The 72,089-nt window shown below is 41.9% G+C and overlaps 2 protein-coding genes across 5 annotated transcripts in view; one reads left to right on the top strand and one right to left on the bottom strand.

Moving 5' to 3' along the window:
* The first annotated feature begins 29,551 nt into the window (after positions 1–29,551).
* Positions 29,552–64,197, top strand: col8a2 (collagen, type VIII, alpha 2). Of its 4 annotated transcripts, XM_028963949.1 has the most exons (4): positions 29,552–30,025; positions 45,870–45,988; positions 54,813–54,985; positions 59,425–64,197. In XM_028963949.1, the coding sequence occupies exons 2-4, from the start codon at positions 45,960–45,962 to the stop codon at positions 61,317–61,319; spliced, it is 2,097 nt and encodes a 698-aa protein (XP_028819782.1). In that variant the 5' UTR covers positions 29,552–30,025; positions 45,870–45,959; the 3' UTR covers positions 61,320–64,197. The 4 variants fall into 4 exon arrangements, with proteins under 4 accessions (XP_028819782.1, XP_028819783.1, XP_028819781.1 ...); XM_028963950.1 differs by lacking the exon at positions 45,870–45,988; XM_028963948.1 differs by lacking the exons at positions 29,552–30,025; positions 45,870–45,988 and adding an exon at positions 30,246–30,389.
* Positions 64,198–68,203: 4,006 nt separating this feature from the next.
* The window catches only part of lcp1 (lymphocyte cytosolic protein 1 (L-plastin)), a 12,565-nt gene continuing 8,679 nt past the window's right edge, over positions 68,204–72,089 (bottom strand). Inside the window, exons 15-16 of the mRNA XM_028963952.1 lie at positions 68,749–68,873; positions 68,204–68,647 (exon numbers count right to left, since the gene is read on the bottom strand). Of these exons, the coding sequence (XP_028819785.1) occupies positions 68,515–68,647; positions 68,749–68,873 (258 nt within the window). The 3' untranslated portion in view covers positions 68,204–68,514. The remainder of the gene's footprint in view (positions 68,648–68,748; positions 68,874–72,089) is intronic.

The following is a 72,089-nucleotide window of genomic DNA, read 5'->3' as shown; positions in this document are numbered from 1 at the left end:
ATCTCAAAACGTGCTGGAATCTGAAACCTCTGAGGAAAGATTATTCGATCTCTGGGGAGCAGCTCTTCAAGTGAATGCTTTGTGTCCAGCTGTGGTTATATTAGTTCTTAGAACCACTAGGTATCCAGATCCTTTGTGTATAAGATAAGTTAGAAGCAGGATGGGGTAGAATTTCAATACATTTGGTGTCCTGTAGGGTAATTAATCTGGACTTCTTAATAGATAAGGCATGACTTTTTTTTATTGGTATTATTTTAATTGTTATAGTTGACTATACAATTTTATCAGTGTGTGTAGATGACTTGTTGTGGATTGGTCTTTTTGAGGAATCAGATGGAGGATTTACAGCAACGTAATTCTGGAGGGTACAGTAGTGTGTTTAATCTCCTTCATTAACATCTACAGGACTTCAACATCTCTGCCTATTATTAAGCCAGGGCCAGGGAGATCCTTGTCGTAGAATGTATACTTTCTTAGGCCGAATTGATCAACTTTCACATTTGTATTGTGCCATGTTAAATTGTGTATTTTGCAGATTAGAAAGCCATAGCCATGCAGGTGCATGTAAAATGTACACCACTTGAACAGAAGCCATTGTGGTACAGATAAGACTTGAATAATCACTCTTCTAGCATATGTGAGAGTTTTTGCTGCATTATTTTGCACAGCCTGGTGATTGTGGGACAGCCAGAGAGGAAAGCATTATAGTAACCTAATCTCAAAGTAATAAATGTGTGAAAAAAAAAGTCTTGTGAAGACAGGGAGACTGTCCCTGAGGGTCGGCAATGTTTTTTTTAGGTGGAAAGAAAAGTCTGGAAAAGTGGAAATGTTTTTAATATTTAATATTCTGTTTGAAGTCACACCTAAATAGTTGATGGAACAAGGACATCAAGCCTTTTCTCATATTGTACTATCCTTGCTCTGATGCTCCTATAGGATCATGTGTGACAGTGTGGTCTGACTGTGAAAATGTGGCACTTGGCCTGGCTGCAAGTGAGGCTGTTTTTGTGCCTCTTCCTCCCTGTTTTTGTCTTCTCACAGACAGGCAGATGATTTAGGGTGGTGAGATCGAGGTCAGAAAGAGTGGGTGCCATGAAAAGAGTGAGAAACATATTAATATCAAATTCACAGACACAGAGGAATGTTTTACGGTAAAGTTTAGATATTTAGGTTTAGATATGAACAATTTCCATATATCTGCTTGCAGGTTGAGCTGACAGAATAATGCAAATCTACCCACAATTACAATTATATATATACAATTATATGCGATCTGCTTAAAGCATGTATTCGTAGTAAACTTCTTTACTGCACTACTAATTTGTTTCCAACTGAGAATCAGTTTTTTTGTCCTGGTTCACTGTTGGTGGAAAGAGGGATAAAGGAGGTACAGATAGAGATATTCACAACAAAGTTATGTAGAGCTATCAGTGAAATATACATTTGTAACTCATGTAGATCCCCAAGCGTCATGGCCATCATCTTTCTGAGGCCACCAGGCTATTTATTCTTTATTCTTTCTTTTTTTTTCTGCAGAGCAGCATTCAGTCAACAGCCACTGAGGCGGTGAGGATAGAGAGAGGGGCAGGGTAGGGGTTGAGGACACACAGAAATGCTGAAACCCTACAATTTATGGTGTTTGATTTCCACTGTAATTAGCATTCCTTTGGTTATTTGGATTTCCAATCTGGGCTTATTTCATACCCTTGATGGATTCCAAAAATGGCTGGCTAGCTTACAACTTTTCTAAACTGTATGTTTTGTGGTCCTGCTACATTGTATGGATGTACACACACATGCATACACAGAGTTCAGGTGTCTGACGCTGATGTCAGTGTGCATGATGGCCAGCACTTTGAGCAGTTTGGCCCCAAAGACAGGAGGAATAATCTGTCAATACTTGGGTACAATCTCTTAGTCCTAGCACTGTAGGAACTGGGACATCACTACCAGGGTGGTAGTAGCCTATGAACCCGAAGACCCAGGTTAAAACCCCACTTACTACCATTTTGTCCCTGAGCAAGACACTTAACCCAAAGTTGCTCTGGGGGGGGGGGCTCTTCCTGTAACTAATGATTGGATAAATGCCGTAAATGTAAATGTCACTGGATGAACACTGGACGAATGAATTTTGCTAGTTTGTTTGTTATTAAGTACAGTCAGCAGGTAGCCATGTAGTGTTTGGGTCACCCTCATTTACAAAGACTTTGTCCTCTAATGACAGGTTAGCAGACACATTGGTGGTGTGATGTTTTTGACTAATTTTTCCGTACCTGGGTCATACCTCAACAGAGCTCTACAGAACACTTTTACAATGCTGTTCAAAACCATGACTTCTACTGATCTTTCTCTCTATTCCGTCTCTTATATTCACATAGCCTTCACATTCCGAGTGCTCAGACAGTTTTATCTCTTTTGCTCTCTAGAGATGCTGGATAAATATTTATCATGTCCTAGGTCCAGCCAGTTGCTTTAATCACAAATGCTCACAGGTGCGTGGCCAAGTTCACCAGCTTCGGAAATGTTTTGTTTTTGGGATTGATGGATTGGACAGGAAATCGGGTGGAGCTGAGGCTTGGGCAGAGAATCAGACAGGATTTGGACATCAGCAGCACAAAATGACTTGAAATGCTGATTAAACTGAAACTGGCCTGAAGCAATAGACATGTGAAAATGGCTATTTTAGAAAACACATGGACTCTAATATTCTTCATTTGTAACCTGTTATAAAATATGTGCATATTCTAATCTTGTTCCTCTTTCATGTTAGATTTGTTAAGGCATGATAGTTGTAGATCATTCCATTTGACCCTTTCAGAGTGCCAGGATAGACAAAGATCTCAGGGAATATTAACCACAAAGTTGAACAGAAAGTACTTAAGGCTCGTCAAAAATGTTGGATTTGTCGCTAGGCCCTTTTTGGGAGAAATTGGTCATTAAAGAGGGTCCTAAAAGTGACTAAGTGACAATAGTGACAAAGTCACTAATCTAGAATGCTTCTGTTGTCCCAAATCAAGAGCAGTACAAGCAAACGGATTGCCTGCTCAAATAGGCCTTGTTTGGATATGGCATTTTTATCCCTGTATGCCGATGTAATCTTACACCATTATTTCAAAAGATTGTTTTTTGGCTGCAACCCAGACAGACACTGACTTTTTTCAGCTAATCCATTATCTGCTGCTGATCCAAGCATGTAATTGTCAGGATTGCCTGCAGCTGGCCTCCACACCTGACTTTAATCCTGACGCCCCATAAATGCCGGAAGTTTCCGCCCGTTCGGGGTCGCTGGCATTTTCGTGAACTCTATGCACGAACTTGACCTTGTTTAGTGTTATGTGTTTTGAGTTCTGGCAATCGCCACACGCCTACGGGTTAGTTTATGTTCTTTATTTAAGTTTAAATCGTTTTCGGCCACCGCGCCAGTCTTTATTTGTATTTCTTTGTTTGTTAATAAAAACCCCTTCCCAGTATGTCAGACCTCTGCGCTTCCTTCCCCCGTAAGTCCGTAGTCGTGACAGAATGCCAGCGACCCACCCAAAAGCGCAGAGGTGGAAAGCAGAGGAGAAGAAACGCCGCGAAGGACGCAGCCCGGCGCGGCGAACGCGGACGCCAGGGGAGAGACGCGCCGCCCGTTCTGGTGGAGCGTTTTCTCCCCGAGAAGCCGTGGTACGCGGCGCCGCGTGATGACGTCACCCCCGGGAAACTCCGCGAAACCCGGAAGCGACAACGTCGGCGGGTGAGTGGGCGGAGCGAGGACGTTGGCGTCGGCAGCAGCGAGGAAGTGACGTGGGCAGCGAGCGCAGAAGATGCGACCCCCACGATCTTCGCCATGTCGAGCCAAGAACTCTGCGCTCTGCTGGCAAGGCTCCCCGTGGACTGGGACGACACGGACGACGACGAGAGCACGGGAGACGAGAGTTGGGCTCCGCCCATCGCGCCAGTCTGCGATCGTCGCAAGGTCCGTGGGGACCCACGTCACTTCCAGGGGGGTGAGAAGCGGCAACAACAACGGCGGCGTTCCTCCAGCGAGGAGGTGGGCAGCCTCCAGCCCGAATGGCCAGAGTACTGCCCATGGGAGCTTATCGCGCCATGGGTCCAGGATGTCCGCAGGGTGGACGACCCTTGGAGTCACCGGTGGGAGGACACGGATGACGAAAGCGATGATGACGTGGATTTTCGGTGGGCGGTCGGTGCCGGGATGGCTCCGCCCAGCGTGCGCGTCCGAGATCATCGCGGCGTCCGTGATGACCCATGTGACTTCCGGGGGTACGAGGTTGACACGGACGACGACCAGGATGACGCCATTTGGGCAGTCGGTGCCGGGATGGCTCCGCCCATCGCGCCCATCCAGGAGCGTCACGAGGTCCGTGGAGACCCACGTCCCTCCCAGCAGTGTGAGGAAAGCTGGTGGAAGAGGGCGACGGGAGGTCGCCAGCCAGCAACTGCGCTGCCGGGACTGCCTCGCAGGGAATCCTCCATTCCTGCTCCAGTCGCCGACCCGCCTTCCCTCTGCCCGGACGTTCCCCAGCAAAATGGCAGCGCAGCACCAGCGTCCACACCTGCTGGAGAAGACGTCCACCCCCCTCCACACCACACACCTACCACCATCTCCAGCGACATGCCCAGCCCCGTGTGGGACCGCCCAATTGTCCCGGGACCCTTCAGTGGGGCAGCAGACACAGACGAGATCACTACCATCCTCACGTGTCTGACTGGATCAGCATGGGGCTGGAGCACAACCCTCTGGCAGCAGGGAGAGACAGACAGGAGTTTTCGGGACTTCCAACAGAGACTGAGGGCGGAGTTTGATCGGCCTGAGCCAGGGATCGAACTCTGCCCCTCCACCACATCCAGTGCCAGTCAGGATCCGGGGCAAGAAGACCCAGCACTGGTGGGCGACGAGAAGGTCGCTCCTCCCGAGATCCTGGCTGTGCCCCCTGAGGAGGTCCCGGAGAGCCCAGAGAGGGAGCCAGACGACCCTCTCTTCTGTCTGTCTCTGTCTGTGTGTGTCTGTGTGGCATATGTGTCCGTATGTCGCCCCCACTTCCCCTCTTTGTGTCCACCAGATGGCGACCCAGCCGCGGAGCCAAACCCCAGGGAGGAGGTTCCTGACCCGAATGTGCTGGTCCAAGGCGAGGTGGACAAGCCCCAAGGTACCCCTAAGTCCAGCCGGGGGGGGTGCTCCCCCAAAGAATTTTTTGGGGGGGTGCAGTTCGGGTTGGGGAGTCCTCCTGAGGGGAGGGGAGGTGGGGAAGCGATGGAGCTGGGTCCTCCGGTAGCCAGTGAGGAGGGCGGGGCAGGCATGGGCCTGCGTCTGCCTCCAGAGGGGTGGAGCGCCATAGAGCCCCCGGGTAGGCATGAGGACCCAGCTGGGACAGGCAGGAAGAGGGCCTGCTTGTCCCAACGGACGCAGAAGGGGCTAGCCGGATGGTCTGGCAATGCCCCCCCCCTTGGCACCAGGGCCGGGCAGCGAGAGGGGCTGCATAGTCCCAGAAGGCACCAGCCTGGGGTGCCTGGAACAGTCGCCGGAGGCTCTGGGACAATCTCCCTGCGCGGTGCAGGGGGTGACACAAGATGTGTCAGAGGGGACATGTGGAGACAGGGCCCACACGTACCCAGATGGATCGGCCCTGATTATTGTGTGCAGGTACGGGAGTCCGGGGCCGTCATGCGGGACCACGCCGGGGAGCCAGGCCGAGGGTCCGGGGCCGCCATGCGGGACCACGCCGGGGAGCCAGGCCGAGGGTCCGGGGCCGCCAAGCGGGACCACGCCGGGGAGCCAGGCCGAGGGTCCGGGGCCGCCAAGCGGGACCACGCCGGGGAGCCAGGCCGAGGGTCCGGGGCCGCCAAGCGGGACCACGCCGGAGAGCCAGGCCGAGGGTCCGGGGCCGCCAAGCGGGACCACGCCGGGGAGCCAGGCCGAGGGTCCGGGGCCGCCAAGCGGGACCACGCCGGGGAGCCAGGCCGAGGGTCCGGGGCCGCCAAGCGGGACCCACGCCGGGGAGCCAGGCCGAGGGTCCGGGGCCGCCAAGCGGGACCATGCCGGGGAGCCAGGCCGAGGGTCCGGGGCCGCCAAGCGGGACCACGCCGGGGAGCCAGGCCGAGGGTCCGGGGCCGCCACGCCTGACCACGCCGGGGAGCCAGGCCGAGGGTCCGGGGCCGCCACCGCCTGACCACGCCGGGGAGCCAGGCCGAGGGACCGGGGGCCGCCACGCCTGACCACGCCGGGGAGCCAGGCCGAGGGACCGGGGCCGCCACGCCTGACCACGCCGGGGAGCCAGCCCGAGGGACCGGGGCCGCCACGCCTGACCACGCCGGGGAGCCAGCCCGAGGGACCGGGTCCTCCAAGGGGAGGATACAGCAGGGCAGGAGCCCTGTGGTTGCCGCCGTCCACCCCGCCGCCTCCACTGATGGTACTGTTGGGGCTCCGAGGACGTAGCCCTTGGAGGGGGGGCTCTGTCAGGATTGCCTGCAGCTGGCCTCCACACCTGACTTTAATCCTGACGCCCCATAAATGCCGGAAGTTTCCGCCCGTTCGGGGTCGCTGGCATTTTCGTGAACTCTATGCACGAACTTGACCTTGTTTAGTGTTATGTGTTTTGAGTTCTGGCAATCGCCACACGCCTACGGGTTTATGTTCTTTATTTAAGTTTAAATCGTTTTCGGCCACCGCGCCAGTCTTTATTTGTATTTCTTTGTTTGTTAATAAAAACCCCTTCCCAGTATGTCAGACCTCTGCGCTTCCTTCCCCCGTAAGTCCGTAGTCGTGACAGTAATGTTTTATTTCTTCTTCTCAAACCTCCACATCCTCTTAAACCAATACCATGAATTGACTTCTTATCCATTATTCTTCCTTTTTCACACACCTTTGTAATTTCGCCCACTCCCACTGCTACATGTCTAGACTTCTGTCAAATAAATCTCGATGAATTATGGCATGCTAAACAGACTGTAGAAAGGACTTCCCAGAGGGTAGAAATTGTAGTTGTAGGTGTCAGGAGCCGAGACCCCCTGAAACTCTGGAAGCTGTAAAATGACATTTTTCAGGATTAGCAGCACACATTTTCCAGTGCATTCACCTTTGGCCCCAGCCTCCAGTGCAGTTAAAACTCCAGGGATAAAAATCACATTAGATGCCTAAAACCTGATGCCTGCTACCTTCTTTCTTCCTCACAAGAAATTAGTTTCAATTTGATAATATAGCTTGGTCATATCATATGTGAACTTGATTGGTCTGAGGGGGCTGGGGGTCCTGTGAGTACAACTGATGCAATTATTTTCCAGTGCTTCATGTGGAATGTGGATGTGTTGGCAAATAAAAAAAATGGGTCTTAATGATTTTACCATGACATAAACTACAAAAACATATAGCTCACATATCTTGTTCGTATATGCATGTCGTAAAAATGCCTTAGCCCCCTTAAAATTGGTTCCCAAAATGAGGTCATTCAATTTCCAGTGGGCCATTTTATTACAGGGACACGATCGGCTCAATGGTTGCAATGGTTTCAGATGTGTCCCTTTAACTACCTCTTCTTAACATACCTCAATCTGCAAAAAAAGAAAAAGAAAGTCCAAGCAAACAGCATGGTTTCAGCATGACCTTATTTTACAGAACTGAACCCGACTTGTTTCAGTACAATATTCATAAATGTCTATCTGAAAACCTTCCACGACATCTGTTATGTGAGCTGCCGAATTACAAGATCGCTCTCCTCAGCTGCTTCAGTCTTACACCATGTTTTTCTAGAGGGAAGAGAATTTTTTTGTCTTTTGACCTATGACCTATGGTCTCCAGAGCAATGTGTACATCCTGTGCACCTCAACAGTGGTCAATCACGATGGCCTGATGTGCAAAGCCGTACATTACTGTCTGTCACTCTTCATTTTTTCAGTTATGAATACAATAATGGGTGCTGACCTTTTACCTGTTGGCCCTAAGAGTTCCACTGAGTTCTTGTTGTCCCTCTAAATAGTGATAGTATTGATAATATTGCATTTTCTATAACTTATAACTGTCATGGCCTGACTCTGGAGGGGTGCCCATGCTCCCCGATCCAGAGTGGAGTTTTGTGTGTTGTTATAAATGTTATAAATGGTTCCTGTTGTTTCTTGTCCTTTGTCAGGTTTGTCTGCCTAGTCATGTTGTATTACATCCATCTTTCCACCTGCCTTTTTTTGCCGTGATACCATGAAACCTTTTTTTGGAGCATCATCATCACTGTAACAAACATGGATACTCATTTCTGACAAGCATATCCTCCTCCATCTGTTGTCTTCTCATCTTCCCCTAGCCTGTGAAAGCCTTCATAGTAACAAAACCAATATCACCAAGGCCTGGGGTAACCCCAAACAGTGTCTTTGTCCTACAATATTCAAATACATTATCTGTGCAAATGAGAAGCAGAGGTCCTGGGCAGTTCAGGTTGGCTGCAGCTTTTGCTAAAAAGCAAATGTCAGCCAGCGGTGTGCATGAGGACTTCAGACGTTTCTGTCTTCATCCCTTACCAGCACAGTGATTATTCCCTCCCAACACTAAAATTCCAGATAAGTCTGTCCTCACCCATACACATTCCATCAGCATTAAACACTTTCAAGCCTGTTTTCTCCCAGTGATGGACAGTGTCACACCACAGTAAAAAGCTTGACATCCAAATCCAAAACTAGGGTGTCAAGTATCCTTCAGATCACTTTTGATCATCCTTGTGAGTTTTTACTTTCATCCCAATTTGTTGCCTCACAGATTCCCGAATCTGACTTCCATGTTTCATACACTGTGGGCAAGAAGCAGTTCTAGCTTTCTTTTCACACATAAAAAACGGCATTTGGAATCGTTTCAGTTCTTCTTCTGTTTTCTCATGAGTCTGTGACTTTTCATCCACCACAGCTCTAATGTGAAATAACACAGGGACCTAAAAAGGTCTGAAATCGAGTGTCTAGTGCTGTGCCCAAGCAAGGATGAATATTGAAAGCATGGATAGTGTGTGAAAATTAATGTCAGTGTATTTGTCAGTACCTGTACATATGTTCATATTATTTTGAATTTGATCAAGATGTAACATGAAATGTATGTGCTTGTATGTATATTTTATGTCAGTGAATTTGTTTTCACCCCCGCACCTTCAGCCCTTACACATATTCACAACTTACAGTATGTGCCTGAGTGTGTGGTCCTTGCTGACTAAGACATATGGTATGGGTTAAAGGTAGATTATTTTTGATAGTTGAATGATCAAAAATTTTTTCCAAACTACCCCCAAACCCCTCCATTGGCCCTTCTTTCAAAAACAAATACATTCTAATGGCATTCCTTGGATTCTTTGGGAGTGGGGCTGCTGTTTCCGTATTTCACGGCACTCAGTGGTATGACAGACGCAGTGTTTGCTGGAATTCTTGGCCTGAAGATCAGAGAGGGGTGATTTATTGGGATGTACTTTTCTCCATGATGGGGGCAGGAAGAGGGAAGCTCCAGATATGGGCCTCTATGGTGAACATCTTGGGAGTGGGGTGTTAATGATTTTGACGGGTTAATATTTCTCTTACAACACTGAAGTCAATTTACAGGGGCAATATACAGGGGCAAGCATTGTGTTGCTGGATGTTGTGTTATCTTGGGATTTAAGAGCTCCAGTGGTGGACACTAACAAAGTAAATGTAATAAATACTGTACTTAAGTAGTTTTTTGTGTATCTGTACATTACAAAAGTATTTATATTTGTGTAGACATTTTACGTTAACTCAAGTTAATTTCAATATAAAATATCTTACTTTTCATTGATTTCAGTTCTACTTTAACACAATTCAAGCCAACCAGCTCATCACAAACCTACATCACCTCAATGTACCCCCACTACTCATCTATTCTACCACAGCAACCAACTACAGACTATGAAAATTAGTATATCATCAATACTGGAGCCTTAAGTCAAAACCTTAAACTCTAATCTAATCTAATCATGCAGGTTGACAATTTTAAATATAAAGAACTCATTATTAACAGTTGCCTCAACTTCATGTTACTGGCATCCAAAATTCTGCAAAAGTACGTGTGTCAGTGATATGCCAGAGCGCGAACAAGCGGCGTCCACAAAAACCATGGTGAATACAAACAGTATTTACAAAATACAAATGTTCTTTATTAACACATGAAAAGTCATGGACCTGGAATCTCCCATCTTACACCATTACTTAAAAAGAGCCAAAAAAAAAGAGTCAGTTTTCATTGACTAAAACTAGACTAAAGTAGACTAAAAAACTAGGCTAAATTCTGACTGAAATTGGACCAAAATGCTGAGACTATTAGTCGACTGAAACTGAACCTGACTAAAATGAGTATGAAAATGACTAAGACTAATGTCACGTCCTCATCTAGGGGTGGAGAGGACCATGACCAGGATGGGTTTGGGAAAGGAGTAGTAAAACACAATGAACAATGCAGTGAGATTATGTACAAGTAACCAATGCTGTCTCAGAGGTCTACAGACAATTATTTGACTTCATTCCTGATCTGACATGACCTGTCAACTGTGGAACCTTATATAGACAGAACAACATGGCAGCTTTCTAGAAGAGCTCACATAGTCCACTACTACTATATATGTAAATTTCTCCATAATTTCATTGAATAATTATACAACACTCTTAAAACGGTCTATGTTCAAAATGGAGATGAAAGATGGCAAAATCTAAATACTTCAAAAATGGCCACGAGGCAGACCCCAATGCCCGATGATTTGCCTCTGCATCAAGACCTCTTGCCGAACTGAAAAACGCAGTGAATACAACACAAGAATGCCTCATCGACACAGAGACGCGGACATCCAAAATGGAGGACATTGCCAATGGTCCAAACCATTCCACCCTTTACAAATTTTGTCACAGTGACCAAAAGATCATAAAAACCTGATTATTGACCATTCAAGAGAAGTTTGGATTAAAAACGCAAAAGTCATGTGAGGAGTCTTCTTATAAACAACCATACTAATCTCTCTGGTATTACCCATTAGAATAGGGAAGATCAGGATCTATTAAAAACATTGTCAGATTATTCGAATATGCACCATAAGTGATTTATATGATAGTGGGACAATTACAGCATATCATATAAAGAAATAGAAAATAAACAGAATTTTTGAAAATATTTACAGTTAAGAAGCTGCACCGGAAATAGATTTTCAGAGGGTAATGATAACCACTCAACATATTATCTCAAACTTCCTATTGAAAGCCACAGGGCAGGGGTCTTCTTTAGAACCTATTATATACCTTAAATGTGAAATAGATGAAGAAAGCTGGACAAACATTTAATCTGAACAAGGAAAAATATCAGTGAGGTCAGGGAGAAAATGACTCAATATAAATTGATACACAGATTCTACTGCACCCAATCCAGACTGTATAAAATTGAGTTTACAGATAATGTTCACTGTTGGAAATGCAAAAATTCACCTTCTCCCCTTTGTTTCCACTGTTTTATGCCCTCGCGCCATTTTTACTTTGTGTTAATAAATCTTGTTTCCCAGTATGTCCCGCCTCTGCGCTTCCTTCCCCCATCAGCTTGCGGACGTGACACATTTCACATTTTGTCACCCTACAACCACAAACTGAAGCACCTATTTGTGAAGTGAAATTAAATGGTTAAATTAAATTAAATGATAAATGTTTTTCAAAATTTTTAGCAAATAAAAATCTGAATAGTTTGCCATGCATTTGTATTCAAACCCACTTTTCTCTACTTTGTAGAGCCACCATTCGCTGCAATTTCAGTGAAAACTGACAAAACCATTTGAGAAGAATTAAACTGCTATAACTACTAAGAATACAGAAAATACAGTTTCTCAGTAACTTTTGAGAATTTACTTAAAGTACTTTCACTGGATAAGTGGCATTCAAATATCATGATTGCTGGACACAGGGCACTGCACATACCCCATTCACGCATCACCTTCACACCTATGGCCAATCATAGCATTAAAGAAAAAGTCTAGATTTCTTCAAATTCTCTTCTGCCTATTTTGAAGTGACCCAGTTGCTCCATTATGGACAGCCCTAATTAGAGAAGCTTTCAGACCAGTCAGTGGAGATTATGGATCTGAGCTTTAACCCATGATGTTCACACCGTCAAACAAAGTAATTCAGTGACTTGTTTTTGGCAACATCTGCAAAGGTTCCCCTAATTTTCTTATGCTCTCTGTTTCAACGCCCCATCTTTATTCCTTATGATTTCTTTAACCCTCTGTCCTTTCCCTTGGTTTTCATGCCTTTCATCCCTGTTCCACTTTTTTTCCAGATAGACACCTTCATGGTTGATTCAGTGGAGATGAAGCAAAACAAGGCTATAAGAAAGGTTTTGAAAGAAAGTTCTAAAAGTGGCCACTGTTTCAGCCGGGTCACGTGGAGACTGTAGCATTCCCTCACGTAAAGGAGGACTTGGACTGAATCTTTATTTCAGAGGCTCATGTGTGTGTTTTGATAGGATGTGATAGCCTGGACTGAGTGGAGGAAATAGCAGTGCTACAGGGTGGTCGGTTCAAAAGGAGGGGGTCCATCTGTGCAAACATCAGTTCATTAGGGTGAGTTAATTAATTACCCCCAATTTACAGGCCAAAGATTCGGACAAAAAAACGCAGGAACACAAACCCATAGAATCCCATAGTAGTTTTTGTCATTGCACACTGTACACAAAAGCTATTTGTTCACATCCATATGCTAATTTGCATAGAATACAGTCTATATGACATAGCATGTAAACACAATTCAGATGCGGATTATTCGTTTGGCATGAACTGTTCACCCTGTCCCTTTTGGGGAAAGGGTCTATTGTCACACTCTTTTGTGTTTTCTTTTTCTACATGTTAAGAATGTCTCTAATGTTTCCAGAGAATCCTACCCTGTTGACTTGCCTAGCAGATCTCAGTTGTGATTACATTGTCTAACCAAAATCTGATTTGATTTAATATTATTTATCTGATTCTAGGAGAGGTAAAAAATAACTACCCAACAAGTGTATTTTGTTTGTGTGTCGTCATTTGAATCCTGAACTGCCAAGGTGCCACTGAGGTGCCACTGAGCAAAGTACCGTCCACACACACTGCTCCCCGGGCGCCTTTCATGTCTGCCTACTGCTCACTAAGAGTGATGAATTAAATGCAGAGGACAAATTTCATTGTGTGCACCATGTGTGCTGTATTGCAGTGTGTCACAAAAACAATTACTTTTGCTTTTAGAAGGTGGAAGTCAGCACAAAGCTAATCATATCAAGCTACATATCAGGAGCATGGTCAAACAGTCAAAATTTTAGTAGAGAACATGCCCCATGTGTTTATTTAAGCGCCTTAGTCTTTTCCATGATTTCGGTTTGATTGAAAGCTTTGGTTTTTGAGCGCAGTGCTCCTCCTGCTGAATATTATACTTCCTGCCCCTGATTTCCCCCTGGAAGTTTCACATGGAATTAGTGTCTTATAATAAAGCAGTATAGCACTCTCCCAACACAGACACCAATGATCTGTTTGGTTATAGCCAACAGCAATATTGTGCTTAATCTAGGAATCATTATGTGCACATAGAGAAATGGAAATTCTAGAATCTTACTTTCTCTCTCTCTTTCTCTCTCTCTCTTTCTCTTGCACTTTCCCTCAGGGTTGCCTAGTGGGTAAGGAAGCGGATACGTAATTGGAAGGATGCACGTTCAAATCCCGAGCCATCGAGGTGACACTGAACAAAGCTCCGTCCCCACACACTGTTCCCTGGGCACCTTTCATGGCTGCCCACTGCTCACCAAGGGTGATGGGTTAAATGCTGTTGTGCTGTTGTTGCTTTTATATTGGTCATGGTGGTCCTCTAATACTGTATCTCAAGTCTCTTTACAAAATTCAGCCTTGGTGCAGATTTACAGCCACTTTAACCAGTCCCACAGTGAGGTTTCCCCAGGATGCACCATTTCGGTGTCTGTAGCTTTAAATGCAAATGAGGAGGCGAATGGCTTATGGAAGTTGAGGGGGCATTTGCGGAAATGATGCCAACACCATTCAAGTTGTTTTTTCCAGAAAAAAAGAAAATGAACCCAGTGGTTCTTCAGAGGCTCACATGACGAGACAAAAAAAATTGCTAATTTTTACATCCAGGGCAGTGGTGGCCTAACGATTAAGGAGACAGAAGGTTGCCGGTTCGAATCCCATGCCGCCAAGGTGCCACTGAGGTGCCACTGAGCAAAGCACAGTCCCCACACACTGCTCATCAAGGGTAATGGACACATTTCATTGTGTGCACCCTGTGCTGTGCTTCGTTTACCAAAGACAATCACTTCACTTCACTTTCAAGAACAGAGCAACTGCAATGCTGCGCATAGAAAAAAGCTACGTTAGTATGTTTAGAAATACATTTATACATTTGACATTATACAATGTATACACAGTTATACATTTAAATATCGAAACTGTGTCTGATGTACGAATAGTCTTTGGAAGGTTGTTTCATAGACAGCATTTAAGAGTTTTCTCCGCGACTGAAAGGATCATGATTGGTTATGAGAGAAGAAAGACAATATGGTACTTACAGTAACTGGAAGCCAGTGCAGAGAAGACAATAGAGGCGTAATGTGTTCATATCTGTAAGAGTATGTTAATAAGAGTGTTTTTGGGGCAGTGGTGGCCTAGCGGTTAAGGAAGCGGCCCTGTAATCAGAAGGTTGCCGGTTCGAATCCCGATCCGCCAAGGTGCCACTGAGGTGCCACTGAGCAAATCACCGTCCCCACACACTGCTCCCCGGGCGCCTGTCATGGCTTCCCACTGCTCACTCAGGCTGATGGGTTAAGTGCAGAGGACAAATTTCACTGTGCGCACCGTGTGCTGTGCTGCTGTGTATCACAATGACAATTAATTCACTTATTCACTTATTAGCGAAACAGCATAGGAACAAGAAATCAAAGCTACAGTAGTCCAGTGTTGATGTATGAATGTATGCAGAAATTTCTAAATCCTACCAATATTTCTTTGGAAAGGAATGTGTTTAGCCCATTTAGGACAAACTACCAGAAACTTTCCTACTTTTAGACAATTTTCTAGCTTAGATAGGGTTGTACAATTGAGTGTCATGAAAGTTTAGTCTTTAGTTAATCTGATGAAATGACAAAGTAAAATTTGAACCAACGCCCACATATGCCATCTAGTTTTTCTACACTTATTTAATAGAATATTGTGGACTATGGTGTCAAAGACTGGGTCAGACACAGTCAAAACATCAGTTTGTGAGGGGAGTTCTTGGCATGCAGTGGATAGTTTTGGGAAGAAGTCAAGTTTGCACTGGTGGCATTGTTCTCCTGGTAAATTTTCAATCCAATCAAGATGGCATGATGTCATGGAAAAACAAGTTGAATCCATGTGGGCTCCAATGCACAAGAATCTGTTGCTGGTGTCCAGATATTACAAAGCAGTTCAGAGCTGCCTAAAGGGTCAACGCTCTTTTGGTGGTACCTACATAATTCTTGGTTGGTGGTTTAAATGTTTAAGGTGTGTGTAGAACCTCTTCTGGACAGCCTTCTTGGCATGACTTTAGGCTAATCAGTCGCACTCATTGTGAACACATACATGCAATTTCATTACGGTTGATGGTGTCTCTCAAGGAAAATATAAAGAGAAAACATATACAATATACAAAAAATCTTATATACAGATTACAGATTATAGAACTATGACAGTGAAAATAAAGTGCAGTTGAAATAATGTAGGTGACAGTGTGTTACATGCCATTTTCCAGGTTCTTGAGAGGTGGTGTCATCTGCAAACTTCAGGAGGTTTACAACTGAGTTCCTGGAGGTGCAGTCGATGGTGTAACGGGAGAAGAGAAGTGAGGACAGGAAACGTTCTTGAGGGGCTTTCCCCAGAATTACTTACTGATAATCGGTACTATGCTGTATGACCATCTATCCAGAAATAAAACCCCAGAACCTTGACACATTAAAAAGTCTACAAAAAAGTTACTCTGTGCTTACATTCTTATCATAATTTGAGGATTAAAAACAGTGTTATCTGTCATCTTAATTTCACTTAATTCTCACAAACAGGAGACTGTCATCTCTAAATTGGATGTAATCAATTTTTTTGTTCTGAAACATTTCATCTAATGTTTTCTTTTGGGTGAACACTCAACTCTTAGCAAGAATCCTGATTTTTCTATCTTCTAGAGACACGACACCTGCATGTGTTTTCCTTTGAAAAGCGGGAGTGGTGGCCTAGAGGTTAAGGAAGCGGCCTCAAAAGTTTGCCAGTTCGAATCCCGATCCACCAAGGTGCCACTGAGCAAATGTACCATCCCCACACACTGCTCCCCGGGCGCCTGTCATGGCAGCCCATTACTCACTAAGGGTGATGGTTAAGAACAGAGGACTCATTGCATTGTGTGCACAGTGTCTCACAATGACACTCACTTCACTTTCACTTGATCCTATTGGTTAAACCGACTCATTTGAAATGTAAAGTAAAAGTGAACACTGATTTCTCTCTGATTTAGCACAGCTACTTAATTTCACATCATCAATTGATTTAGAAGAGTAAATATGAAAAAACTATGGCTATAACTGAGATCACATTTGTGAAGTCTGCTGATGTCCCTGTATACAAGGGTACTTTGAGCAAAAGAAATAAGGGGAATCTGGGGGGAAGGGACAAGACGGAACTGTCTACTAATGCATTTGTGACATATTGACAGAAGGCTTTTTAAATTGTCCAGAATGACAGGGTGCATAGGAGCAGTTAGTGACTTTTATTTCCATAGATTCAGAAGACATACTTGGTGCCTCAAAAATCTGTCCCTTATTGTCTTTTTATGACTAACCCCATTTTTTTTTTGTAACCATTTTTTTATATGACCTTTGGTAACTAATACAGGCTAATACAGTCCATGAAAGTTCTCCATTACCATGGGAACAGTGTTGGATGATGTTTACCTGTAGCTGCCCAGCCGTCAAGCAAGGCCCATAAAAAGCCGACCCGCTGAGTTGCTCTGTATATTTTCAGAGCGCTAACAACTGTGCACCATACATCGTGGTGCCAAGACACTGAGCAAGTGAGAATTGTTCTTCCTCCTGTCTGCTTGGCCAAAATACACAGGGTAATTACAGCAGTCTGTGAACACGCTCTCGCGTTTTGCTGAATAGAACGAGAGAGAACAGCCCTCTGAAAATGAATGCCTTGCGTCAGCTGAAAAGGAAAATTGTCTGTCTCTCTGTTTGGTCAAAGAGTAAGATATTTCCAGAGAAGGGAAATAGCAAGAGAAACATGGAAGTGGGCAGTGGAGTGGGGAGGTGGATAGTGACAGTGACATGGGGTGTGATTATTACAAAGTCAAAAGTGGGAGGTCTTTTCTAGAGTTGTGCCAGATATTCTTGTCCATGGAAAAAATGTCATTCTAACCAGTTCCATGTGAATGGTTGGAGGGAGCACCACCCTATGGCTGGGCTACAGCTCAAAGTTTAAAGCAGTTGGGAAAGAAATATGTTGCAGTGAGGGGGAAAAGATCTGATGCGTAAGGGATGAGGGGACAGAAAGATGTTTTTGGTGTAATTTTCAGCTTTAATAAGATTATGGCAGGTCATCCGTATGGAAAAATTATGGAAAGTAGTGAACCACTGAAAGAACATGACTGTCCCAGGCATTTTTCTCAGGACATCATGTCCTACACATAAATTTTATCTGGATTCATTGGTATTCAAATTAACCTTGTATCAAACCCTAGAACAGAATTTTTACCATTTGAGATATTCAGTCCTCGAGAGAGGTGTGATGCCCCAGGGCCACTGGGCTCACACAGTGGGTGCCTGTGCACCTGATTAGTGGGTCTTGATTCCCGGTTGCCGCTCATTAGGCACGAGAGATCAGGACCCATTACAAGAGTGCATGAGGAGTCACACATTGTTCCTGCATTGGCAGCAACAACATATCACATACAATTTTTACATACAATATTTACATGTAACTGCAATAGTAATCTACTTGTGTTAATAAAATTAGAAACTGTTTGCTTCTATTGTGCTGTGCCTCTGTATGTTTTAATACAGGGCGTGCTTTTTTACAGTTTGGTCCCTGTCACTGCATGTCCCACATGACCCATGCAGTGTCCATCCCTGCCATCTCCAGGGAAGTGCTTGCCATACCACAGAGTGACAGTGTCTGGGAGTGTGCAGCCCCTGCCACTGCATGCCACTTCTGACACAGTCAGCACTCCTCCTGGACCGCCAGGGGACAGATTACCATACCACAGAGCTGAACATTTCAGGCCCGTGCAGCCTCTGCCACTGCATGACCCTACCTCTCCATGCACGTTTCGGATGGAGGCACAGGAGCTTCGTGAGACCCCCTCCCAGCTCAGTCCAGTCTGTTTCTTCCTGCCCATCCCAGCTGAACACTAATGCCACTCTGGGGGCTCTGTGGCTCTCAGCTTCCCTGGAGCCTGACCCAGACCCCCGCCTGGCCAACCTCTTTAACAGCTACCAGCACAGTCGCTAACCACACCCTTGCACACCCTTGCACATCCTCAAGCGAAGCCTAATTCCGGTTGTCCAGGATCACCACTGGGTCCGTCACACACTGCGGAGTGAGCCCCACCCATGGATGGCATCTCTCTGTCTGGTCATGGGGGTCATATCTTCATCCCGGTACATCATGCTGCAGAACGCAAAAGGAAAGAACTAAAAAAAATCCAAGGGCAAGGATCTCAGGAACGGCAATGTCCACATTAAAGTAGCAGCGTTTTTCTGCTGCCAAACTCTGGGGTGATAGTAGCCTAGTGGGTAACACACTCGCCTATGAACCAGAAGACCCTGATTCAAATCCAACTTACTACAATAGTGTCCCTGAGCAAGAGACTCTTAACCCTAAGTTGCTTCAGGGGGACTTGAATGTAACTGTTCCTTTAAACAGGGCCCTAATCATGAATGTCTAATCTGCGGGACCGGTCCATGATTAGAGCCCTGTTGTCAGGCTACATTTCTGACATTCACAGTCAGAAATGTTGTGTTTTTCCTTTTTAATCTCTCCTCATCCCAGATTATCATTATCATTAAATTATTGTCATTAAATATTACTGTGACATTTCTGTGCATGAAGCAAAGAAAGACAGATACATTAAGAAAGAACTGTGATTTTATGAGAAATAAAACATAAAACATAAAGCCCCAACACATTGAGGAAAGCAAAATATATAACCAATATAGGTGAAACAACAACAACAACAACAGTAATTTATTATATAGCCCATATACCGTATGTCTCAATGAGCATTGTCAGGCCCTACAGTTGAAACCCCCCACACTTGACCCTTCTGCACACAAAAAAAAACCTCTAGGAGAGACAAAAAAGAAAGGAAGAAACCTTGGTAAGGAGTAATACAGAAAGGGACCCCCTTCCAGGGTAGAGTGAGCCAACAAGTGGTGTCAGTGCAGGGTTTGTGATGATTTGACCAATAAGTAAAAATGGTGGTGGAGAGGTGGGTGGAGGAAGTGGAGAAGTTCAGTGTCATGGTGTACATTACGTGTCCATTATGAAAATCCCTAAAGCTTACGGTGGTGGTGGCTGTGGTGACCCTCTGGTTCGTTACGTACACCTATTCATATACAAATAGGATAAAGGTGAAAGTGGACAACAGGAACTAATATCAGGAAAATTCAGTTTTAGAGTTTTTTTTTTAGAATTGAAAACATAATATGCCAATGTTGAGTTTTTATGAACAGTATTCGAAGCAACATATGGCAGACCAACTAGAATGCTGAATGTTTTTAATGAAATATTTGCAGTCAAAATAACTTTGACACTCATTGACATCCCATTCCTTTGCTTTAAACCATTTACATATAACTACAACAAAAGCAGCACATTTGCCAACAAAAGATGAACAGGTTCATAAACTATTTCTTCCCATGAGAAACAGCTGGGAGGACACAAAACCTTGTATTACTTTAATTTGGGATATTTACCCAGACTTGCCTGACAAAATGCACTGTACAGATACATTGAAATGCAATATTTGTTTGTTCTGGTCTTTTGGAAGAATATCAACCGTAGTCTTAGTTATTTTGGACTCTAGTATGATAAAAGCAACAATGCTTTGAGTTCACATTTTAGATTGAGAACACGCATTTCTGTATGATAAGAGCTGAGAACTGCTGGCAGCTGGCTGCTCTTAAAAATAAGACAATTTGGGTTATTTACAAAAAAATGTGCCAAATATACAAGTATAAATCATTATGCCTGAATGTAATGTTCATTTGGTTGTCTTTGTTTTTGGGCTGTGGGTGGAAACCTGAGCACCTCAGCAACCATATACTATTCTGTTCTCTACAGCACCCCACCTTCACTCTGGCTACTGTTACATTGGCTCTAGTCTGAAAAAACAACAGTCTTCATGTTTCAAACAGGAAAACTGTGAGTAATGTCCAACTGTTTAATGGTATTTTTCCACAAATATTGTCGGTGTCCCTCCTTTTCCCCCTCTTTTTTAGTCTTGAACTCAGACCTTATGTGCAGTTTGTACACTTTAGCACATGTACAGGCACATTCACAGACGTACAGTACATACAATTCCCAAGATAGTCCCATGTCTGACTTGAAGGAAAGAGCTCCAACAATAATGTTTACTTGTCTGTCTTTAAGAAGGAGAAAGAGGCTAAAATCACTTCACTGTTTCTTTGCCAGGAAATCAGGATAATCGCAGACATGCAGCAGTCTGTTTAGTGTACAACACCCCCCAAACGTAGAGCTGTACCTTCATCTTCAACAGTGTCGGACACTCTGGGAATATATATCTCTCCACTCTTCACACTGAAGCTTTCATTTTCATAATATGCCTTTAATTGAAATTCGACACAGTCTTAAATGCTTAAATAGGCATGGACAATGTCTGTCGGCAATGCAAATGAAGGTGCTCAGTAGGACACTGACACCATATTGAGTAATATTTTGCTAACATGATAAAAATGAGATGCACCATTGAAATGAAAACAGAGAATCATTTACTTGCATAGCCCACAGTCTGTACATTCCCATTGGACCGATCATCCTGTAAGGCATGTCTGTGTTTGTACAGGATGACTCTCTGGATGACAAGTGCTGTATGGCCAAGACTATGTCAGCCCCTGACCTGACTGAAAGCAGCCATATATGCTTCTTTAACATCTCACTTTACACCAAGACCATTAACATTTTGACCATGCAAGTTCTAACACAAGCACAACTGCATCATCTGAGCTTGGTAAATATAAATAACATGCTAGTGATTATTTTTGCTCATATGGCCATTGAAGATCCTTTAATTTTACAATGTATTAATTTCATATTTTGATGATCATGATTTGCACATTACATCAACATCATTTTAATGTCCACTCCCACCTCGCAAGCTCATTTACATCAATCTCCCTCCCACCTTTTTGTGTATGGCGCAAAGACAAAATGATGCATCTCCAGAGCCCCTGGCAGATTCCATTATGGATTAGCTCTAAAATAGATTTTTGGCGATAATCATTTGTGCCTTTGGCTGCACCTAATGCCTGGATCAAAATAGAGCCAGTAGTCTCTCTTGTCCCATTTGATAATGTTACAACCTCAACTCTATTGGGAAGACTTTGTAATATTTTGGATAGTGTCTTTCAGAATTTTTTCTAAAAGAAGAAGGATTAGCGGACCAATGAGGCCTGTTTAGTGGTGTTCTTCCACATCAAACTCACCAAATGTGCTTACTGACCTCCCTTTGGGCCCAAGGGCAGATATGTCTAGCACACTGTGACCCTACAGCTTCTTGGCCATGAACCCCTCATACAGTCCCTTCCATGCTTGATGTCCAACAGGTGTAAAATAAATTCACTCCTACCAACACAACACCTCATACTCCATAGAGACCATAGACCAGCTCTTCAAACCGCTTTAAATTTTGAAGATGTACCTAATAAAGTGTCGACTGAATATAGTTTGAATACAGAGTAATGCTTCAGATCTCACAACATCTCCCTCATCCTCTGTTTACAGTCTCTGGCACTGTCCGGAATAACTCTCTTGTTCCCGTGCCACCTGTATGGGTGGTCTTTCTGTCCTTTCTTCCCTTTGCACTTCTCTGCTTGTTTGGTTGAAATGTTTTTTTTTTTCGCCTTTGTTTTTTTGCCATGTCTTTTTCATGCTTGCTAAAGCCAACAAGATTTTTCTGGCTTGTAAGTATTCTCTGTGAGTGTTCTTAGAACCATACCCTCTCACTGAATGTCCCCCCCAAGTCCCCCTACATAAACTGTGCCTTGTTACTATTGCCTTTGAGCATATGTTAACAGGGCAGAATTTACTCAGCATTTTGACAGCTTCCATTGGGTAATGTATACATACATGATTCCATCATCGACTGTCTGAAGAGGAAGCCACTCTAATGAATTCTGCCCAAGCAAACAGAGGTCTGTTAGAGTTCTGTTTTTCTATGTTTCATAAAGGACTATTTGTTCAACATCTATATACACCAGTCAGCCACAACATTGAAACCAGCTGCCTGATGTTTCACCTTGAGCTCACAGAAAAGCTTGGATCCACTGAGACACGGATTCCACTCTGAAGGTGTGCTGGGGTTCCATTTGACAATATGCAATGTTCTGTTGAAGGATACCACTGACATGACCATAGGATACAAGACCATGGTGGAAAAATCACTAATCACTAACTAATTTTGACAAATTTTCCTGCTTCCAGCAGCTCAGCTTCAAGAACTATTGTCTGGTATTTGTACAAATGTAATCAGATGGTCAGGCCATAATTACAAATAAAACTTCCTCTGTTTTCATGGGGATTGGGTTTGTTTTTTCCCATGAACAAGGAATTTTTTTTCTAATGGGAAAGAATGTTTTGAAGCAAAAAAAAAGGATTATTTGTCAGTTTTTGGTCTCAATTGTTCCTCTTTTTCTGCCACTGCTAGCATGTAATTATGGAATAAAATTGCACCAAATGGTCAGCTGCTCGGCACTCACAGATAACAATCAAGGCTTATCAGCTCCAGTCAGATCCAGATATTGTGTGTGCTGTTTGTGCTCTTGAGTGTAAGTGTTCTGCAGATGTTATCTCTGTGCTGCCTAGACAAAGCAGGGGATGAGAGAGAAGCAGTGAGACAGCATACAGACTAGTTCAACCTAATTGCAACTTTTTGGCATCTCATAGCTCTTTGTTTAAGGAGCATGTGTGAAGAAAAACGTATACCTTATGTAACCCTCTGGAAATGATTATTCTGGAAACTATCTTCACATTCCTCTGTTCTGCTATCCCCTTTGATTTTAAAAATGCACACTCTTTCTCTTTCTCTCTCTCTCCACTCGTGTTTTTGCTGTAGTAGACTTAGCACATGGCGTGTTTGTTAATATTCTCATGATGATCTCAGAGAGGAGGACCGAAATACTCATCCTGTCCTTTTCTGTTGGTGCATCATTTTTTTTAAGATGACTGACTGTCAGCTCTCATGCATCATACTGCCTTAGATGTGGCCAGAAGTAATGTAATGAAGTCAGAATGTCATATTCATTTTGGAATTTCACTGATTTCTTTTCTTGGGTTGAATAACTATACTTTGTACATTTAACAAAAACAGTCATTTGGGGCAATATTGGATTTTTTCTAAACCTCACAATATCAAATTCATATATACATAATTTCATTTACATTTTTAATAATTAGTGTTGCTGAAGATCAAGCATGTCTGTTAACTTGACAAGTTCAAGGCCTATTACCTTCTTTTAGGGACAATAACTGACTACAGCTCTTCTGTGGGAGCATTAAAAGGACTTACTTTGAGGGCACTCACCTAAGTGCACTCACCTTCACCCGTAATCGGAAGGTTCAAATCCCAAGCCACAAAAGTGCTACTGTCACTGACCAAGGGACTATCCCCACACACTGCTCCCCAGGCACCTTTCATGGCTGCCCACTGCTCACTAAGGTGATGGGTTAAAAGTTGACAAAGGAGGGCAAAGAGTGAGCAGACCCAGGCTTAGATGCACTGCCAAGAAGATTAATCACAAATCACAGTTGGGGACAATTGACCATGAACCACCCCCTCAGGGGTTGTAACAGGCAAGTAGCTTTTCCCACTCAAGGATGTAGAAGGAGATGATTGGTGTGCAGACAATGGTATCAGAGCTCCATTCATTTTGTAAGAACAGGTTCATCTTCAGAGTGTCGGTAGGTCACAATTCATTTGCTATATAGCATTAAAGTTGCACTTGGGATGTTCATATAACTTCATAAAAGCTGGTTTCATAACAGCTTCACTTACTCAGTATTTATATCTGCGTTCAGATTCATGTCATTTTACAGATGCCAGAGTGATTTATCAGTGAATACATCCTGATTTATGTTCACCCAAGCCAAGAAACCACTTGTTCCACCACTAAGGATAAGAGGGATGCAATATGTGCTTTTGAGTTTGCTTTATAGGCTTTATTGGTGTGGAGTGGGAGACTTTGAAGGATGAAAGCTGTATTCTTGGTTAGATCTACTCAGTGTTTCGAGTAGATCTGCCTCTGACTACCACCTTTCTAAAGCAACCTTGTCTTGGCCATAGTAAGATCAAACACCCAGGCAAATTATGCTGATGTGGGAATAAAATAGAGGGGATGTAGAGCAGTTTCTGTTCTAGCTGATGAATTGCATGTGTTTGTGTGTCTGTGACCTGTTAATTTGCCATTTATACTGCTGCCACAATATCAATCTTCAAGCCATTTAACAGTCCCTGGCTCAGCTCAGGCAGTGCCAGCCAGCGGACTCTTTTCAAGGAATGTTTATATTGATTTCAGCAGCCATCTGAAGACCAGAGCTCAGTCATCTACCAGCAGCATGGGGCAGCAAATTCCAGACATTCCCAGGTAATGTTAGAGCAGACAAAGGTATACTGGATCACCAAAATAACACTGAATCCTCTATAACAAAAAAAAAGAAGGCATTGCCCGGATAGACTGTGGAGGGAGAGAATGGTTGGAAAGGGCATCATTTTTTACAGTATTAGTAAAATAGCCATATGGAACATTCTGTGGTAAAAGGAAATAAAGGGGCTAGAGTTGTAATCGGGCCTAAAAAGTTACAATTACAACTTTTAATAGCCTGTCTTTCTTTGTCTGTACTATGAGCACATGGAAATTAGAATGTTTAAAATATAATCTACAGAGGCTAGCATCCATTTTCGCATCTCTCTCGCTATAAGTTAAAAGCATCATCTGATGACAGTGGACGAGCATTGCAAATCAAACTGACCTGACTTTACCTTACCCAACCCAAAATAAAATGATAAAAATTGAACCTGGGTGAGTTCAGGCCAAGATTACAGTTCTAAAAGAACTATAACTTTTTTTTTTGCATTTATTGGTGCCTTATTGATAAACTTTCTCTATTTCACTCTTCATCTATCTTGTGCCTCATCATCACTCCAAACCAATTGAAATATATAGGAAGAAGACAATGGGCAAGCCTTAGAACCACTGATGATGTTGCCGTGTAGAACCTAGCTAAAGGAATAAATGGGATAGACGTAGTGTCTTTCATCAGGTGAAAATGTGACATTATTCTAATTCCAAAACAGGGCAACCTCATCTCAAGTCTTTTCTGTACATCTTCACACACATGTACAAGCATATTTCTTTTCTGGTAGAAGATTGATTGAGGATCATCAAAGCCCTGCTCTCCGCTCCTGGATGTCAGTTTGGGTGTTCGTATTGCAGTGCACCCACTCATCTGTGTGAGGCAGCTTTTTGGTATTAACAAAGATTTATTACATAGAGGAGAAGCTTTGCAGTGACTGAATGGATGAATCATGCGTCTGCAGTTAGAGGTGGATTGTAATCAAATTAATGCCTAAGGAAATTGCGGGAAATTAGCTTAATGTGCAGGATGGAGTTGCTCAAGAATCAGGATTGAAAAGATTTATTTCTTTAATGTGTGGACAACTACATGATCTGTCATGTAACCTACATAGTAAACCACATGTAGGGTGATCCATCATGCTCTATTTTTTTTGCACTGTTTTACTGCCTGTACAGCTCTGGTTATGTAACTAAACTGAGAAAATTAAACTACACTTTCAGATAGTCTCCGTCAAAGTGAACGATTTGTCCTCAGAAAAGTCAATACATATTGAACAAAAACAAATTCATAGTATAATGTTAATAAAAAACTCCAGTTGATGGTATAATGAAACAGGTTGGAATCTCGTCCCCAGTCCTTCTTGAATTCACCATGACTATGTGACCTATGAGCCCTATGATATTAAGATGGCATTCATAGCTCGGGTTCAGTACCAGAATGTATTCACTGATAAAGAGTACAGAGCACTTGTGCTGACACACCCACAATGTGTCACCTCTTGCCAGTGGTTGGGTTGAAGTGGTGAATATGACGGCATTGCAAGACTTTTCTGTTTGTGAGTGTTTGCTGTTTATTTTTGTACTTGCCCACCAAAATGAGGGTGAGAAGGTTGAGAAAAATGCGTCCTTTTAAGCAGCTGTTTTTATTCCAGTGTTTCACCTTGTAAACCTGTGGGTGTGGGTGCTTCTAGAAGTTGTGGTTTTAGACTCTATGGTGGATGTGTGCGTGTGTGTGCGTGTGTGTGTGTATGTGTGTGCGGCTATTAAAGTAGGAGTCACATCTGTGTTTCCACACAGTGATGATGTCATGGGCAACCCTCTGTCACTCCTGTTAACCATGCTGCACTTGCAGAGAGACACCATTCAGCCAGACGTCCCCAAACCTGCTACATCATTCCAATGCAAACCTGTCAGTGGATCACCAGACAGACAGGAAGCAGCAAGTAAGGCTTGGGAGACCACTTCTGGAACCAGGTCCCTTAGTACTTTAGCACTGATCATCTCCCTCTACACCAATGACTGCACCTCCAAGAACTCAGCTGTAAAATTTCTAAAGTTTGCAGATGACACCACCATCATTGGTCTCATTCATGATGGTGACAAATCTACATACTGACAGGAAGTTGAACTGCTGGTACTCTGGTGCAGTCAGCATAACCTGAAGCTGTGGAGATGACAGTGGACTTCAGATGTCTCTCAACACTGCTCCCCCTCACCATATCAGACAGCCCATCTTCTGTGGACACCTTCATGTTCCTGTGTACCACCATCTCCCAGATCCTGACTCCTCTAGGATCCTTAAAAAGACCCAGCAGAGGCTATCCTTCCAAAGACAATTGGAGAAGTCCAGTCTTTTACAGGAGCTGCTGACCCATTTCTACACTGCAGTCACTGAGACAGGCTGGTGTGGAGCAGTCACCCAACTGCACAAGAACAGACTGCAATGTTCTGTAAGGAAGGCAGAAAGGATCATTGGTGTCCCCTTGCCCTCCATCCAGAACCAGATCATCTCAAGAACCATGAAAAAAAACGGGAAGATCATCACTGATCCCTCACACCCTGGACACAGACATTTTGACCTCCTGGCAGATGATATAGATGCCAGCTGACACAAGTTTCTTTCCCCTCGCAATCACGCTCCTAAACAGTGGACCTGTCACACTGTTACAGTGCTAATCACCTTAACATTGTTTGAGACCGGAATCAAATACCCAGAAATATTTACGGGAGCTTTAAAAAAACCTTTTCTCAGACATTACATTCCATTTCTCCATGTCTCTACTAATGAACACAATTCTCTGATCGCCCCATCACCATGCATGGGTGGCTGTAGCAGCAGCAAACAACTTTTTTGTCAAATGTTTGGACACACTTACTCTACAGAGGCAATGGAGGGATAAAAAAATACCATCATCATAAGCAGTTTCCTTTAGCAGGTCATAAAGTGACAGGAAAATCATCCCATTGGGGATGAGAAGCGAAGCGTGTGAGATGCTGTCAAAACATTTTGAACATTTTGCTTTGTTTACAGTAGTTTTGTTTATTACTTAACCTCACCTCATGTTCCTAAATTTGTGTCTTCAGTTTTCTAAGTTAATCGTGTCAGAAAAGTAGGAGTGTCAATTTTTGATTGCTAGTGAAGTCTTACAAAGCAAAACGCCCTAATACTTAGTGTGTGCAGTCCTGATCAGTCAGAACTTGTGTTGGAGGCATCTTTTACACAGCAGGTCTTTAGAGGCATATGCTTCCAAACTGTTCTGATGAGGTCAGATTTTATTGAATTGTTATGCACATGATATTCAAAAGCCCTACATGCTATTCCTGAGTCACTTACCCATATATTTAAGTTTCTTGTTTTGCATTATTTGAATATATTGGCTCAGTATGACAAAATGGATATGTCTTCTCTCGTCTCACGTCATTAAATTACTTCAGGAGGCAGAATTCCACAATGACTGGATGAAACAGGCAGTGGTATGATTGAGGGCCTGAGTCCTCCATCATCGGAATTTGAATTGAGCTCGCCCACACACCCACACACACACACACACACATACGCAGGCTCTTAGGCCACCCACTGCTCTGCCTGAACTTTCTTTCTCTCTCTGTCTCACTAAAGCAATTTATACGGTCTATAGTAGAGTTCTTCAGATATATTTTCCAACTTTTAGAGGTCCTCTCTCACTTTTCTCCATTCATTCTGTATTTTGACCCTGTGGTGACCAGGTGCCAAGCTCAGTGGCCCACCTCTAATGTAAGCACCACTTGGCAATTAGCATGCCCCTATTTATTATGGTGCACAAATCACATCTGATACCCTGCCCCCCACCCAGCACTTTGGCTCCATTAGTGGAATCCGTCCAGGAGTCAGGCCCTGCACTAGCTGCCCACTCAAAGCACAATGGCCTGCTTGTTAGTGCAGGGCCAGCATGGTATTATTCACAGGAGCCCCCGGTCGGCTCATTCGGGATCCAGCCTTATCTTGCGGGCTTAGGTTTGGATAAGGTAATCCAGTCTGTAGGGCTAATTAAGCACGTGGCCCACACCCTTCATCCAAGTGGGCACTTTAGATGAATACGCAGGGGCGATTCGTGTTAAGAGACGTCAGATTGGCTGAAGTGATTCCGATGACCCAGTTCACAGTGAAAATGACACTACATTCACACGGCGAGACAGGAGCGTGCCGTGTGTAAGCTTGTGTATGTGTAAGGAAGTCTGTCTGACAGAAAGAACCATGCCAATCACTATCTTGCTCTCTCACACATAAAGAGAGAGAGAATGATTTATGTGTAGGTTTTGCATTATGTGTGGGAGAATCCAAATACTAAAAATATATATAAATGTATATAACTGTATATAAATATATAAATTGTGTGTATGTGAGAGCAATAGAGAGAGTATGTGTGTGTGTGTGTGTGTGTGTGTGTGTGTGTGTGAGTGTGTGTGATAGGGAATGTACAGCAGTTTCAGTGTTTTGGGGTGTTTTTCTGCTGCCTAGGAAGCTTGTGTCTGAATGAGGTTTTCATTTCTTATACGTGTTTGTGTTGGAGGTGGAAAAAACAAGAACTGAAATAGATGGAGCAGGAAAGTCTAATCAAAGACCAGCCCTTTCCTCCACCTACTCCACCCACCCACCTCATACACTCAGGACACAGACACTTGTCTTTTGTGTGAATGGAACAGGAGAAACAATCCTGTCACTCTTTCTCCCAAAGAGGGAGGGGAAAAGCCAGCAAGGGGAGAGCAGCGCTGACCGACTGGAACCTCCAGGTGATTTGAGCCCCCCTGGTTTTAAAAGCCCTGGATGAGGGAGCCTCCTCCATCTGGAGCCAGACAGCCTTCACTCCCTCACTCCTTCCCTCCTACTTCCCGCCCCTGAGTGAGCAAGCGAGCGAGCGGTGAGATCCAGAAGGTGCGTCTGTGTCCTCTATGCATCTAGTCTGTCTGAAGACCATACAGAGGAGAAACAAACCGAAAAAGAAGCACAAGGACTACAGTTTCCCTTTGCCTGCAGCAGTGCATGTGTCAAGCTCAACTTCTAAAGCTTCATCCTCACCTCCATCCTCTCACTTCACATTTGGGGACATGTTCATCTGAGCAGAGGCAGAGAACTCCCCAAAACATCTACCTGTCTAAGCATCTGGTACCATCCTGAGAAAACAGGTAGGTCCTCTCCCTTCCTATCTACAACCACTCCAACTTTTTACAAAGTTGTGCTTGAAAAACTGAGGCAGATTTACAGTCCAGTCATGAGACCTGGATCGCACATGGAATTCAGTAATGCCCTGTAGATTAGCATCTAAATACCCCGGCGTCTGTTTCTATTCCCCTGCACGGTGCCTGCGAAAATGTGGACTGTAAATGTGAGAGAGCCGAGGAATTTGTTGGAAAGGATGGTGAGGCATTGTGCAGCTGTTTGGAGGATATCTGCTCCCCACTATGGTGATGGAGTTACATAAGAGTCTGGAACGGTGAGCAGACGTTCACTATCGATGTTGGATCAGCATCTGGTCATGGAGAGCAGCAGGTTTGTTTTGCCCTCTTGCTTCTGTCCTGTGATTTTCTCATTGGCTATGCTCCTCCTGACCTGACTCTCCCCTCCAGACCTTAAATGTTACAAACAGCAGCAACAACATGAGGCCACGCTGCTGATTTAGGGTCCATTTGGAAAAAAAATGAGGATAGAAATTTCCTAATTTCTTCTCCACACAGGAATGTTTCAAGTCTCATCTGAGAGAGTAAAGAAATAAAAGACATTTGGTACCTAGACGTCTGGCTCCTGGACAGAGACGGTGTCTGTGTCCGAAAGAGAGGGACAGCATTATGCAACAGAGGAGATCGAGAGAAGCCAGTAAACAAACCGCAGTTAGGAAGTCATGGGAAAAATTAGGAGTGTGGATGTTAAAGCCTCAGGCTGGGCGCTCGCTGTCCTCACCCACATGAGGAAATGTGGTGTGTGGTTAGAAACATGCACATGGCCAAGGGTATCATGTATTTCTAGGTATTGACACATAGCCCGAGCTTGACCGACCTTCAGTGTCGAAATGCGAAATGGGGTTGAAATAGTGTTAGAAAGCTCAATGATCATTAATGACGGACATTAACAGGATAAAAACCTAAATGAATGAATAACAACATATTGAAACCACATTCAGCATATCAAAATTGATTCGTTTTTCAATCAGATAACATTTCAGGGCAGAACTGGGTGGATAATTGGGTGAAGTTAAAGTTTTTCACTTGGGAATGCTCCCCATTCCCTTTTTCTACAACCCCCACATTCCCAACTCTAATCAGCCCAAGACGTCTGGCAACCACAGGCACAGTAATGGGTTGACCATGATGTTGCCATGGATGCCCATGCCTGTGTTTTTATACTGCTGCCTGGTGCCCAATGCCAGCTTCTGGGATAACATTCGAAACTTTGATGACCCTACAGGGACCAGAGTTCATACCGCAGTGTCAGCCATAGCTCTGTTGACCACCGCTACGCCTGTCACTTTGACTTCTAGGAAATATTGTCTCCCCTGATGGTACTTTATTAAGTCATAAAGCACCCAACCCTGGTGGTAGATGGTAGAAAACAGTGTCAGTTTAGGACAGAAATGAAAGAATCTCACCGTCTTATATACTTAAGAGAGAACAAGTCTTTATGAGTTTGCTCATTAATGCAGCAACGACTTAGGACAGAACCAGTTCTCATCAGTATTTCTATTTTTTTACGGTGCCACCCCAGAGACGGTAAAACTTCTGCTGGTTCTGGGCAGGCCAGTGACCCCGAGGGAAATATCACATGGACAAGGCTACCATTCTCACTATGCAGTTTCAGGCACTGTCATATTGTGACCATAAATAATGCACTGAGCCGGCCATGAGGAAAGGAACTGAGCCCTTGCATCGCCCCAGAGTCTCATTATGCTTTGTAAATACTCGCAAGACATATTGTAATGGTGTGTGTGTGTTTGTGTGTATCTGTGTGTGTGTGTGTGTGTGTGTGTGTGTGTGTGTGTGTGTGTGTGTGTGTACAGTACAACACCTGTAGAAGGCAGTATTTATGACATTCTGTCTGGCCCTGTAAGCCCACTTACAAACACACAAGATTCTAAAAAACAATATTGACACATCTATTGGCATAAATGTAATATATATGCAATAACTAAGAACCAATTTAAAAAGAGCCTAACATATAATGATTGGTACGTATTTGTATTTAATTTTCCCACGAGTGTAAAGTCATGAGGGTGCTGTATTACCACGTGACATCAGAGTGCCGTGTTGAGCCCCTAAGAGGTCGGGTTGGGAAAATATTTTTCTGAAGTAGTTTTTTATTCCCTTGCAGTTGTTTGGTTGCAGCGGAGAGGAATGGACCAACTCATAGACCTTTATCTGCATGTTTAATGAAAGTTCCACTGCTTAATGAACATCATGACTGTGATCAATGAATACACTTAAACACATTTATACAATAAGAAAGTTCACTAAAAGCAAGTTACTTTTATCTGAACGATGCAATGATTCATGGCCATTTGCTGCATTCTGGACAACTACATAGGAAGCGAGGGAACTGATTGCAAGGGAATGCAAAACCATTGTAGGGAAATGCAAAACTATTAGAAAAAATATTCCAGTCTCTGTAATATATTGTGGTTGCATTTAAAGAACCTCATTTCATGTTTTATAGTATTCTTCATATTCAAAATTACATTCAAGTATGATTGAGGAATGCAGTGAGTCAGACATTGTAAAAACAACAATAAATGATAAGTTATAAACACACCTACGCTGTGGCAGTTACTGAGACCAAGATGGAGTCATTTAGAAGAATCCAATGTAAAAAAAAAAAAAAAACATATGTAGTATTTGTTGTATCTGGAGAAAGTAAAGTATGTTTAATTAATCTGTTTTTTCAGAGTTGCCTCTTTTTACCTTCATGGCTGCTTTGTTCAATATCATCATCAAAAGCCACTTCATGAGCTGCTCATAAACATGAGTGAAACATTAGAACTTATTCAGAATAAACCTTTAAGATTGCTACTATAGCATTGTCACCAGAATGGCACTTAATAGCACTCACTGACACTAATAAAGTCTTATTTTATTGTTCATTATGCTGATTCGTTGCTGTAATTACTCCAAATATATAAAAATTCATCTTCAGCCAGTAAATGAACACATAAAGGTGGAGTTGGAGGGTAGCTCTCCATAGTCATAGTCATGAGACAGTATGTTTTTGTTTGAGAATGGTGAGGAACCTGCGGCTGTAAAAGTCACACCACTGCACCACATTGTTCATTAGAACCTGATATTATTTACATTCCATTGACGTAAAGGAAGTGTAGAAATCCCGGAAGTTAATTATTTGTTTTTTCTTCACTTGGAAATTACCTCCCTCCCCTTACCCCTGCACGTCAGCTACTATTATGTGACTATTTTACGTAAATATTCCGCAAAAGACTAAACAAAGGAATTCACAGTGTCACCATCCTAACTTCCGGTCATTCTGCAACTGAGCGGTTGTACAATCCTGTTTATGCTTTGTTCCAAAATCCATCTTGGCCAATCAACTGATAAATACCAGCTACAGCCACTGGCTGCTAACTGCAGTAAAGGTGGTTCTTGGGCCCTGGCTTGGTGTGTCAATACACATTCCCCACATTATTGGGGTCCCCCTGGTTAAATGTTTAAATGTGAATGCGTCATAGAAACAGCTGTAAATGGCATCCAGTTGTGTAAGAGGGGTTGCTCATAATCAACATACGGTGGTAGTAGCCTAGTGGGTAACACACTTGACTATGAACCAGAAGACCCAGGTTCAAATCCCATTACTACCATTGTGTCCCTGAGCAAGACACTTAACCCTAAGTTGCTCCAGGGGGACTGTCCCTGTAACTACTGATTGTAAGTCACTCTGGATAACGGAGTCTGATAAATGCTGTAAATGTAAATGTAAACCTCATGTTGCGTCTCAGGCCCATGCAGCACTTTAGGATATAAAAATGCAGGGATGAAGGCAACGTTCCTAAGTGAGCAAAAGAAAATCCTTTCCTGTTTTTTAGCCGAAGCCTGATGGAGATTAGCCCACACAGCTGATGAGTTTGCGGTGGAATGCTATTCAATCGGCACGAAATGCCACTTGCCCACACCTCTCACCATCATGGTTGCTTTCCTGCTTTTGTAACAAAACAAAAAGAATCTGAAAGAAAAATGTTCCGGCTGTGGATGCCATGAGGCTGGGAGCACATTCCTTTCTGGAAAAGCTGTTTTTCCACAATGCCGCATGTCTTTAAAGCTGAACACGGCAGTAGCACAGCGGAGCGGGTAAAGAAACTGCTAAAAAGCCATATGTAGGTCGCTATGCTCTGGTGCGGTTGGTTTGTGTTTTTGAGAATTTTGTCTGCAGAGTTACAACTTCAACATATCTCTATTCTGTCTGAGCTCTGTGATTCACATCTCCTGTGAGTTGATATTTGATACTTTATTAGCCTGGCCAGTGAAATCGTGTATATGAAATGATATAGACGTGTGATATGAAATATTACATGTCCCAAATCCATCTACATGATCATGAAGGTGAAATTAAGGTTGTGAGCTTATGGTGTTCTAACAAACAATGTAGATGTTTTTATATTCCATGTCAACTACAGAAGCCAAATGTATTACATTTAACCTGGAATAAAAGTATTATATTAGTAATGTTAGGTTGCATCAAAACCTCTACTTTAAGGGAGCTGGTCCAACTTTAGCGGCTCAGAAGGGATGATGCTCCCTATAATTATATCATTCTAATAGTTTAAATAAAATAGGCTGTGCGTGTGCGTGTGTGTGTGTGTGTGCGTGTGTGTGAGCAGTTGTCATGTTGCGAGAGCTGTTGAGAAACAATAGTTTCTTTTATAAGGTGCCCTTTTGCATTGAATACCCTGAAAACACTTCAAATATAACACTTGGTTATTAAATTCCATGACATATATATAATGGAATTTAATAATCAAGTGTTATATATGAAGTATTTTCACACACACACACACACACACACACACACACACACACACACACACACACAGCCTATTTTATTTAAACTATTAGAATGATATAATAATACAGAGCATCATCCCTTCTGAACCACTGAAGTTGGACCAGTTCAAGTGTGTGTGTGTGTATACACACACACCATGGAATATAATAATCAATTCTAAAAATTCACATGCTCTGGTAATACAGTGAACTAAGATCCCTTCGAAACACAGAAGTCAGAGCCAGGTGGTAGATAGCCATCTAGCTGCAAGTTTTTAGACGAAGTCTACTCTTTCACTCTGTGTTTGAGGTATCATCTGCGTCTTATTACAGTTTTTCTCAGTCCCCTTCGCGCAATTTCCTCATCAGACAGAACTCCTCCTCATCTCACCACTCTTACTGCGGTTCTAAAATCAGTCCATGCATTTCTCCAAAGAATAAATCACATGTGCAGAAGCTACTAAAATCATTCAACCCTTGCAACATCAGTCAATCACTTCAATGCTGAATAAAACACTTCACCAGAGTATCAAGACTTAATTAAAATCCTTTACTTATATCGACTGATTCTATGTTCTTAGTTACAGTAACTATTTTATGTAAATATACAAATGTTTCATGTTTTTTCTCTACATTCCACACAAAACTGTGGCATGACCTGCACCAGTGATTTAGGATTGTGTTTTGATGAGCAGAGAAATGCTCATTTGTGTGGGAGAATGTCTTGCTGTTTTGAGAACTGTTTTAAGAGTGGACAGAATGGTGTTTCTGATGAGGAAATATCAGATATTGCGACTGAGAAAATAGATGGATTAGAAGAATTTATGTTTTTAGGTGCAGTTGCTGCTCTGATCTGGGAATGTGTAGGTCACTTTCAATCATGTTCTTCTAATTGTTTCAAGAGGAAGAAGAGCATTGCTGTTTTTAGACATTTCCTTGGCTGAATATGTTTATCAAAACTCATTCGTTCTAAGGTGTTTCACAGTCTGTAAATCCGAATTTTAAATAATGCCAAAATGCTCAGATGGAGACATTGCTGTTTACCGTACGGTTTAAAATTTCATATTCACCAATTAGATGGTGGATGCTTTCACATACACTACAGGCCAAAAGTTTGGACACACCTTCTCATTCAATGTGTTTTCTTTATTTGCATGACCATTTACATTGGTAGATTCTCACTGAAGGCATCAAAACTATGAATGAACACATGTGGAGTTATGTACTTAACAAAAAAAGGTAAAGTAGTAGCCGCCCTTTGCTCTGATTACTGCTTTGCACACTCTTGGCATTCTCTCGATGAGCTTCAAGAGGTCGTCACCTGAAATGGTTCTCCAACAGTCTTGAAGGAGTTCCCAGAGGTGTTTAGTCCCTTGTTGGCCCCTTTGCCTTCACTCTGCGGTCCAGCTAACCCCAAACCATCTCGATTGGGTTCAGGTCCAGTGTCTGTTGAAGCCAGGTCTCCACTTTTTGTTAAGTACATAACTCCACATGTGTTCATTCATAGTTTTGATGCCTTCATTGGCCTTCAAACTTTTGGCTTGTAATGTATATTGTTCAATCAGTGACATGCAGACCTCTTGACCACTGAATGTTTGAAACCAATTAAACATTTTTCCACGCAGCAGAGTTGGGAGAGTATCCTTCAATGGGACACTCAACCCGTTGAACTGCTTGTTTTGTTGAAGTCAGATTTAGAATAAAAGTTTTAATTCAAATGAAATTCAAATGAAAGGGAGGGGCAGTGGTGGCCTAGCGGTTAAGGAAGCTGTAATCAGAAGGTTGCCAGTTGGAATCCTGATCCACCACGGTGCCACTGAGCAAATGTAACTGTGTTCACCATGTGCTGTGCTGCTTCACTTCACTTCAATTGTTCAATAGCAACTTTCAATACAAATCAATACAAATAAAAGAATAGTATTCAACACAAAACCAACTTTAGCTGGCCATGAAATCTCTGTGCTTTAACAACAATTTAGACAAAGGTTATGGCCATCTGCTCAGCAAGTATAATCACTTACGTAAAATATAAAAACATACATTGTTACAAAATGTGCGGTCCACTTTTTTTTTTTTTTAATTTCTGTAACCAAATATCAAAATATATTGTCCATGCAGTAAAACAATGTGTTCAAATACAGTCAATTGTAAAATCAGGTTCAGGTTAAAAAAAAAAAAACCTAACCAGTTGGATTTATATTGAATTACATTTCTACTAGAAAACAATTGCATTCTTGTTTGATTGTGGCCATTCTGACCTGACCTGACCCTTGGCTGACCTCCAGTACAGCCACTCATAAGACAGCCAACAGCTTGTCTCCTCTGATAAGTCTCCCCAATCCTTTTCCATTTTATATTGTTAAAATGATCTCAAACCTTCCCTGGGAAGTCAGTAATTCAATGTGACCCTGAAACCTAAGCCTGGTAGAGCACAAAGCTGGGATTGTGTTGGTGACGTCTCTTCTTCTCTCTGTTTTGACTAGAGAAATTGCATGTTTGAAGATGTCCCAGCTCTACAGTGAGCATGTTGATGCTTTGCAGAATTTCTTTTTGAAATGAGTTACGTGCCTTGTCATCATATCAGTCCCATGCCTTCCTTTCTTCCCAAGCCGGAGCTGCCTAACAGAGTTTCAGGCTGAGAGACCATCCCCGAGGAGGGTCCTAGTCAAAACAGCTCAAGTTGAAAATCTTTGCAGCCCTTCAAGAAATGACAAATCCAGGCCATTCCGTGCTCCTCTCTCCCATCCCAAACATGCTCCTAATGAACTGGAGTTCCATAAGAATAACAAGAATACCAGGCGGTCATCAGGGGTTAAGGGCCTGTCTGTGATGGCGCTCACTTTGGGGGCATGATCATCAGCCCTTTTCCAGCCTTGAGGATGCATGTTAGGTGGTTTTGAGGGGACACAGCACATGGGGGGCATTTAATTGTTGCACCATGTGTCTAATGCCTCTCCATGTGTTTATTCAGGGTTACCCAAATGCTACTCTGTCACCATCCTATCAAATGGCAGTGATTCATTTCACATATCTCTGCTGCAGGAAGCTGTAAGGCAGTGTTTTGAACTGTAAATAAATGAGGCTTGTGATTCTAAAAACACCATGTCTCCCAGATTTGAAACTGCATAATGTGTCAGCGTTGTCTGACGTGCTAATCCGTAATTCTGTTTCCAACAGACACTATAAGAGGATTCTGAATGTAAAAGCTGCCAAACAGATTTCCTGTAGTCTTTCCCAGAATGCTTTGCTGTACAACGTCTGTTCATGAGGTTGCATACATCCCAAAGTGTAAGATTGCCAATATGCATAAATCCTTTCAGTGAATTTGGCAGCATATTATGTGCTTGGATTTAGGACATAATTGAATTATATGCGACTGTTTAGAGGAGATCTGGTCACACAATAATGCGAACCTCTACATTTTCCTCCTGCACTTAGGAGAAATTGAAGACACAAACCACAGCAGCTATGCAAAAATCCCACTGGATTTCTCTATAATATGCAAATCTAAAGTGATGATTATATAAATGCATGTAGCCCTGCTCTACTGTGTCCATGCCTCACAATTTCAGTCCTTGAGGTTCATAGTTAGATAAATGGACACTTATTGCACTTATCCTTAGTCCCTGACAAACATGTGTTTGTTACAGTTGCATTGCTAACAAATCATTTCAAAGATAAGAACCAATATCTTACTGTACTTTAAACTGCATCAGTAGAGCAGCCATCTCTCAGCTGACTAAACAGTTATAAATCCTGCCAATCCTGAACCTGAAATGGAACCCCTAAAATTAATACCAATCAACACTATAAAACCAAAACCAAGAATAAAAACGTTTACAAGTTGACATGATTTTTTGGTTTTTATTTATTTTCAGTCATCCAAAGACTATACCAGATCCCAGATAATTGCTTTAAGTCTATTTGCTTTAAGCTTATCTATGAAACTGAGTGTTAAAACATAATCTTGCAAATCTTGCTTTAAAAAAACAACTATAAAGAATTACTTTCTGACTGCAAAACTTTAATTTGCAGCCCAGACAGACAGCATGACTCAGTAAGTGTAGGTGGGTGTGAAAAAGGAATACACACTCGCAAAAAATAAACGACATTCATGCACAGCTCTACCAAGGCCGTAATTCATGAGAGATTCACCGTGATTCTTGAGGCCATTTCATTAATTCCTGCTAAAACCACCAGATCCTTATTAGGCAAGGAGAAGAGAGAACAAGGCTGGGAAAGTCAAATGTTTGTGTTCTAGTCTGCTCTTCTTTTGGTGTGTGTGTGTGTTTATTTCTGATTGAGCATTTATTGTATGTAAATGTATGAATGTATGTATGTGCCTCATGTTTAACTGTATGTGAGTGTCTGCGTGTTTCTGTGTGTGTGTGTCTTCTGTGTCTGGCTCTGGTGTGCCGAGTTGAGTATGAAAAGTTCACGCTCTCAGTTCTTTTACCATCACATTTCCTCCATAGAGGGAACAATATCACAAAAACACAAATGGAGGATATAATCTATTTTCTTTCTCTTTTGACTCTTGTTCCCACAGAGAGCAGAGCCATAGCCAACAGGCTTGGCCAGAATTTTCAGCTAAGGGTGTTTTAAAGCAGTAGTAGTAGCAGAAGCACTTTATGGTTCTGAGCCACATTCAGCCCCTGTGGGCCTTTAATTACATGCTCAATCATCAGAGTCATGTGGGATCTTCATCTACACTTCAGCCTTTTACAATATGAGCAGCTTGTAACTGGACCAACGTAGATGGTAGTCAAATGCATATGTTTAAAGGGGTTTATATTTCACAAACTGCATCGGCAAATTGGCAACAAAGACGGGTGAAATTAATAAAATTTCCTGGCAGGTTAAGGGATGTATTATCAGCTTCAAAGAAAAATTGTTTAATTGGATCGAGGATCTAATCGACTTTGAGTAGGACCAGATAGTAAGTCAGACTAGATCACAGCATATCCAAAACTGCTGTGGCGTGTCAATGGAAAGGAAAGTGACATGTTGATGAAAGTGACATGTGGGGAGCGCAAGCTGATGCCCATGGGGCATGGGGAGCGCAAGCTGATGCACATGGGGCATGGGGAGTGCAAGCTGGCCCATGATGTTTCAAATAGTTGACAATCTTTCATAAATAGAAGAGCTTCTGTGCTTCAAATTGCTGAAAATTGGCTTTGTGAGTTTGTATCAGTTTGTGGCACCAGGATATACTAGCTCTAGAAAGTATTCTGGCAGTCTGCTGCTTTAAGAAATGTCCTGCTGTGAAATCAATTTTTTCCTAAAATTAATTTAAAACAAAAAACTGTGAATTCAACACAGGTAAGATGGCTGACAGAAACAACATCTTTTTGAGATAATGAATTTTTTTTTTTTGCCATTAGATAGACAAATATTCAGTTTAAACCTCTTTTTCTCACATAAGTAACCATTTTATGGTTTTATTTTATTTCTACCTCTGATAATGTGTTACAATAAATAACATCAATCAGACATATTTAGACATATTTAGACAATCAGACATATTTGTATATTTGTTCTTATTTTAGACAAGAGAAAATTTGCATGAAATACCTAATGTGGTTTTATGTATGCTACAGCATTAGTAGAAAATAATTTCAGTTATCATTGAAAATAATGAATTACTTTGTTGTTTTAATGCTTTTAAAGAAGACAGTGGACAGAGACAGAGAAGGAGAAAGTGGTAAATGTGCCTTGCACCGAGGGAATGTTAATGAGCTTCACTTGATCTCGTACCTGTAGTCCCCAGTCAGACCATACAAGGCAACCTGGTAAAAAAAAGGCCTCAAATCAAGACAGGAACAGAGACGGAAGGAGAAAGAAAATCTGCAAAGAAACCTCATACCAAGAAACTGGCGTGTAGTTTGGCATGGAGTGAAGCTTTCCATTTAAGTGGCAGGTTTCAGGAACAAGATAATTACTGTAGCAGATCTGAGCCTACAAAATCCCTTAACCCCCATCACACACAGAGCTACAGAGCTTCAACCGACACGCACATATTATACACACCATGCACATGAGCACCTTATCAATGTGTGTGTGTTTCAAGATATCAATTAATTAATTAATCAGGCAAAATCAAGACAGAAATCCAACATCTGGCAAATGATTTGACGCACACCCTGTCTAACAAATACTGCACATTGAGCTATGGAAACTACATTTGTCAGACAAAGTACCGGTCTCTACCCAGAACCCCCCACCTTTCTGTGTCTGGTCAGCAGTGCTGCTGGCGTCTGGTTAGCCACCCAATTTTTGGATGGATTTTACTTTCTTTTTGGAGCTGAGTTGATGAAAACAGAGCAACAGAGACACCACAATGCTGGACTTATGAGGGCTGTTCTGTCCCACTTGTAAATGCAGTGACCGCAACTACATTAATAGACTTTCTTAGTCCAGGCTAATATGCCACCTACAGTGCTATGAAAAATCATTTACCCCCTTTCCTGATTTCAGATTTTTTGCATGTAAATGTTTCAAATCAAACTAATTTAAACAACACAAAACAAAATCCTAGTAATGGTTAAATTAACTGGGTTTAATAGTGTTGTCACAGTACCAAAATTCCAATATTTGGTACCAATACCAGTGAAAATCCACGGTTCTCAGTACCAATTTTGGTACCAAAGCAAGACACAAAACAAGCAATAATTAAACAAACATGACTGAATAACACACTCTTCTTATTTATAATCCTAAACATTTGTATAAATTAAACAGAATATGCCATGACAAAATCAAAACCAAGGCATTCTAAACATTTGAGTAATTACATTTACATTTACATTTACATTTACAGCATTTATCAGACGCCCTTATCCAGAGCGACTTACAATCAGGAACGCATTAAATAACTAAATAAATGACAAACATTGAAAATAACATGTTTACTAAAAATATAGACAAATTCACTTAGTCTGTGCTTAAATTATCACTCAAAACTTCACTTGCCTGCACTGTTAGTTTTATTTATTATATTTTTTGCCATTTCCAGATTTCCCAAAAGAAACACTACAATATCAACGCGTTCCTGAGTCAGTCTTGAGCATCTCGGGCTTACAATGTACCCTGCAGTACCGGGATAACCAGTTGCTCGGTACCACCGGTGCTTCAAAAAACCTGGTACCGTAACATTTACATTTTTTAGTACAGACTTTTGTCTTTTGGCAACACAAGTGGTTAATACAATTTTTGGAAAGCTGAGCTCAATTTCACAAGCTACACCCAGGGATGACTACCAGACCTGCTGAATCAAGAGATCACTTAAATAGGACCTGTCAGATAAAGTGAAGAAGGCCAAAAGATCCCAAAATGGAAGACATTATATAGCGATCCAAAGAAATTCAGAAACAGATGAGAAACAAAATAATATATTTGTCTGAAAAAGATTTTAATTTCTAAAGCATTGGAGACAAGAGTGGTGAACCTTCCTAGCAGTGTCTTAAAAAGTTAACCTAAGAGCACAGCGGCAGACCCATCCAAAAGAAGCCAGAACAACATTTGCTTCAGTGAAGGTTAGTGTGACTGGGAAAAATGGCATGCATGGCAGAGATCAACACTTTTGCTAAAAAACATTTTGAATAACACATGTGATTTATGTCAGTCAGGGTTTAATAGTGGAGGTAATTATGACACAAGAATGCGAATGACATTGTGATGCAAGAATTGTAATGGAATAAATGTGGTCAGTAAAGCATGTATCGCTTGTGAAAATTGAACGTGAAGTGATTGTCAATGTGAAACACTACAGCACTTTAGTGAGCAGTGGGCAACCATGACAGGCGCCCAGGGAGCAATGTGTTTGGACGATGTTTTGCTCAGTGGCACCTCAGTCGCACCTTGGCGGACCAGGATTTGAACTGGCAACCTTTCGATTACTGGTCCTTGTAGGAAGGAAAGGGTAGAAATGTACTATGGACTTTGGGTGCAGGATTCAAACCATTTGTTTGCATATGAATGAATGCATACCTATAAAGAAATGCTTCTTGCATCACTGAATCCTTCTGAAAATACTCACACGTTATACATTTTTTCCTCTGATGAATGTATTTGTTTAAAATAAATTAGTAATACGCAGACAGGATATATATTTCTGTGGATAATCTTCTTTTTTTGCACTACTATTGAGCTTAAAATTGAGCTTTATTGTCATTTTATGTTAATAAAGCTCATGTTGGAGAATACATAGTGAAACTGAACAGCATTTCTCTGGAACCTGGTGCTACATATAGCATTTAAACAAAGTTACATACTGACATAAAGTGACCGTGTGCGACATGCACAAACTGGGCTACATAAAGTGCAAACAGGGGACACAGGCAGCGCAAGAGTAACATTTAACAAAAAAATTATGAGACAGACAGTGCTAAACTAGTGAAATGAATAATACAGGTGTGAAGTAAAATAGTGCAAATACTGCTGTGCAAAATCAAAGAATGCAATAATAGATAATATTACTCAATATAACAGAGGTTGTGTGTGTGTCGGTCCAAAGAGGAAAGTCCCTGAGTGTTCAGGTGTCTGATGGCCTGTGGAAAGAAGCTATTGCATAGTCTGGCTGTGAGATGGAAAGATGGAAACAAAATGCTTTGGGACAGAGAGGTTCTCCTCCAGATGAACACAGAGGAACAGATCAAATGATCAGTCAGTGTTCAGTGAGGAGTGATCTTTCTGTTCTCTTCTGAAGTCTACAATCATCTCTTATGTTTGTCCATGTTCACAAACAGATTGTTTGTGTTTTATGTGGTTGGAGCTGTGCATTGCTGCACAGTCATGGGTCAGCAGGGTGAAAAGCTTTGGACTGAAAACACAGCTGTGGTGCTGGAGATGCTGGGGGTCTCTCAGTCAGGAAAGTCCAAGATCCATTTGCAGAGGGAGGTGTTCAGGCCTAGAAGGCTCAGCTTCTAAATCTCGTGCTAAGGAATAGCATCTTCTCACAAGCTCTGTCAGATCCAACAGGAGGAGTGATGTGCCTCTAAAGCTCTGACTTTGACCTCGGACCTGTGTCTTGCAACACAAAGATGAGAGTCTCTGGCTTTCCTGCTAGAATCCCGCTGACTGGCTTTGGGCAGCAATGTGAAATCTGTCTAAGTGTCAGAAGGAGAATGAGACTGAGAGCTTGGATTGGATGGAACCCCGACTTGCTCTCTTGCTTTCTCTCTCTGTTCCTTTCATTTCCCACACACCCTGCGGTGGCCGGGTGGACCGAGAAAGAGTGGGGTTTGTGTGCGGTTGAGGCGAGAGCGGCCCAGCAGAGCCCCCACATGAAAGCGATCACGGGGAATGTACAGACAGGCCAGCAGCTCAGACTTGTCCGCTGCCCACAGGACTCTGGCATCCCAACTAGCCACTCACATCCCCCAACTCCGCTGGAAAGATATCAGGGCATCAGCAGAAATGGAGAAAATGTTGTTCAGCTTTTGCAAGAGTGGTGGTTTGGACCTGATTGCCTCGGTTTTTCGACCAGGTGGCAACTTTGCTGTTAAGGCAATGTGAGTTACAGACATATACACACACAATCAGGTGTATGCAGTCACCTTATCTATCCCTACACCATGTTTTGTGCCAAACCCAACGCACAACCCAATGCAGACCTTACACCAAACCTCGGACCTCAGACACACTTAACCGTGGCCTGGAAAAAGCTTCCAACATTTCAGGTATCCATACTCCAGGACCGTTAAGACCAAAGATACATTTTATGGCCATGTCCAAATCTGAGAGCAATGAAAAAAGTCCAAATATGTTTCAAATGACCACTGCTCCTCTTTTATGGTTTCCATGTGAAGCCCTATGTTAACCAGTTAGGCAATGCAGAAGCCCGGCAGTCTTCATTTCCTGCCAGGGTTCAAGTCACATGCTCATCAACATCCATCTTGCTCATTCTAAACCACATGCTACAGCAAGGGTTTGGTCACACAGAGAGAGGTGTACACCAGCAACCCTCCTGCTCCATAGACGAGATATATAACCGAATTGGACCCAGAATTAAATGGTTTCTGTTCTTGTAAGAACAGAACAGCCTTCTGTCCACATCTCTGGAATTCATTTCTATACTAAAGAACGGTTTCAGTACTCAGTGAAGCCCCCCTCCACCAACACCGCATTCATTTTGGTCATTCAGCCAATGATACGATCAGCTGACAGACTCCATACCACGCCACGCACCACCATACAGACAACTGTATTGTTTTCCATCTAATTCAGTGGGAAATTAGTGCATGAATAATCAGACAGTTCTTTTTGTGTCTGGGCTGCCTGCGGCCAGCTCCTCTTTGGCTTTTTCCTGTGGTCTGGCATGGCTGCTGACATGCAGCTCAGACAGGTGGAAATAGTTTTAAAAATGGGGTGAAATTATTGGTGTGACGGTGCTGTTGTTTTTTGCTGTGGTTCTCATCACTTACCAACTGGCTCTAGTTCTTGATTAAGTTTGGGTTTAAACTAAAACTGATTAAAGATGGACAGACATAATTTACGACCTGAGATATTAACTCGCTGTAAATTTTGACCTGATATTCTCCAGTGTCAGATTGAACAGCCATTTCTTTGTTTTCGTCACATCTGAAAAAGATTCAATGTCAAACTTTAAAGTTCCATGTGTTTTCCCTGTTCCAACTAATGTGACAGCAGAACTCCCTGGGAGGGGTCACGTTGTTTTCTACCAGGCTTGGTGACCCCCTGCAGATTCCCCACATCTCCATCAGGTTAACTTGTCATTAATCTGCACTGGTTTATGGTGGTGACTGGGACAGGGGAGAACATAAAATCTACAGTTTTAATCCCATTATTCCTACAGAAAAAAATATATATAATCTCGCATCTCTCCTGCACATATGGAGTCCTGTACATTTCCGAGCCCATTACTTCCAGTTGTAGGTGCTCGCCAGTCCTCTCTGTGTTGAGTGATGTGATTGTTGCTAATTGGAAATCTTCATGGTTCAGTCAGTCATGACTCCTGCTTGTTTTTCCTACACAGATGTTCGGATTACGCAGGCAATGAAGGTTCAGCGCATTTACTTTTCCCGAGAGGGGGACAGAAAGGGGGAACAAGTGACAGAACTTTTAAATGCCCAGCTGTATTGTCATGCCATGTCGGTGAGTGGTGAAGACACAGGAGCACAACATTTTGAGCATAAAAGGATTTTAATAACAAACATACATGCGACTCGATGGCCTGAAAAACCCAGAAAGCTTGACAGGGGGTTGTGGGCAGTCCTCTGCTCTTAAAGGACCCTTCTGAACATTCTGAAGCATCTGAGAGCAATTAGGACCCAACACAAATGTCAATGGCTACCAACTGGTACTCCCGGAGCACCAAAAATCAAATTAAACTCATCTAAATTCTATCAATTTCATTATTCACATTAAAATGAAATCATATGATTTCTAAGATGAACACAGAAGATGAGAAGAACTACAGATTGTTCAGGACAAGTCCTGTTTTCTATTTTTTATTCCATGTACAGAGGAGTAACCTCTACACCAGGGTTTGTAGATGTGAGTGAAGAAGGAAAGAATGCAAATGTTTGGCTTCTGAACATAGAGAGCCAACCAAATCAATTTAATCCTTCTTCACAGAAGCTGTGTGGTCTGTCAGATTTCTGTTTTGGAGGAGCCCTGTAATCTGCTGCGTCTTCCCAAGTCACATAAATGCTCAGCTGGGTCACTGCGAAAAATCATTCGACATTTACTATGGTCCCACGTCCGGGTAAATGGGAAGGCAACACATTGTGCAGACTTCCTAAAAGGAAAGGAGCTAATGTCCTTTTCAGCTCTGCTTGCTGCAAAATTGAAATATACATGCCTTATATAATCTTATATAATATCTCCAAACATTTTTTGGTTAAAAAAATGGTACAGATTGAATTGCTATGATTTGTATGTGTATGTAGGAAAACATGTGTATCCAGCAAAATCAAGAACACCACATGTTAACTCATATTCCAGCTTTAAATGAGCATGTCTTGAGGTGTTCACCATGTTAAGTGGAAATAGGGTTTCTGATAATGTGCTTGCTATTCCTAAGGCAGAACAATCAGGTGATTATGTAATTATCAAAACTCTGGCATTGCTTTAATTGTTATTTAGTTATTTTAATTATAACTTCGTATGTGCATTAGCTTCTTGTTTTTGACTCAATCTTATTAACAATAATCTCTATGCGTGAAGTAAAATCTAATACATGCATTTATAATTTGTAAAAGAGTTACTCAAATCTTTGACCAAGGCATCAAGGTCTGAAAAACTGGTTACGTGGATAATCTCACACTGACCACATCTCTATCTGCTCAGGTACGGTGTGGGTTGTGTGGTCAAACAAATGTAGTGTGTTGAGTGAACTTTGGTGTTTTTTTCAGGGGGTGTGGGTCTGTCTCTCTGTGTTAGCAGCAGGAAGGCCTCTGAGCTCCTTCAGAAGGATTTCTCAGAGATTTCCTGCTCCTTATTAAAATCTAATGCCCTCCTCCGCCTCCCTCTCCTCTCTTGGGAGCAGTGGTTCCTTTCTGTGCCAACCAGCCAGCCAGTGGCAATAGAAGAAGGATTTCACCTCCTCCCAGTCCCTGTTCCTTGGCAAGCTGGGAGGGTCAGTGATTGGCTGGAAGGAACAGAGCTAGTTATTAAGTTGGAGGCAGTCAGTGATTTGTCTGGAAAAAGGCCGTTTGTGATTGGCAGGGAGACGTGCCATAAAGTTTGGTGTTGATAAAAGGAGACAGTGAGCTCTCCTGGAAGAACTATTGTGTTTGGTTGGCCAGGGAGTATTGATGATTGAGCTTCGGGGGGGTTGCTTTTAGCCAGATCAGTGGAGTGTTGGGACTGACAGGAAAGGTCCGTGGGATCTCTCTCAAACGGTTCAATGCTGATTCACTAGCATGTGGTTTAAAGCTCCATTGATTCTTTCTCTGCTCTCAATCTCATCTGCAGGCTCTCAGAAGATCCTACTTTTTATTTATTATGGCCTGTAACATGAACCTTTATGTTTGTTTATCACCTGAAGAAGAGAGTAGAACATCAGACAACACACCAAACCCTCCACTAGCAAGAAAAGCAAAGCAAGACAAGCTACATTAAAAGAGTCATGGAACACATACACTTTATGGCCTCTGGTGACCACATGTGCCGAAGCCTTGTGCAGTGCTACTCAGCTGGGTTCTGTTATGGCCACTGAGTCTGGGGATTCTTGATCCTTTCACACTCACACTCTACTGAGCCCAGGTCCAAAACAAAGAAGAAAGCTTATTTAGATCAATCAGGTACTCTGAGGTACAAATAATAACACTCACCAAGTATATAAGACTAAAGACTATAAAACTGAAGAAGGAACTTTTTCATAGTTCTTAGAACATAGTTCTCCTGCCTTGTGAATGCTCTCCCTGTGTCGACACGCCATGCTAGGCGAACTGGTTACCCAATATAATCTATAGTCCCCACCCTGTGGCCAATGTCTTAGGATGGGCTTTTATTCCCTGATCAGTAATAAACGCTAATGGTGAGTGGGGGAGTTCATATATATCGATGGTAATAGCTGAGGTAAGGTATATAAATAGCAAAGCATGTTTGTATGAAACATTTCTTTCAACACACTGATGTTTGAATGTGATTTGGTATATACATAGACTGTAGTTAGGAGGATTTGTGGATGGGTTATATTTAGATAAAATAAAAAGTTGCCATTTTGTTAATGTTTCTTAATTATTAAAACATTTTGTTGAGGCAGTAAGGGCAGTCAGGGCTTCTTCAGAGAGGGTTTGAGAAGCACTGTGTCTGCTTCCACACATGGAATAGACCAGGACTTTAAAATTAGTACAAGGGTCTCAATCACAACACATCTCTCAGGGCACGAGGCACAATGGGGGCTGCAGGTTGATTGCTTGAATACAACGAACACAGGTCCTGTGACCTCTTCATTAATCCTTTGGAAAAGACTGGAGAAAGTGGATCAGGCTGTTGTGCTTTGGGAAGGTTGTTCATTTTTTTTCCACAAGAGGGCATCAGTTGATTACCCAGAAATGTCTTCATTAAAAAATAATAACAATAATAATAATAATAACTGTATACTAATAATTATGTGTGTGAAAATCCATTCCTAGATAGCTGGGATAGGCTCCACCCCCTAGATAAGTGGGTAAGAAAGACAATTCAATGGCTGGATGCTGACACAATTCTCTGAACAGACTTCTTAATGTGAGTTAATATGTGAGTTATACATGCTGTAACTTGTTTGGTAGTGAAAGGTGTTACACATGAACTCTGTGAATGCCCCACACTCACACATTTATTTACATTTACATTTATCAAATAAGACATTTATCAGATGTTCTTATCCAGAGCACATTAAATCAATATTTACAGGGACAGTCCCCCTAGAGACAAGTTAAGTGACTTGGTTATGGACATAATAATAGTAAATGGGGTTTGAACCTGTGCCTTTGTGGTCGTCTGGTTCAGGCCGGTGTGAAGCCGGTGTGTTACACACTAGGCTAGTACACACAAGGTTATTTGAGTCACACATTTGAACATACAGTCAGTCCCTTCTAATCTTTATAAGTATTAATAAACTACCAGTAACCCCTCCTTGTTTAAAAACAAATAATAATAATAAAAATAATATGTTTATTTATACTGCACAAGTGCCTACAGAATTTGAAGAAGAGCGAAAATTAATTGATTGTTACAAAGACTAAAACGTGCTTAAAAAGATTTCAAAATATGTCAAGAACAAGAACATTTTAAAAAAATGTTTTACGAAAAAGAAATGTATTCAGTCCTCTACTAAAACAAATGAGCGTTATGAAGTGGAAAAGTGAAAGAGAAATTTCTAAGCACTCTTCTGACTTCTTCGATCCTGAGTCGTAGTTCCTGTCTGCCCTCCTCTAAAATGAACACAAATGGCAAGGCCTCACTCTGCTCTGCACATGCTTCCTTGCCAAATTGTTTGGTCTGGTTTATATGAATTCTATTAACTTATTTTCAACAATGTTTAGGTCAGGGGATTGTGACAAAAAGCTTCAAAGATTGAGATGACTTTTGGAGAACAAGATAAAGGAGTTTTGATCATTTTTGTAAGTGGTGTGATGTCTTTGCCTTTAATGTCTCCAGTTTTTTACCAAAATGAAACCACAGCCTGCTTAATAGTTGAAAAGTTTACACATTGTGCTACAACGTTTCTCTATTTTTTTTATTTTGTGGCTTGAATGGTAAGGTTGTCGTTTGATTTTAACTACTGCCTCCAACTGGGAGTAAAAGTGAGTCTGACCTCGGGGGTGTTGCTCTGCCCGGCCCTCCATGTGGAACTGACTCATAACTAGCATGTCTTCACGGCCACAAGGCTCTCCCCACTTGAGGTCTTAACAGGCCACCATCCCACCTGGTTCCCTGCTGCAAAGGGGCCGGTGCCATGAACCATGAAGTTCCACTGCTCACCTTGGTCGCACAGCGTGGCCACGAGTCACCAGGCTGATGATTTGCTCTCCTGCTCCATCCTGCCGATCGAATATGTGTCCACCTTGGCCCCCAATTTGTTGGTCTGTTCAATGTTGTTCGGAGAATCAACTCAGTTTCATATCAGCTTTCTATTTCCCCATTGATGTTTTTCATGCATGCCTCTTCAGAAAAGAAGATCAAGCACTGCAGTATCCTGCATATGCGGTTGTCCTGAATTCTTAAGGGGCAGTGGCCCTGTAATCAGAATGTTGCCGGTTCAAATCCCGATCTGCTAAGGTGCCACTGAGCAAAGCACCGTGCCCCTGCTTGTCCAGCTTGACTCCCAGCTTTCTCTCTTTTTCTTTCAATTTGTGTTTTTCCTGTAATATTGGTGCCATTTTTACATACAATATTTACAAGTAACTGCAATAGAAATCTACCTGTCTTAATAAATTAGAAACTGTTCATTATTGCCATAACTCTTTATGTCCAGGTGTCACGGGTGGCCTGGACATGGCATGAACGAGGACGCATTCGCAGGATTTCACGCGACAGGGGTTTAATCCAAACTTCTCGAGACAGGGGAACATTAACACGCACAATGACCCGATGGCGAACAGACACGAACAGGATAGTTTTATACAATTATATAAATAATCACCAGGTGAACACGATCAGGGAACATTACACGAGACGAACATGAAACTCCGGTCCAGAGTCTGGATCCGGAGTCACCCCTGCCGGTCCGGATCATGACACCAGGTATAAATACATTGTTAAGCTTTAATAGAGTCAGGTAAACAAGGCCAACGCATTTCAGACGTCTTCCCTTCATTGCTGGAATTTCCATTTGTTGTTTTCTCGAGAATCTTACAGGCCAATGCCCACTGCCAGCACTTCCCTGTCTCCTTCCTGCTCAAGTCAACCCAAGTGCCATTGTCTTATAGTTCCCAGCCCTCCCGTTTCTTCATCCATTCCTATCATGTTTGCTCATGCACCCCCAAGCCCTTCTTCTGACAGATTCATGCACAGTAGGGTTACGAGATTAACTTTTATAAAATATAAAAATCTGGGGTTTAAAAACACGCATTAAACAACAGAGGTTCAGTCATCCAGAGCTTGTTTTGTGAGGTGAGGTATGCAAACATCCTCCCACAACATAAGATGATACATCTACCTTGGCTATGGTCAAACTCAGTCAAGATTTAAAAATATAGTGTATTAAGTAACTTTTAGCTGAATCTATTGCAGCCCTGATGGCTGTATTAATCTGGTGTGGCTAAGGGAGAGTCAGTGTCCAGGTGATGGAACATTAGGTAAGTCTCAATAAGGCATTATGTAACAGTCTTTTTCAACAGTTACCCAAGTGTTTGGTTAGAAATGTCCAATACAGTTTTTTGCTAAGATACAATACTCATCACAATGCAGTCTTTAGTGTGCATATGTGTTTGCTCTTCTTCTGAGATACATTGTACAGTCACCATACCGCCATTATGGACCTAGACAGAATACATATTAAATTAATTATTTTATTAACGTCTGTGTTCAGTGCTGATATGATTAGAACAATCTAGATTGTCTAATTGGACACCCTCTAGTGCTGGTCTAGCAGGTAAGGAAATGGACCCGTAATGCCGGAGGTGCCACTAAGCAAAGTACAGTCACCACACACTCTTTCCCAATGGCTGCTCACAGAGGACACATTTCGTTGTGTCACCGTGTGCTGTGCTATGTTTCACAATGACAATCTCTTCACTTTCACTTCACTTGTCTTTCAGAAGAGTCTAAATGAGTCCAAATTTTGCTGACAAATGTCACTGAAAGTGCCAATTTTTTTGATTGCCAAATTTCTTGTGTGTCAGGTTCTTGTGGATGGATCTGTTTAAAATAAACGTTATTTAATGGCCTGGAATGTTCTTGGATCATGAGAAGATATTTCGTTTATATTTGTGTCTGCACATGCATAGCTTGTGTGGCCGTTATCCATCTATGGGTCAATTGTGTATTTGTTATTTTTACTGCTCAGCTATTTACAAGTGCTTGTGCTCCTGTGTGTGTGTGTGTGTGTGTGTGTGTTGAGGCTGAGGTGAACATTTGGCCAGACATATTGCGTGAGTTGCTTTAACTACGTCTGAAGCCTTTCAAGAAAAACATTTGATAAACAGATTGCATTGGGCCCTAAGAAGCAGGGGGAATGTATGATGTTGGGACCCTGTGTTCAGACGCCTCATTGTAACAATAAAAAAAAGTCAAAATTACCCTCCCCAGAAACCACAGCCCCCTGCCCAGTGGCGTCCAAATTCGCAGTGAGCAAGCGGCTCTGCCCGTCCACTGCTGCTGTTTGTTTTTCTTTTTCTTTCCTCCCCTTACTCCTGTCTATGCTTCCCACTCTGCGCCTGTGCCATGAGCCTGTTTTTCCTGGAGTGAGAATTGCCTGCCTGTAAGACATGGGGAGGAAACCAAGAGGGTTTTTTTTTTTTTTAAGGAAACGAGAAAATGAACTTTGCCGCAGACGTGACTAATTACCGATGCCTGCGGCTCGTTTTACACATACCTGCACGACTTCACACTCACAGAGCAAGGCACTGGCAGACTCACAAGGAGCAGGACAAAAGTCAAAATGAACAAACGAGTGTTTAACTCCTGGACATATAACACTCATGATGCCAGCACAGGTAGAGTGGGCTAGTACATTAAATTATGCATTATTTTAAACTCTCTACAGGGTCTAATTCAAGTTGGTTGGTTCTATGCTGATATCTGCACCTTTTATTTTGCACGATATACTTGGGAATGTAGTAGCTGACCACCTTGGCTAAAAGCTACCGGATGCGTAGCCAGTGCATGGCTTCCAAATGATTAGTGACATCTTTTTTGTTGCATTTATCAGACACCCTTATCCAGAGCAGTGGTGGCCTAGCGGTTAAGGAAGCGGTCCTGTAATCAGAAGGTTGCAGGTTCGATTCCCGATCCGCCAAGATGCCACTGAGGTGCCACTGAGCAAAGCACCGTCTCCACACACTGCTCCCCGGGCGCTTGTCATGGCTGCCCACTGCTCACTCAGGGTGATGGGTTAAATGCAGAGGACAAATTTCACTGTGTGCATCGTGTGCTGTGCTGCTGTGTATCACATGTGACAATCACTTCACTTTGTCACTTTGTACTTTGTAGAGTAATTACAGTCCCCCTGGAGACAAGAAAATGATCTGGGGTTTGGACCTGGGTCACCCACTAGGCTACTACCACCCTGGTATTTTGTATGTCATACAGCAGTATCCACACTGATGAGAAAAATAGCAACTTTGGGAACTTAGGGAAATTTTGACCTTCAACCTAATGCCTTGGATGAAGTGGGCAAGCATAAGGTTTTTAGCAACCAAGGACCTGATTTTAATGACTATTTGGCCTCCAAATTCTCCAGATCTCAATCCAAATTTAATGTATTTGAAAAAAAATACAACCACCTTGCCACTTTCACGACTTAGTTATGATACTGACAGCTGGTGACAGGTATGATAGGTCAGGACTTTATGGTGGCAATATTAGGTGTGTCATGTTAATTTGTATATCTAAAGGCAATGTGTCCAGAGCATTACTTATCTTGAAGAAGCTGAATGATAAAAAGAAAAGAAAACAGATGTATAGAACATGAGAGAGTGGTGGAATGAGGTCTAAGCCAGCGCAGAGGATGATATAGCTCAGCGCATTTGTGGGATCCCCAGTTCTTTAGCTGGGAAGACCAGGCTAGCCTGTCACTGCTGGCTTTAGACGTTAACCGAGGCAGATTATGAATGTGTCTGGGCCTCTGGGTCACACAGGTTCCAAAAACAAGAAGGGGGCACCTCATACTGCAGATCATGAGATCATGAGGTTTCAAAAAGTTGGAGAATCCCAGAATCGCCTCACCCTCATTGTACCTGTGTAAACACTGGGTAATGTGAGGGGCGAATTGATCATTTCTTTCTGGAAGGTAATGAAAAGCAAACAGGCCCGGTCTCCAGCAGAAGATTAAACTGACATTAGATATGGGCCACAAACATACAGCCACACCCTATGGCCCAGGAAGCCGTCCTGTCTGGCTCATAATTGGTGTGTGTGTGTGTGTGTGTGTGTGTGTGTGTGTTTGTGTGTGTGTGCGTGGGTTGCTTGTTTTATGTGTGTACAACACGTAGCCCTTATTGACACCAAACTGTGTCGTGTGTGCCTTTATTACTGCAAGAAATATCTGTGATTTGAAATAAACTGTCCTGCACCTTCTTTATAACTCTGTAGGTATGTATGTATGAAGTGACCTTCTGCTTCCAAGATCGCCATTTTCCCTCTAAAGACATACTTTGCATTTTCTTTTTATGTAGGCATCCTTTGCCACCCTAATTTCCCTTATATGTCTCTGCACTCTCTTCCCATTCATTTTTTTATCTATGCTGTGTTTATGTAGTTATGTTATGTAGTATATGCTTTGTGAGGAGGTTGAAAGTCTTCTTTTTTCTTTGTAACCCAGGTGCTGTAGGAGGACTATAAACATGATACTGTCCCTGCAGTGTGTTCTGCTGATGCTGGGAGGGCATGTGCTGGGTGGCGGATACCCCCCAATGCCCCAGATGAAGTACATGCAGCCAATGATGAAAGGGCCCATTGGACCCCCATTCAGAGAGGGGAAGGGGCAGTACCCAGGTGAGCATTCCCGAACATTTCCTTCACTTCGAAAAGAAACAGTCATTACATTAATAATGTATGACTTTCATGGCTCACTCACACCTTTGCTGCTGCACATAATTGTTTGACAGCAAACTATTTCCTTCTGGTTTATGGGCAGGTTGCTACCTAGGCCAACAAAACACTGAAATATTTAATATAAAATATTTAGCCAATGGAGAAGGCAGCAATATACTGAGATTCAGCCAAGCAGATACCTTGCACATCAGACACTTTTCTGTCTTTGAAATACACATGATGTGCAGAGAGGTGTGCACATTGTGCTCTGATGTTAGACTGTTACAATAGGCCATATTGCTGATTTTAATCATGGCGCTAATTACAGAAATGTCAGATTGTAATACATGCTATGTAGCTTTTAAATCATCAAAACCAAAAGATTGAAAGAACAGGCAGGGAGACGATGGATGATGGGAGGACGGGAGTGGTTTATCGCTACGTTACTGAACTCCCTCGCTGCTGATTTATGAGGAACAGGGACCATGCACTAGAGGAAGAGGAGGGGCAGGAGGAAGCACCAGATGGGTTGGGCTGAGGTCACCTCCCAGGACCACTTTATCCAAGCTGCAAACAATCAGTCCGCGGCATCGCACAGTTCAGCTAGGTTAATGTCTGCTTCGCATGTCCCTTTCATTCCCTCAGCAGTAATAAGAGGAATTGTTTGGGTGCACCCAGTGCTTGGCATGTCTGTACGCTGCTGATAGCAGCCTTTGGAAAAAGCACACACGGCTTCATCCGCTCCACATCTGGTAGCCGTTACCCATGATTTCTGGAGTTCGGCGGTCTTCTTGTTTGTGTGCCTGCATGTGATTTTGCATTGATATCTTTTTGAGGACCAAAAGGCCTCCATGAAGATTAAACAACATTGACATTAACAATACATGTGTTACATTTATTTTAGATATGTTTATTAATACATATGTTACACATTATTGGCCCTCAAGATTAGAAAATGTGTGATGTGAACTGTAATTATATTTCAGTGTTTTATAATTTAATAACAACATTTGATTCTTATTTTCATTCCAACACTGAGTAAAACCATCCTGTATGAAGTTGAAATCCAAATTTAAAATCTTCCCAGCCAAGTAAATTGACTGTTGACTAATTGCAGCACTGACCTGATGATGGCCAGTGTCTTTAAAGTCATATATATAGCACCATCTGGTGTTCAGATTAAGGCATCGCTAAATTTGTGGTCACAAGCCAACTTCCCTCAGATTGACAAAGTTCTGTGGATGCAGAACAAAACGTCTCTACCGTCCAGTTGCCATGACTCAACTTTCAGACAAATTCACCTGGATGACTGAGAATCTTCACAGACAATGGTAGTAAGAGGAATTTGAGCCTGTGACTTTGTGGTCTTCTGGTTGATAGGGTGTCTAAACCATTAAACCCTAACAAATGAACCACAAACTATTTCATTGAATTTATGTAATTCTTCATTTTATATAACTTCTCATATACAGTACTCTTTTCTTCTATTTCAATTCTCATAGAACTGCCCACTGTTAGCAGATGTTAATCTTATTTTGCAATTTCTACATCTTAAGTACATTCTCTCCATTCAGCTTGGTTCCTTTAGTGACGCCACTGGGCCATAGGGATGTCACAGCAGGTGCCCATGCACCTGATTAGGGTGGACTACGGCTGCGACATTCCAGTGGACACTGTTACTTACGTTACGTATGTTCCCTTTGTTTTAGCCCTTGTGCTTTTTTTCCTTTGTTGGGCTTAATAAATCCCATTATCCAGTATGTCCCATTTCTGCGCTTCCTTCCCCCTTCTGGCCGCGGACGTGACACCTTCCAATTTTTTAAAGCACATAAACAAATAAAATGTAATAAATATAAAATAAATAAAAAAAATTTATAATAAAAATAAAATTTTTGTTCTACTCAAATATTTTATATATATATATTAATATATATATAAAATATTTGAGTAGAACAAAAATTAAAACCCATCAAAATAAGTGGGCGGGACTACTGCTAATCTAGCCTGATGTTGTATAGATGATTACATTTACATTACATTTACATTTAAAGAATTTATCTGACGTCTTTATCCAGAGCAACTTACAATCAGTAGTTACAGGGACAGTCCCCCTGGAGCAACTTAGAAAGTGTCTTGCTCAGGGACACAATGGTAGTAAGCGGGACTTGAACCCAGGTCTTCAGGTTCATAGGCGAGTGTGATTGATTGGTTTGGTCTAAAGCTGTGACATTTTCATCAAGGCGCAACTATTCTTGGGTGTTTGGGACATTGTACGATTAGCAGTGATGCTGAACCTGAACATGTAACGATGTAACGCAAAAGAATATGTTAAGGTAGTTTGAGTTTTTTCTGTGTTTTGAAATTGTGAAATCTTTAAATTCTACATTTATTAATATTGTTTTTATTTCAAAATGTATCTATTCAGATATTGATATTTACATGAGTGCTTTTCCTCTGAATTTTAATTAAATAAGTCAAACTTAAATATTACTAATAATGTATGAGAAGTTTAATATTTTTTACTCCACAAATTTAGACAATAACAGGGATAGCCCCAAATAACAAAAATTGACAATGTCAGTAGCAGGTGTTTCCACCATTTTCCGCAATGACAGCTTGACAGAGACGTCTCATGCTCCTCACTATCCTCATGATGTTGTTCTGATGTAATGTGTTCCACTCTTCCACAAGAGTACACGCAGTTCTGCCAGGTCACGTGGGGGCGGGGTTCGATCATTCAGTCTCTGCTTCAACTGGTCCCAGACATGCTCTATGGGGTTCAGGTCATTGATGGACATACCATATGAGGCACTCCATCTTCCTGAAGTCAAAATGTGACAATTCTTCCACTATGTGGAACATCCATGAACAGAAAGTTGGGGGTGTGCTGACGGAATTGGGGAATTATATGATGTCTCTGAGGTAAGAACGTGCAGTGACTGAGCCATGTACAATAAACAAATCTGTTTTGAGCTGACTGGTGATGTCTGCCTGGGGACAATGTTGACCTCAGAGTATTTTGGTGTCAGTGGAGTCACCTGCAAAGGTCGACTGGCATTTAAGCCAAGGCGGTGGAGTTCGTTGTGAATGGTTTATCTGGTACCCCTCACATCTCGTAATCGGGCCTGCAGCTGTGTGGCAGTTGCATAACAATGTCTGAGTGCATAGGTCCTTAGGTACTGTTCATCATTGTGGTCTGTCACTTGTGGCGCTCCGCTCCTGGGCCTGTCATGAACTCCGCCAGTAGTTCTGTGTCTTCTTGCAAGTCTTCTGATGACACTTTGAGACACACCAAGTTGACAAGCAAAATGTGACTGCCTGACTGCCTGTCTTGAACTCCGCCAGTAGTTCTGTGTCTTCTTGCAAGTCTTCTGATGACACTTTGAGACACATCAAGTTCACAAGCAAAATCTGACTGCCTGCCACTGACCCGAAGGTGCACCATGGCCAGGTGCCGCTGCTCGTCAGTTAAGTGACGTCTTGTATTCATGGCTGTTTGAATGATGAACTTGGAATAACTTACTGACAATACCAGCTTTTCATACTCACAGAATGTTGAAATTGATGCCAAATTGAAAAAAATTGTATCCTGGTATTGACCCCAAAATGAGGCACGCCTGTACACAATGAGACCACTACATGGAAAACACCAAACTCTCTGGTCTTCATTTACTTCGACTTTTAACCAAGAATGCAGTCTTTGGGAATGAACACCAAAAAAATATCCAGTGCAACAATATCCACTGAATTGTAATACTTGAACAATCGCTATTATATGATATTTGATATATGCTAAGCTAAGAAACAGCTAAGAAATTGGACTCGTAACTGCAGGGCTATGGGTTCAAATCCCAAACTGCCAAGGTGCCACTGACGTCCCCTTCATTAATTAGTCAGATGCAGAGGATATATTTTGTTGTGTACTTCCTGTGTATGATGTTGAGTGGAATTTACCTCATTCCTATTAAGAAACAAATTACTGATAAGAAAACATACAGCAGAAGATTATAATGAGCAATATTTCCAACCCCTTCAAGGTGCCCTACCAATATGCTTACATGTCACAACATATTGATTATCTTCAATATTCCCGCATACGACTCCTCATGGTCTTTTATGTCTTCAAACACTGGTGGCTAAATATATGTCTGACATTTGTTATGGCATTCAATATTGCGACAGTACAGAAGCAAAAACACGAATCACTTCACATATGGTTAACATGAAACACCCATTGCTTGTCAACTTCCAATAATATTCCTTACATGAGAAACTTGGTGATTTTTATTCAAATAAATGACTTTTCTGCTCCAACTCTTTGGAGGGTACTGTGAGTGGCACATGACTGAAATATCTCATGATGTGCAAAGGTTTCATTAAAATATGCTTCTGTTTTTCAGAGTTTCCATCAATGATGGACATCAAGGGTGAACCTGGACCTCAAGGAAAACCAGGACCAAGAGGTCCACCTGGTTCCCCTGGTCTACCAGGGAAACCAGGAATTGGAAAACCAGGCATAAATGGTCAAACAGGTTCTCCTGGACAATCTGGTTTACCCGGTATTGGCAAACCAGGTCTACCAGGGTTACCAGGAAAAATAGGACCAAAAGGTAATCCAGGAAATGGTGGTGAAATTGGTCCTCGTGGAGCACCAGGTCCAATGGGATTGCCTGGGCCACCAGGTTTACCAGGACCAATAGGCATACCTTTAAATGGCAAACCAGGGCTCCCAGGAGGAAGGGGTCCCCCTGGATCTAGAGGAGAACAAGGGCTGAAAGGAAGCCGTGGAGTTCCTGGAGAGCGTGGAATCAAGGGAGAAAATGGCAATGGCACACCAGGGCCATCTGGTCCAAGAGGCCCTAGTGGTCCCCAAGGGCTTCCTGGAACTCCAGGGGCTCCTGGTTTAGGAAAACCAGGGTTAGATGGAATTCCTGGACCAAAAGGAGTTAAAGGAGAACAAGGGGCACCAGGACAATCAGGCCCTCCAGGAGAGGTTGGTGCTCCTGGTCCACAAGGTCAGCCAGGTCCAAATGGATTGGGGAGTCCAGGTATTAGTGGTTTACCAGGGGAACCAGGTAAGATTGGGCCAAAAGGTGAACAGGGCCAGAGGGGCTCTCCTGGGTTACCCGGAGCATCTAGTTATGGTAAACCAGGGTTGTCTGGAATAAAGGGCGATAAAGGCCCTTCTGGGCTTCCAGGGCTGCCTGGTGACAAGGGAGAACCTGGGTTAGATGGTCTGCCTGGAGAAAATGGTCCAGTGGGACAGCCAGGGCCTCCAGGGCTTCAAGGTCCTATGGGAATGCCAGGAAAATATGGTCTACCTGGGCTGAAGGGAGAGCTTGGTCCTCAAGGTCCTCCAGGATTACCAGGTTTAAGAGGAGACCAGGGCCCCCCTGGACTGTCTGGGAAAGCTGGAATTCCAGGAGAGAAGGGTATCCCTGGTCTAAATGGAGCCACAGGGAAACCAGGACCTAAGGGTGAGGGTGGCCACATTGGCTTGCCTGGGAACCCTGGGCCTACAGGTGTAGCAGGACCCAAAGGAGAGTCCGGCATACCAGGACCGCCTGGGCCTAGAGGCCAATCTGGAATTCCTGGTATCCAAGGTCCATCAGGTCACATGGGCCCACAGGGAATCCCAGGAATTAAAGGAGAGTCTGGATTACCAGGGCCACAGGGTTTGGGAAAACAAGGAGAAAGGGGTACACCTGGCCCACAAGGTCCACCAGGAAAACCAGGGCTTCCAGGGATTAAAGGAAACTCTGGTGAACGAGGTCCACCAGGTCCACCAGGTCCACCTGGACAACCTCAGAATGGGATAACAACTGTTGCTGGACTTGGTGGACAGGAGGTTCCAAATGGAAAGCAAGTACAAGTGAATGGTGCAACACTGTTGTCAACTGGTGCTCCTGCTTTTACTGCCATCCTTAGTACACCTTTCCCTCCTTCTGGAATGCCCATAAAATTTGACAAGACACTGCACAATGGACGCAATGCTTACAACCCTGCCACTGGCATCTTCACCTGTCCTGTTTCTGGAGTTTACTACTTTGCTTACCATGTGCATGTAAAAGGAACCAGTCTCTGGGTGGCACTATACAAGAACAATGTGCCTGCTACATACACCTATGATGAGTACAAGAAGGGTTACATGGACCAGGCGTCAGGAAGTGCTGTATTGGAGCTTAAAGAGAGTGACCAGGTCTGGGTTCAAATGCCCTCTGATCAAGCAAATGGGTTGTACTCTACCGAATACATTCATTCATCCTTCTCAGGATTTCTGCTGTGCCTGACATAACGCACACCTTCCCCACCCCACTCACCGGAGCCCAATACTAGAACTACTCTACCAGCAGCAAATAAAATGGCAGAAACACTTGTGACTGAAGGAAAGCCAAGCTGAAACCAGGGGAAGGTGTCTATTTAGCTCTCTCAAATTCTTTTTTTTAGGCTACATTTATTATTGCTGATGTTGTTGATGTTTTTTTTGGTATTGTGGTTGCATTATTATTGCTGTTTAATGGAAAGAGAGTATTGAATTATGTGCGGGGAATACATATATAAAACCCTTGTGACTGCGCACTGGTAGAAATTAAATGTCATTGACAAAGGGGGTGGTTAATGTCCCTCAAGCTGCAGTCGCAATCAATACAAACCCTTCAGGTTAAAGGTTGGCCATCTTACAAACAGCAACCAAATTTTAAAGATTTAGATAATACATCTGATAAATAAAGCCTTTAGTTTAATAGACATATATCTGTCTTATAAATGCTGAGAGCTTTTTTATTGTTTATGGTTAGTCATTCATTCTGGGGTGCTTTTATAAAATAATATTCTGAATATTTTAAGCAATATTATGAATATGTATTGTAATCCTCATAAAAAAAATATATATCACAATATCAGAGCTGTAGTGTGTACAAACAGGGACTTTGTGGGTCACAATATGTATTGATAGTATTGCATACAATATTCAGTGTACATTTGTCCATTTGCCGTTCACTCAATCACTTCACTTAGGAGCCACCTAATTCATTTTGTGATTGAGGCATGTGCGAAATGAATGTTAGAATTCATGAATGACACATGGGATATCTTTTATCACCTTTGAGCATTTCAGTTTTGCTCTCAGGGACTGCACTGGTTTCTATCCTGAGAGCAGTGTTTAATTTTTTTGTGCAAGTTGCATTAATCTTAGTTTTTGTGTCTGGGTTCATACAAACGTTCATATTTTCGTGATTTTATGATTTGCACGTAACCTGATTACAAATTCTGCAGTTTCATATTTGAGGGCCTTTACGGAGGCTTTACATGTGCTTATACTGCTAGGTAGTTTTGAACACTTAAAAATAATTGTGATGCCAATATTAACTGTAACATAAAAGGACAAATGAAGTGTATAGTGTAGTATGATTTGCATGATTATTTTGTATTCACCATATTTCTTTGATGCTTAGCAATCAAGAGTATTTAAAAAAAATTGCCCCATCTTCTAATATGTGTATTAAGAACTACAGTAAGCACTACCAGTCTTTGTACATTAACAAAAAATCACTATATACTCCCTGTTTTTGTTTTTATGACACATAGACATAATTGTCTATCTAAGCATTGGCTAATTTATTTGATACTCTTGACATTCACTGTTTCTCTTTCAGCAATCCATGGTTTACAGATTGTGAAAAATGGAGAATTCAAAATGGGGTGATAACATCAAGATGTTATCACATGTACACCCACCACATGTAGCACCAAACTGCAAATTGTCATAAATACTTCTCTGACCCATGCTTGAACCAACTCAAAGACAATGCCTGGTTTGTGCATGATAAAAGTGAACCTTCAGCCTGAAGTCTGAGTCTGAAGTATAAAAATGCTGGAACTAGGAATTATTGTGATTTAACTACCAACATTCAACTTTCCCTTTCCTTAGTTAAAGTCTGTGAAAAACTGCCATACATCAAATGGTGAATGGGATTTAGCAGTGGGAGTTTTATGTGACATATTTGATGAGTCACTAGTTACATTGTCTTTGTCACTAGTTACATTGCCCCTGGAGTGTTGTCCACATCTCTTATTAGGGCCGGAGTGGAAGAATTCGGTATTGACAGTTTAGAAGTGCATGGAAAAATATTGTAATATCTGAACATATGGCTAAATTGACTGTTTCTTTCTGTCATTTTATCTTTATTTTACACACTTTAATTAACAAACTTTAATTATTTCCTAATTATTTCCTAAAATGTCTTCACATTTAAAAAAAGTACCTGCTTTGGTTTAATCTGCCAATTATTCTATTTAATTCTGATTCATTTGTGGCTGGCAATCATACTTTGTTTCTGCATTATGCACTGAATGAATGAATGAATGTTTTTCTCTCTCTCTCTTTCAAGTCCATTTTACCATCGTTGTTATGCAGATCCAATAATAAGACTTCATCCTGCATTGTTAACCTAATTTAAGTATTTAGTATGAAGAAAACTGAAAGTAACTGAAGATATCATTAACGGCCATCTGTATTGTCATTATTATGAAGGACAGTTGCATTTTTGTCCCATCTTTAGTTATATTTGCAGACACATGGAATGAAACCGGATTCTCCTTGTTCAGTACCTATTTCTATATTATAATTATTTTAATATTGTGGGCAGAGTTTTATGTTGCACAGCTGTGAGCTGTGAAACCGATTAATTGCATTGGCAAAAACAAAGCCTTAATTTTCCTGTTATTTACTTTTACATTAAAAAGCCTTGATATTGTTTGAAGGGATTATTATTCATTTGAATAGAAAAAACATACAAAAGGTTGTTTCCATTTTTGCACATGAAATACATTAAAGTGTATTTATACATTTGAGATCTAAGTGACCAGCAGAGCCCTGACTGTTTAATTTTTAACAGCAATAATGGGCTAACAGCATTAAATGTAACATAATATCCTTGTTTGTGAAGGACCTATTTGTTGACTTTGTCGTGTTTTCGTGTTTTGTATTATGTATCATGTTATAGGATATTTTTTCTTGTACATGGCTATTGCGTGTTCAATACACGTTATGTAATAGAATTTGGGTAATTAAAATGCACTCTTGTTGATCATTTTGTATCTGCTTATACAAAATTTACCATACCATACTTGATTGTATTGATACCAAATCAATAAATACTTTCTTTTACTCATGTATTTGCACATTTTGTCACATTTTACTACAAAAGGCTATGTGCGGAATGGAGAGCTAGTTTTAATGTAAAGTCAGTTGATACCTGTGACCACAGAATACAGTTAATTGCAATTTCAAAGTTCTATACTAGGGGAAAACTGAATTTCAACACTGTAAATAATACACTGGGGAATCTTTTTTTAATAATAATATGATTTCAGAAATTATCCAGGCCCCAGAATCCCCAAATCTCAGTTAATTATTGATAGATATTTGTAAGGAATGTTGTAGATATGTTGTGGCTTGGGGTTGCAATGATTTGAAATTTTGGTGTTACGATTAGTCAGAGAAGTAATCCTGATTCCACAACTGTATTAACATATGTACCACACAAACACATTATATAAAGGTTTTAAACTTTTTATTGCAGCTTTTTATACAGTTAGAAAATATAAACATGTAAATAAAATAAAAGTAAATCTATTTGCTGCTGCCAAAATCCTTAACTTTAACACAGTGAAGAAAAAAAATATATATATATTTTTTAAACCTGTCTACATTAGAACTTTAACAGTTCACAAATAAGATCAAGTTGTTTTCTGAGCTCAGCCTTGAACGATGAGGTGAGAGAATATTGCCATATGCTGAAAGACTATGATATGGAGCCCCTTAAAGGTCATGTAATTGTACTTGTAGTTTAGTATAATACATTGTGATTAGAACAATTGGCTACTGTTTAGGCACTGCTCAGTCCACAAAGTAGTTAAAGCTAAATACTGTTGAGTATTATCAACATGTTTATGATCATAAGTGTAAATGGAATGTATGTTGTCCTCTACCCCTTAAGTTGTTTTTTGACTGTGATTCAGGAAACAGGAAAACTAGTGGAAAACGCTACACACTCCATAGCATGAGGTAGGATCAATTCCTTACTGCATTCAAAGACTCATCCAATGTCCAACGTAACCACATAAACTGAAGATCAAATAAATATAATTTCTGTACATCACTGAGTCCACTGGCTTTTTATTTATAAAAAAGGTCCAAAGTCCATAATAAGAACACAATTAAAGAAGGAGTAAGAAAATTTTTATTGTAGAGAACAGAAAGGACTTTGCAGGCCGTTCTTTTAAGTCTTTTAATGTGATTCATGTTTAAGAGAAGGAATATGAAAGGAGATGTAAATTTAAATAAAGAAAATAACTGCGCAACAAATTTCTGACCACATACAATACTCTATGTTTCTTAATTTTGTCCTATTTTACCGGAATCTCTTCTGCTTATCGGTGGCTTGCCCAGAACCTGTGATATATGTTTTTATTGTTAAAACATTTTCTGAAAAGCAGCCAATTAATAGCACAAATAACTTTGCATAATATGATCTGAGAGCTGCTGCTCTCTGAATGGCGAAGCAGAATGACCAAAGCACTCTTTACACCTATCGCCATTTCTAGCCACTGCAGGACCATAAGTCAGGCTGGGGAACTCTAACTAACAAACATAAATATTTGCTTCTCTGGGGGGAAAATCACATGGCTCCCTAATCACAGTCTTTGTGATCCTCTTAAATTCATGCATGTAAATGTGTCCAGTTGTGCGAAGGTTGTTCAATGTCCATGATGTTTTCCATAGCATCATCCAAACCCTCATTGCTGTTTAGTACCAGAGCAGGGACGGTGGACGTTTACCCAGTATCTCTTTCACCCAATACTCAAACATACTTTTTAAAAAGTTCTAAATATTATTTTTCTGGTAGTCATGAATTCTAGGCATCAAATCCTGAAAAGGATGATCCAACAGACCCTAACAACATTATTTATGTGTGAATGTGTGCTTTGGTCGGATGAGACTAAGATTGAGTTTTTGGGGAACCCTCTGAGTGGGTCTGGATTGAAAAAGATGAATGTGCAGGAAAGCACCTGATCACTGGTCACTGTTAAGTATGGTGGAGGATCTGTAATGCTTTTGGCCCAAGGAACCTTGTTAAGAGTGCATGGCATCATGAACCCTTTGAAATACAAAGACATTTTAAAATGAAAATCTGGTGGCCACCGCCAGAAAATGGATGGGTGTTTTAGCAGGAAAATAATGTGAAGCATATGGATAAATCAACCCAGAAATGGTTCACCTGGCACAAACGCTGTTGGCTCCCTAAAACTTGATAAATGTACCTGTATTTGTTGATTTTTTTTTCATTAATCATTACCTGAAAGATGGAGCAGAACTGCCAGAAAAAAAATAAGACAAAGGTATGAATTTCCTGGAAAAGGCATGAATTTCCTGGAAATGAATAGCATACTCAATGTATTCCACTCAGGTTTTAGACCTCAGCACAGTATGGACACAGCCCTTGTCAGTGTTACAAATTAATTGCTTATGTCATCAGGCAGTGACTGCATTTCGATTCTACTCTATCTCAGTGCTGCATTTGATACTGTTCACCACCACATTCTCCTAAAGAGGTTGGAAAACCTTGTGGGAATCAGAGGCTGTGCACTTGAATTAAACCAAACAGGTCAATACACTTTTGTTCAGGAAAAGCTAATATGGAATACCCCAAGGATCCATACTAGTCATTTGATTCCACTTGGAATCAAAATTCAGAAACATAGTGTAAGATGGGACGTCTTGGAGGCATGACACTCCTGTGCCTTTGTTGTGCATAGAGATTCAACACCTCCATTTTGCATGCCTTTGTCAAACTGCATTGCAACATCCCCCAAGCCAAACGTGTGAGGTGCCGGATGTCGGGACCGCCTACCCTCTTTGTCATCCCCAGACGGGAGGCCCTCGAGCCAAACGTGTGAGATGTCGGCCGTTGGGACCGCCCACTCTCTTCGTCTTCCCCAGACGGGAGGCACCAGGGGCATGACGTCAGAATCAACAGGTTCTGATTTGTCTGTGACAGCTGTATAAAAGATCTGTTCACATGTGGGGAAGGGACTTCACTTTCTTTCCCAGCTGCCTTTCCATTGAAACCGGATTTTCCGGTTTTCGAGTCTGCTCTATCGTTTCATTTTTTCTCATGGCTTTTTCTCTCCCTCTCTCTCTCTGTCTCTCTTTACTCTTTCTTCTCATTTTTGCTTTCTCTGTAACATTGGTACCTTTTTACATACAATATTCATATGTAACTAATAATAATTTAGTTAATAAATTAGAAACTGTACATTTTTTAACCTCTATTGTGCCATACCTCTTTCTGCCAGGTAACATCAAGTTGGAGTGGTTTGAATACAGTGCTTTTGTGTGGGTAGAGAGAGAGAGTTTTTTTGCTATGTTCTCTCTCTACCTGGTTTTACAATAGTATTAACTACACCTGTAGATGACACATAACTGTACATCTACACCAGACACAGAGATGACATTGATAAATTATCATGGCTGCCATCTTACTACCAGCAGCCCCTGACAATTCTACTGCCTGTGGCTCAGATAACCCCACCGCTGATGTGTATGACCCTTGAACTCTGACAATCTTGAAGCGAGCTGCCTTTATCTACACCACTGCCACATTAACCCAAGTCTCTTCCTTGTTGCTGTGTGCCCAGCCTTGTGCCCCAACGCAGCCCTGATTCCCCTCACCTGCTGTCTCCTTACAATGCTCCAGGGGCCAAGAGACCCCTCGGTCTCCACCATCTTCCCCTGATCCTTCCATGTTTGCCCAGACATTGACATATATCAAAAGTTGATAACTGTATAGAGGACATTAAAGAATGGATAAACAGCAACTTCCTCAAGCTAAATTTGACTGAAATACTGTTACTTGGTCCTAAAACTGGCAGAAGGAATCTATCCAAACTCTCAGTCATGTTGATGGGACTTGTCACCTTGTCACCACCCCCCCCCCATCAACAAAGGATTCTGTTTTTCTGTACATTTTTTTTCTGAATGATTTCTACTTACTTGTAATGCAAATTGGTTAACCCTGTTCTAATTTTACCTTTAATTACCTCAAAGGAGCAGCCAAAGAAACAAGAACATGTTGCAGTAAGATGTTGAGTGTATTATTAAATCAAAGAACACCATTGATGGGAATAATCTGCTTTATTTTTGGTTTAGTTTTCAGGCAGTAGAGATGTTCAGCACCAGAACAATTCAAATCTACAATATTAATGGTGCCTTTTAGAGGGGACTTTAAAAAGCATGATCAGTTTTGTCACATTTCCGTTTTGAATAATTGACTGAGCAACACATATTTGGGATCAGTAAGAAAGATAGGGCTTTTGTAATGACTTTTGGAACATGTAGAACAAGTGTGATTGTATCTGACAGATGCAGTTATATACGCAGTGACATAAGTGATGGTGAGTCTGGCAGGTCTTCCGTCATGCCCTCTTCACACCCTCTTCATACCGCGAGCCATGAGGCAGGCAAACACCGTCATCACCATCTTTGGCTTCACCTCCACCAAGTCCTCCGGCAGGGCATACACGCGCGTGCCAATCTTCCTCGCCATGGAGATGGCATATCTGTCAATCACAGCAAACAGTAATGTTGTGTTTGAATGTGGGTTTGTTGGTGTGTATGGAGGCAGAAATGTTGAGGGCTGTGGTAAAGTGTGTGTCTTTACTTGGCATTGTTTAGTTTCTCCTCATCTGTCAGGTCTTCTGTCTTTACAAGATCATAACGTATAGATCCATGCTGGATGGAGTCAATCAGGTCCAGAACTGGCAGACTGCTACTGATGGAACCATCCTAATGGGTCAGAAAATCACAGATTTATGATTTATTTAATATTCATTCATTTATTAAATGAAGAACTTGTTATTGCCTCAAACATGTTCAGATAAACGTTTATGTGACAGAGCTTCAAGACAACAGTGGACAAGCTGTAAATTATCAACTAAGTAGAATAATTTAACACTTGAATTACATGAATTAAAATGATTTGTTAATCACTATTTAAAATATAATGAATATAATAATATATCAATAGATGAATAATGGTAGAACACAAATATTTTAGATGAATAAAACAAAATAGAAATGAAATTTGGGCTGATTGCATATACATTTGCATATGTGTAGTCAATGTGTAATTCACCTACATTTACTATGTGCGGGTTTAAATTAATATTGTTTTCAATATTCTGAGTTTCCTGCTCCTGTTTCTTCTTTTGAACTTGGTTACGATTCACTAGTGTTAATTGCAAATACTTGGAATTTGGTATAATGAGGGTTATAATTTTAATACATATATAAAATATCAAAAATATCAAATGAAATGATGTGACTAACCTCCTCAGTACAGTCACAGTGAGATGGTTAGGGAAGCCTGCCTCCCTACCATTTCCCTTTTACATCACTTTCAGTTTCCCCTGCGCTTCCCCTAGGAGGCGACACAACTTGTTGCGTCGGCCTGCTTCGGTGTTTGTTTTTCTCTGTTTTCCTGTTTTGTTTGTCATTATTTGTTGTAATCCATTTCGTATGTCTTTCTTCTTTATTTATATATTTATTTCTTAATAAAATACTTAAATTTCTCAGTTTCGTCTTCATTTTTGTCCTTTATTTTGTTATGGGCCGGAGCCCCTAGACCGGTTTGTAACAAAATTTGGAGCTTGTCCAGGATTTGTTCTGTTTTTCTCTCAGGGACAATTTTTGTTTCTCTCCGGGACATCTGTTTTTTTGGGGGGAAGACTCGCGTTCGTTGGGAACTCTGGGGTCACAGTTTGTCTTCTGACTGACCACGAACCTGTCGCGTTGCACCAAAGAGAATTAACGTGTGAAGATAAAAAGTTGAAGGACTCTGTTTAAAGCCGTAGAACGGGCTTTATTGGGCATTAATGTACACTTGGCTTTTGTCCTGCTGATTTGATCTTTGGCCACACACAACCAGGGGCCATTGAAACTTATGTGAGTTCATTTCGTGAGCGTTTGCATTGAGCATGTGAGTGTGCACACGAAGCTTTAGCAAAATCTCAGTTAAAGATGAAGGGCCGTTCTGACCGTGAGGCCTTGTGAAAAAGTGCTTGTGCTCTTGCCTGTTGTAGGATCTGCTTTACAGGCAAGGTTTCTGGCCCATACGAAGTTGTGTCTAAACTGAGTGAAACAGATTATGTAATTCGTACGCCTGATAGACGAAGTAAAACATTCCTTTGACTTGTGCCCGTCTCCAGAATTCTGAAATCATGTCTGATCTGGACTTGTTTCTGGCACATCTATCTGCTTGTGAGATAAAAAAATTGAGAGGCCCCTTTCCTTCTTTGTTTTCAGATGTGCCATCTTGTTGTAATGTCCTGTGCCATGACATTGACGTAGGTGACCATGCTCCCATAAAGCAGCATGCATACCACCTCAATCCCACAAAGAGGGCTGCGATGGCAGCTGAGGTGGCCTATCTTGCTGATCATGGATTAGCAGTGCCCAATTCTAGTCCCTGGAGTTCTCCATGCATTCTGGTTCCTAAACCAGATGGCACTCATCAGTTCTGCACTGACTATCGTAAAGTGAATGCAGTCACACGACCTGACTCGTTTCCACTGCCTCGTATGGAGGAGGGCGTCGACTGTGTGGGCTCAGCTAGCTTTGTCAGTAAGCTGGATTTATTGAAAGGCTACTGGCAGGTGACACTAACACCTAGAACTGCTGAGGTCTCAGCATTCGTCGAATAGTTTATGCAGTATTCTGTAATGGCATTCGGGTTGCGGAATGCAGCAGCAACCTTTCAGCGTCTTATGACTACAGTGTTTGCAGGAGTGCAACATTGTGAGGCGTACCTCAATGATGTAGTCATTCATTCGTCTACCTGATCTGAACATGTGCAGTCACTCCACACTGTGTTTGACCAGTTGTGTAAGGCTTCGCTCAACCTAAACTTGCCGAAGTGTGAGTTTGCTAAAGCAACTGTGACTTACTTAGGTAAACAAGTTGGTCAGGGACAAGTTCGTCCCCTTGCAGCTAAAGTAGTAGCCATCTCTGACTTTCCCGTACCAACCACTCAGCGAGAGCTGCGTAGGGTCCTTCGGATGATTGGGTACTACCGTAGTTTTTGTAAAAACGTCTCTGATGTTGTGTTGCCACTGACTAATCTGCTCCGTAAAAACACTGCCTTTGTTTGGTCCGCAGATCGCCAGAAGGAATTTGAACATGCCAAAGCGTTGCTTTGTAGTTCTCATTTACATTTACAGCATTTATCAGACGCCCTTATCCAGAGCGACTTACAATCAGTATTACAGGGACAGTCTCCCTGGAGCAATTTAGGGTTAAGTGTCTTGCTCAGGGAAACAGTGGTGGTTAGTGGGATTCGAACCCGGGTCTTCTGGTTCATATGCGAGTGTGTTACCCACTAGGCTACTACCACCCTTTCTCCAGTTCTTGCTGCTCCAATCTTTAACCTTCCATTCCTACTGGAGGTAGATGCAAGTGCTACTGGAGCAGGTGCTGTACTCTTACATGTAGATGCAAATGGATTTGATGACCCCGTTTGTTATTTTTCTAAGAAGATCTTGAAGCATCAACTCAATTACAGTACCATTGAGAAGGAAGCCTTGGCGTTGTTGCTGTCATTTTAACATTTCAAAGTTTATGTGGGATCAACTTCCATTCCTATTAAAGTGTTCCTGATCATAATCCTCTTTTCTTCACCAGGATGAAAAATGTCAATCAGCGTCTTATGCGCTGGTCCTTATATTTACAAGGGTTTAATTTGGAGATCAGGTACAAAAGGGGCTCTGATAATGTTTTGGGGGACGCCTTGTCACGCTCCTACCAATAAATGTTTTTTTTTAGTGGTGGGGGTGTTACGTCCTGGTATTTTGGTGTGTTTCTTTTCTGTGTTGTGTGTTGTGTTTGCAGGTGCCTGGTGATAACAAATTCCACCCACCTGTTCCTGCTGTGGGACAGGTTTTTCTCTGTTTTCCTGTATTGTTTGTCATTATTCGTTGTAATTCGTTTTGTATGTATTTCTTACTT

Source organism: Denticeps clupeoides, chromosome 20 (assembly GCF_900700375.1).
Source record: "Denticeps clupeoides chromosome 20, fDenClu1.1, whole genome shotgun sequence".
NCBI classification, from domain to species: Eukaryota; Metazoa; Chordata; class Actinopteri; order Clupeiformes; family Denticipitidae; genus Denticeps; species Denticeps clupeoides.
This window is presented reverse-complemented; position numbering and strand designations above follow the sequence as displayed.

Bases quoted from the DNA above. Each gene is read 5' to 3' on its own strand.
- col8a2 (XM_028963948.1), top strand. From the start codon at position 30,355: ATGTTGGATCAGCATCTGGTCATGGAGAGCAGCAG. The intron at 30,390-54,812 runs GTTTGTTTTGCC...TTTGTAACCCAG, and splicing joins CTGGTCATGGAGAGCAGCAG to GTGCTGTAGGAGGACTATAA. The intron at 54,986-59,424 runs GTGAGCATTCCC...TCTGTTTTTCAG, and splicing joins GGGGAAGGGGCAGTACCCAG to AGTTTCCATCAATGATGGAC.